The 53384-nt window shown below is 49.2% G+C and overlaps 2 protein-coding genes across 2 annotated transcripts; both read left to right on the top strand.

The window, feature by feature from the left end:
• Window positions 1–5728: 5728 nt before the first annotated feature.
• LOC310911543 (uncharacterized protein) lies at window positions 5729–14294 on the top strand (the record flags this gene model as incomplete). The annotated part of the gene is made up of 3 exons (XM_083865204.1): window positions 5729–6164; window positions 13248–13408; window positions 13986–14294. 3 exons carry the CDS (start codon window positions 5729–5731, stop codon window positions 14292–14294), a joined length of 906 nt encoding a protein of 301 aa, XP_083721330.1.
• A 3866-nt stretch (window positions 14295–18160) lies between these two features.
• Window positions 18161–49340, top strand: CFAP65 (cilia and flagella associated protein 65). The gene is made up of 32 exons (XM_083865366.1): window positions 18161–18262; window positions 18563–18717; window positions 19404–19506; window positions 20932–21098; window positions 22217–22416; window positions 23094–23239; window positions 24326–24548; window positions 24870–25135; window positions 26317–26517; window positions 26934–27296; window positions 28028–28165; window positions 29061–29306; window positions 29718–29942; window positions 30184–30336; window positions 31575–31740; window positions 32305–32433; window positions 32932–33157; window positions 34102–34230; window positions 34513–34689; window positions 35358–35424; window positions 39227–39337; window positions 40126–40317; window positions 41076–41234; window positions 42541–42681; window positions 43126–43242; window positions 43833–43970; window positions 44467–44532; window positions 46162–46376; window positions 46739–46888; window positions 47426–47704; window positions 48376–48513; window positions 49086–49340. Exons 1-32 carry the CDS (start codon window positions 18194–18196, stop codon window positions 49120–49122), a joined length of 5292 nt encoding a protein of 1763 aa, XP_083721492.1. The 5' UTR covers window positions 18161–18193; the 3' UTR covers window positions 49123–49340.
• Window positions 49341–53384: the final 4044 nt, after the last annotated feature.

A 53384-nucleotide genomic window follows, 5' to 3' on the forward strand; every position in this document is an offset into this window, starting at 1 on the left:
TCATTTCCCTGCTTTCCTGGATGATGCTGAGCTATGGAAGATGCTGGCTTGGTTAGTCTCTCCCCCCAAAAGACAAGGCCTGGGGTGAAGACAGACACTGAGGATGAGCCAAGGTGCTGCTCCCTCATTTGGGGGCAGTAGGATGAAGGAGATGTCTGTGTGGATGCTGTGTGCTCATGATGATTCAAGATCAGGTGTTCCAGAGTGGTCAGGGGCTAACAGGGCTGGAAATGTAGTGGTTATACTCTGAGTCCTTGTAAGAAGTTGATCCAAGCTGACTGTGTCCCTTGTCACTTCAATCCATGTGTGGATGTGTCACTCACTCCATCCCCATATTTCCCTGTCATCCATCCCGATGTGTTTACAAGGGGACAAGCCCTTTGTCTCCACACTTGAGTACTTTTGCAGTGCATTGCTGATCCCAGGAACCTAACAGCCCTAGGGCATCCCCTGCAGCCCTATGGCTGATCCTGAGGGGTGCTGGTGCTGGCAGTGTGGTGGGATCAGGTGCAACACTCCAGAGCTGCCCTGGCTGTTTCTGGTGGTGCAGGCATCCCCCCCTGCCCTGACAGCCTTCCTGTGCTGGCTTGCTATTCCCCTGCTCCAGAGTGGGAGCTGTTAACACATTTTTGTGCTCAGCCTTGCCATGTCCCATCAGAGATGAGGCTGCTTATTTGAGGAGTTGCTTGGCTAAATAAACAGCTGCCCAGAAATCCCTGCAGGAGACCTGTCTGGGAGGGACTGAGCTGTGTTTGCTTTGCCTGTTAACCCCTTCGCTGGGAGCTGGTACCTGGGCCTCCATCTGGAGGGAGGGTAGAGGTTGGGTACAGTGAACAGGGGGATGGAAGCACAGGGATTTCTGTGTTTCAGGACAGATCCCCACCTGTTGAACTGAGCAGCTGATATGCTAGGATGAAGAAACCTTCAGGAGCCTGTGGCTGCCATGGGAATCTCTGAGGCAGGTAGGATCAGGCCAACCCATGTGAGAGGGGATCCAGGCAGGGATGGAGCATGGCAGTGACTGAGCACAGGACCTTAGAAGCAGTCAGGGAGGTGGCTTCATTGACCTGCCCACTATCACCATCAGACAGATGAGAAGCCCTATAAGCATTTCTGCAGACAGCTGCTCTGCTCCCGTGGCAGCCGTGTGGATGCCTCTACAAATGGTTCTGCAGAGGGGACAGCCCCCAAGCAACCTGGAACCTCGGAGCTGGCTGTGCCAAATCTGACACAAGGTAGACTCAGCTCCCACCACTGCAGGGCTGATTAAGACCTATTATCTGGTTAGTTAATGGCCCCAAGCCACTCACAGGTGACTTAGACTGTTCATTTAGTCACAAATCATTGCCGGGCTGGCAGTTTATTTACCTTCCCCACCAGCCTCCTGTGGCTTCCCAGACTCTGGAGATAGCGGGTGGCCTGGCTGTAAGGGGGCAGGGCAAGGACAACATCCTGCTGTGGGCAGTAGTCAGGGCTCCCACAAAACCTGTGACACTGCAAAAAGAGGCTCTTGCATCTAGCACTTCTTACCAGGGGCTCAGCCTACTTGGGGATTAGAGTGGGGTGCTCCTACAGCCTCTCTCATGGGGGAAGAGTTAGGAAAACACTTCTGAGCAGGTTTACATCCTGTCTCCAGTATTAGTGGTGACTCCAGGTCGTATTTCTCCACTAGTTGGCTACAGACTTTGGAATGGTGCAAGATTACTTGAGGCACTACATACAGAGCAGAGAGATCTCTGCTTCCTCAGAGATGCTTTAAACAAAGTTGGCACACTGTGGGTTTCTTACTGAGAAGCAATTTCTAAAGGTGGAAGGCTCTGGGGGCTATGACCTGGTGAGTAGTTAGTGCTTAGCAAACAGATACAGCCATCCTGGTAACAGACAGGGAGTTCTCTCAACACCTAAAAGCCTAAATGTCCTGATTAGAAATCAGAGTTTCTGTCACCTCTCTGGGATGGGCTAAGCACTGATTCCTGCACAGTCTTTGTGTCAAAGGTAACTTCTATTAACTCAAGGCAAGAGGTGACCCAAAGCTGACAGAAGGATGCGGTGCTAAATTGTCTGTCAAGGAAAATCCAAAATGAAAGGTTAGGTGAAAATCAAGACACCCCAGCATGGGTCATTGCATATATTGTGTCTGGGATGAAGACTCGATCCTGGGAAAATGGAAGTCTGGTTCCAGTTGGGAACTTTTTATCAGGGTATGGATTTTCCTCGGCACCCTTGGCTTTGATCTTGGGGCAGTTGGATTTGCTGAGGGACATTACGTTTCTTCCCAAGGTGATACTGAGGAAGTAGTGGGGCTGTAAAACTGAACTGTGCTCCCAAATACTACCTGTGATCCCCATGGCTGGTTTCTGAGGGCTCAGGTACTGCTGGCAACAAATTGGGGAAGTATGTGAAGTGCTGTTGGAAGTGTTGTGGGACTCTAGAGCTGCTGAAAACTTGGGTACACCAGACCTGGGTGTCTTTGTGTCTGGCTGTGTGGGGGTTCACCCTTCTAGTTTTACTCCTTGTGCTTGACCTTACATGGATGGCAGTCATAACTGAGGCTATGGACACAGTAGGGAGCTCCAGTTGTCTAGCTGTGTACCTTCCCATCAGCTGATGGAACTCCACCTCATCCTGAACTGGGGTGGTTTCCTGGGACAGTTTCTGTTGGTAATGCCCTGAACTCTCAAACTGGGGGAATGAGCTCTTTCTCTGGCTGGTATCTTGGGATCTGCCACCTGTGGCTGATGTTCAGGGTTGCCTTAGACCCTCCTGTGGAGGAAGGATGCTGCACAGAGGTGAGGGGCCAGGCCACAGTCACATTCACTTATTACAGTCCTCTGATTTAGTTAGCAACCAGGTGAGCTGTCACTGGAGGACCTGATGGATGGGAAAGAGAGTTCCCTCCTTCCTGAGGAGGGAAATGAAGCTAATCAGACCTCAGACACCTTAATCCAGCTCTGATCTGATTAATGGCCCTGAAGACTGTGAACTCATCAGCACCCTGGCATCTATCACTGCCTTGCATCCTGCCCCTTCTGCTGTCCACCACCCAGCCCAGCTCTTCTGCACACAACCCTGGACTCCATCTCTGCTCTGCACAGCATGGACCGTGTGCCAGATGCTGTGGTCTTGGACAACCCTCTTGTAGGGTCTTAGGGTCTGATCCAAATATGTCCTCTCATCATCCCTCCATGATTTTTCTAGATTTCTTTATTCAGATATTTCCAAATAAATAAGCCAAATTTATGGCTCTGTCAGCAAAGATTTCTTGCTTGTGCAATTCAAAGGTTGCACCTTGGCTGATTGTACTTGCATCACCCTGGCATCAGTGAATTGGGTGCTAGTGTGAGCTGCTGATCCTTGGGGGAGTTGCTTGTCTTTAGAAAACCTCCTTGGGTAGTGTAGGGGACTTCCATGAGGACAGTAAGGCTGTGACTAAGAGCTATAACCCAGACCCTTCATTCAAGCCCTGCTCCCACTCCCTGAGCTACACTCTGAGTACAGTCACAAAAGGTCTCAGGGCTGGTCAGGAATTACCTGGGCTTTCTTGGGCTGTCTACCTGTCTGTGTGTTACCCCGTGGTGGTGATTGAGGCAGTGATTTCTTTGTTGTGACCCAGTCTCTGCTCCAGGTCTCAAGGTACATTCCCTGTGCAGAGCCAACAAACCATTGCAATCCTTAAAGTCAGTCCTGAGGGCTCAGGTAAGAAGTGATGGTTCCCCCCTGACCAAGTAGACTATTGATCTGCAGCAGAAGAGTTGTCCTACCTTCACTGTGCTCTCTCTGTTCCCTGGATATTTCTTGTAGTTTCCCCCTGTGCTTGGGAGTCAGCCTGCTCCATTCCTCCCCAGGTCTTGTCCTGTCTATGCCTGCTGCTTGGCTGTGCTGGCAATTCACATGGGGGGAGAAAGAAAGTGCTTGGTGTCCTTTTGTTTCTGGGGACATTGGCTTGTATCCTGGTGACCCCATGACACCTGGGAAAGCAGAGGAGGATGGAGTGGGGGGAGAAGAGGGGAGCCCTACAGCCTCCCTGATGGTGGACAGGTTGGAGCAGCAGGCACAGCTGAGCTGAAAAGGGACACTGTTCCACCCCCAGTACCCTCTGGCCAAGTCAGGTGTATCACTGTGGGGTGACATCCATCCCAAATCCCTTTCTGAGCAAATCCAGCTCTGAGCTTTCCATGGGGCTAATTCCTGCCCTTCAGTCAGGGAGGCATCTGGAAAAGGGATAGCCACAGAAGGATCTCGGGCCACTCAGTGGAGCTGTTTGGTGCTGGGCTCAGGCAATGGAAGGAGGAAGTTGTTGCACACATTGGACCTTTGCAGCTCCCTTCAGCAGGGAGATCAGCAGGCAACATACCAGACTCTGTTGATGCTGGGAAGAGAAGTCTGAGTACTGAGCAGAGAAAGCATAGAAGGCTGAGGAGGGCCCCATATGCTCCTGCCTTTCTCCTCTCTGGGCATTTGATTGCCACCTCTGTGGCACACAGGATTCAGGGGGGTGGACCCATCTCTTGGTCAGGAAATAGAGCAGTGCTGGAAATGCTGAAGGGAAAAGAAGCACAGAGACAGGAATTTCCTTCAGCCATTATAACATTTAGGCAGGGCAATAGCGGCTGCCTTACTTCCCCTCCAAAGAGCAGGACCCACCATAGGGCACTAAAAAGCGGAGGCTGTGTCACTGTGTCAGACACAAAAAAGTGGGAACCAGAGACACACAGGTGTAGACCCTAAAGCACTCACATGCACTTTGCCTCTCCCTGAGGGCCAGTGCCAGGAGATCTGGACCAGTGCTGCTCCTACTTACCCACCATTCCCTGACCAGCCAAAGCTTTCCTCTCTGTCCTTTCCAGGTGTTATTCTTTAAGCTGTGTCTTGCCTAGGAAAGGTGCGACCAGGCAAACGAATAACAATCTGCCAGTATGCACCTGCTGGGCTGGCATCTTGGATAGACATAGGTGATGGAGGGTGGTGGTCCTCTATGTGTCCAGCTCAGGTCCACTGATCTCCCTGGATTGCAGTGATGCAAAGGGAGACAGCACAGCTGGGCATAGGTGGTGATCCCCAGTGCACAGGATGCAGAGGAGCCTGCTGGTGAGTGAGTGCCTCTCCTGCCCTCCCAGCTAAGCACTCTGCCCTCCAAGTGCCTGGGGGCTCCACGGTGCCAGGGCAGCACTGGAGCCAACAGGGCTTTGCCTACATATGCTGAAGTCTGTCTAGTCTCTCCGGATTTCCCTCAGTTGCTGCAACCATAGGCTTGCTTCCCTGCCACGGGCCTCTGGATCAGGATGATGGGCTCAGTGCCATGAGTGGGTCCTGTCGGCTGGGGGGACCTCTGGCTGTGGAGGGACTGGGGAAGGGGCAGAGTAGCTCGGATCAGTCCTTGGCGTGTGCCCACGGCTGCGTCCGGGGGCTGCGGGAGCCGGAGGAGGGCGGCCGGTGGGGAGGGCGGCGGGGCGGGGGGCCGGAGCGGAGCCAATGGGGAGCTGGGGAACGCGGAGAGGGGGTTAAAACCCACCCCGGTGCCGTCGGGCGAGCGAGTGCCCGGGAGGCGGAGCGGAGAGGAGAGGAGAGGAGGGCTGCCCTCGAGGGCAGCCCCGCTGAGCGCGGCGCGGCCCCGCGGGTGAATGCCCGCCGCTGCCGGGGCTGGCCCGGGGCTGGCCGGCCGGGCTGTGCCCTGGCAGGGGAGCGGTGGGGCGCCGGAGGGCTCGACGGCTCCGCACGGGGCAGGGCCATGCACAAGCCCATGGAGAAGTCCCAAAACTTCCGCATCGAAGCGCTCCTGGCCGAAGAGCCGGCGCGGAGCGCCTCCCCGCCGGGGCTGAGCCCCGGGAGCCCCGCGGGGAGCCCCGGCCCCGCCGGGCGCTCCGACACCCCCTCACCGCGGGCGGCCCCGGCCGCCGCGCCCCTCGCCCCGGCCGGCTTCGTCCCCAAGCCCGGCTTGCTGCATCTGTCCGGCCCCGGGCTCGGCGCCCTGCCGGCCCTGTACCCGCCCGCCGTGTACCCGCTCCCGGCTCTGGGGGGGCAGCACCCCGCCTTCGCCTACACCGGCATCCCGCACCTGCCGCCGCCCGGCGCAGAGCACCTGAAGGCGGCCGTGGCCGGTTCCTTCCCGCTGGAGCACTGGATCCGAGCCGGGATGCTGGTGCCGAGGCTCTCCGACTTCCATGGTGAGTGACCCGGGGACTGACCCTCCCGTCAGGGGCTCTGCGCCCTTCCAGCCCCCGGGGGCGTCCGCCGGCACATCAGGTGCAGGTCCCGTGGACAACCCGGGACTGAGGTTCCCAGAACCCGCCCCTTCGAGGCCCTCCGGTGGTCCGGGTCGGGACCCCGCAGGGACACTGAGCCCTCCGGGCTGAGCTCGATACGTGGCTCTTTCTGTGCCCAGACACCCTTCCCAGCCCGGCAGAGCTGGGTGGGGGACGTGACTCGCCCTCCGGAGACTTCCGAAGGCTGTGAGGCCCATGGGAACAGATCCGAAGGGCAAAGTCTCGCCTTAGGCCGGGCCGGTGTCCCGGAGCAGCCCCGGGCAGCAGTGCCCGCTCCGCTGCCGGCAGAGCCGAGCCGAGCCGAGCCGCGCCCACCCGGACTGCCGGCCCCGCGCCGCTGCGGGCTCGCTGGGCTCCTGCGAGGCGGGGAAGAAACGAAAATAGAGAAACGGTGGCAAAAACGTGCACTGGGAAACGAATAAATCCTTCCCGGCAGAGCTGGGAACGAACCCGCCCGAGTCCTTTTGGATCCGCGGCCGGATGGGGCCCCCGGGCAGGGCCGGGCCGGCGCTCCGGGTCCTGCCGCTGCCGCGCTCGGCGGGCGGGGATGAGCGGCCGGGGAGTTCATCGCTGGCCGCAGCTGCGGGGACCGGGCGGCCCGACAGAGTGCCCGGCTCCAGCCCTGCCCCGCTCCCTCCTGCCGGGCACCACCAGGGCTGCGGGCAGGCACCGCATCCCACCCCGCTGTGAAGGGTCCTGCAGGGCACGGAGGGAACAAGGATTGCCTTCAGGCACTTGTCCCGTGGCGGACTGGCACCGTGACCTGGACCCTGTCCTGTGCTGGTCAGTGGAGAGATGGGCATTAAACCGACAGTGACTGGTTCATAAAGGCCCATCAGAGTATCCAGATTTGTTAGCTGAGCGTACTGTCTTAAAAATTTGAAAGCCCTTTTGCAAAATAATAATAATAGTTTAAAAATGCTGGATAAAGATCAGTGCAAAAAAATCTAGAGGCTTAACTTGAAAAATTTCATTTATTATTCCTACCTCAAACTATTCCTGATCAGGTTAAAAGGAAACAGGCTTTTTTTTTTTTTTTTTTTTTTTTTTTTTTTTTTTTTTTTTTTTTTCATGCTGTCTCCCTTTCCCTGGCTTTCCCTGGACTTTAGGAAAGGTCCATCTGTAAATCTAGAGGTGCAGAATAAATCTCCAGTGCTATGGGTTGTGTGCACTCTTCAAACGTGTCACTAAGACAAGAAAAAATAAATATTTATTAGTTAGCAATCTTTATTATTTATTACATCTTCCTGCTTCTCTGCAGAGGCCATGTTCTCTTTGAAGGGTCTGGGTCTGTTGGTGTATCTCAGCATCCTGGTAGCTTTGTACAGGGCTGTGTTTCACCAGAGTGGGAATGCTCCACTCTGTCTGATCCTGTAGCCCTGAGTGCAGCTTCTGGCTGGGATAACATAGAGGTATTTGTACATCAGCTCCATTCCTCTCAAAAGCAGGATATTGCTCTTCAGCTGGTTGTATCCAAAACCTCGCCAAAAGGAAACAAATCCCAAATTATTGGCATGAGAACGACTTGTGAAGGGATCTCTGCAGAATGCGCTGGACCAGAATGTCAATGGGTCTTGTGAGAAACACTGAACAGGGCTCCTATGGAGCCTCAAAGGGAGGAAAAGCAGTTTCTGCCCCAAGTATTACTTACTTGTTTTCTGGAGATCCCAAAGAAGGGTAGACATGTGGAGGTACAACAAGGATACAGCAAAAGCTGCCGAAACTGCAAATTATTACATCAGTGACTGCTGCCTCAATCCATGTCCTTACTAAAAGGTGTTTGCTCCCAGTTCTGGGGAGCCCTTTGCAGTGGGGATTCTTTCTCTCCAGAGTGTCCTGTCAAATACTTCAGCAATTTTTCTGCTGTGCAGAAGAGAACCTTATCCATCTTCACATCCTTATTTCTGTCCATTGGTAACCTTAGGGTTCTCAAGTATGTCTCTAGCACTTGCTCTTGTGGGCTTGCTGAAGCTCTGAAATCAGGTCCTTTGCAGCCTGCCTTCTCCTTGCACTTACCAGGACTGGCTCAGCTGCATGTTATAGCTGTGTCTGGGCTCATATTGCCCCAGTGTGCAGGTCATGCTCTAGGGACAGGGGTGTTGGTAGGCAGGGACAGGAAAGGGCATCTACCTAAGATGTGCTGCCTCCACAGCCCTTCCTCATCTCTTGAGGAGGGCAGTGGGCTGGGCAGGAGCCTTCCATGGTTGGCACAGAGCTCCTGGGCTGCCTGTAGTTTGTGGGAGTCCCTGTCCCACCATCCAGCCTAGACAGACAGATGGACGGGCCTGCCTGGCTGAAGTTTCCAGAGTGGCTGAGTACAAGTGTCAATGCTGCTGGTGCTAGTCATGTTTAACTCTCCCAGAAGCAGTGGACAGATGGCTGTAAGAGATGAGTCTGGAAGACTTCTAGGACATATTACGGATCATTCCAGGGGGAGATGGCTCTTGAGATTTATTTAAAGAGAATTCCAGACTAAATTCTGCAATAAATTCTTTCTTGGGTGCATGTGCAGCAATGCTTTGCAGGTGTGGTCTAGTTTGATCTCCTGGGGACAGTCGGGGAGGGGGAAGCAGGAAGACAGCCTATGAACTGTAAGCTCTGTGGGTATTCATGGCACACATTCTCCCTGGTATCACCTGTGTATGGGGAGGTAGGATGCCAGGGAGACTGTCTGAGACAGTTGGTACCCTTAGGAACCTGGCCCGGGCTTGGGTGCTGGGCTCATTCAAAGCAGTGCCCCTGCTGTGAGGCAAGCAGGTGCTGTGCCTCCCTCACTAGCTACCTGTGCAGAGCCACACACAATGCCTGGCTGCCTCTGCTGCAATGCAGAGGGAGAGGGTTGTGGAAGGCCTGAGTGCAGGAGCAGGTGTGCCCTTGCTGCACAAAGCAGGGATGCTGCCTGCCCAGGTTCTGCTATCCCCAGCCTGGATCCCTATCCTGGGGCTTTGAGCAGCTGCTGAACCACCCAGGGGGAGCATTTGGCACTGGAGTGCCATGCCTATTAGTTTTTCTGGGAGCTGTGATTTACTTGTCCTGTTTGTCAGTGTGGAAATGCTGTGCAGAGGTGGGAGCCAAGTGCAGACACTCACTGCAGCTTAGAGCTGTAGAAGTAGGGAGGAGTGGCATACAGCTGTGGACTCTCAGGAAGAGTGAAGGATCCTCTCTGAGGAACCTGGTGCTTAGATGGCTTTCCTCACACACCACTTCCTTGCATTACCCACTCACTAACTTGATGGTCTGGAGCCCGGATCAGATCCTGCCCATGATGGCAGAGAGTTGCTGATGGGCTGTGCTGGGCAAGGAGAACAGACAGGATAAGTTTTATCAAACTTGTTCAAAAAGCAATGCCTTCGAAGACTCAGCAGGTGTACAGTGGTCTGCTGTCAGCTGGAAATATGGGCTGGGAAACAGCTGGCAAGCAGCAATTAAAGTTTAATGGTGGAGCAAGCAAGGGGCTATCAGAGGTAGCAAGTGCCCTTACACATGCTGCCCCACAGATAATGGTCAGGGCTGCTGGCAGGTCAGAAAAAGCCTGTGGTTATGACCCTGATGCTGAGACTACCTCCCTCCCTTTCAGCTCTGACATCTGGAGAAACACTTAAAGCAGTCAGGGTGTTAATTTCCTCTCCTTTATCTGCCAGACCACAAAGTTAAGTGAACTATAGTTAAACAAACCAAATTAAAAACAAGTGAGTTAATATCAACCTAGGATTACCCTTGTTATCAAGTAGACGGAACTGTATCAAATAAACCAACAATTCTTTATAAGCTTTATCTAATTATCCAGGAGGCAGCTGCCTTGCAGAGCTCCTGGCCTCAGATTCAGAGGGCATTCCTGGCCCCAGGCCAAGCAATTTATTTACTGATACTGCAGCCAGATGCCAGGCACCCATCAGGGGGTCCAAGCCCTGCCAGGTTGAAGGGATGTTGAGACAAGCCCTGATCCTGGATGGAGTGCTGGAGGAGGTGGCTGAGCAGATAATAAATCCTTTGGCAAGCAAAGGTGTGATGCTGAGACAGTCACTGGTCTTCTGGTAGGAACTGGATAAGATGGAGAGCCATCCCAAAGTGTAATTATTTCTGAGATGCTGATAGTGATAGTGATGGGTTCATAGCTCGGTTGACATTTACTGGAGAAGGTAAGCCCTGGGAGGGATGCTTGCTGTGCACCCCGTGGGAGGATTTTTTGTCCATGTGGCAGCCTGCCACAGGACAGTGAGGGATGGGACTCAGCAAAGCACACTGACAGGACTGACTGGAGCTACCAGCAGCCACTACCTCATTCCCTCAGTCTCAACTTCTACCTCCTTCCTTTTTTCTTTCTCCACTGAGAATCTCCAGATCCTCTTCTCTCATACTCTCTCCACACAAAAAAGCTAGAGCCCTTTAGGAAAGGTAACAGCAGAACTGATGCCAGAGATGTTGGTCATTCAGGTGCATGAAAATCTGCTGCCATGGGTGGCTGAAGGCCAACTATATTGGCTTGGGCTTACTTCATCTGGTGTGGAGGCCAAATCTTGAACAAATCACAGTAGGGAGCAGTGGTGATGGATAATTATAGCTGCTGAGGGGTGTATTGTCATAGGAGGTCACAGATTAAGTGGCCAGCCATACTGTATGACAGCACCACAGAGGGATTTGAGGACTGGGGGGAGTTTGTTTTTGTTTGTTTTTTTTTTTTTTTTTTTTTTTTTTGTCAGCACTGGGGCAGGAGGCAGGGTGAGTTTCCAAGGAAGTCAGGCTCTGTACAAGTTTGTAATGGATATGCTGCACTGAAACTGAATTGGACACTGAGAAGGAGAAATCGGGGCTGGCAACAGGACCATGTTCCAGAAGTCAGTCCCCTGCATTGGTAATTATTTGGGATATATCCTGTTTGGATTTATTTGACTTTTGGACAAACTTTCTGATACTCTTTTCCCTGCTAGAGCAAGCAGTTCTCAGCACCTTACCTAGGGGAAAGTGAGTCCCTTGAGAGGGAGTTGTCAAAGCAGGCTGCCCTCCAGGCTCCTCTGAAGGTGGACAGACCAAACTTCCATTGCTTTTAGGATTGAGATTCTTCTGTGAGCTACTTCTATGCCTCTACTCTTCCCACATCTGGTTTTAGTCTGGTCCCATATGACCTTGCTAAAGGAGACACAGAGGAGCCTTTCAGGTTGATCTGAAGGATTTCTGTGCTTCCTGGAGCAGGATGCAATGCCCTAGAAGCTGAGGACGTAATACCCTAGGAGCTGAACCCTGGGTTCTCTGCTTTGGAGTGGGGAATTCAGACTGGGAATATGATATCTCTTCACTCCTGGACCCTACAGCTCCAGAAAGCACAGAACTCCTGGATTATTGGATGCTAGGAGGGCATAACCTCTTCCCTTCTCTTTCCCCAAAACATTCTCTACAGACTATGTGCAGAAAGGGGAACTGCTCAGAGGGGCCCTTCCCTGACCTGGTACAGCCAAACTGCACAGTGCAGCCTCATGGCAGGGAGGGACTCTGGGGCTCCAGATGCTCCTGTCTCTGTCAGCAAACTGAGACTCACTGGGACCCAGAATCCTTGGGCTGCTGGACACTGACTGGGGCTGCTTTGTGTTGTGGCCCCCACTAACACAGAGTGAATGAATTTCCCCTCCAGTTCTCTCTGATGCATCTTTTACCTTTCCCTCCCCAAGGAACTGCAAAGGATGTTAGCTTGGGCTGCCCCATCCCTGCAGATGCTAGTTCCCATAAGACTTCCTTTCCTTAGCCAGAGGAAGCCTTTGGGGACCTGTTTGATCCCATGTCTCCATGGAGGGTTTGTACAGCCAGAGCATCCACATCCAGTTAGAGCCCAGATGGCTGCCGAACTCTGAAGAGCTGAGACATCTTTCATCTGTATTTATACTGGAAATCTTTTGAACCTCTCATTCAATTGTGGCCTTGAATATGTTTCATGTGCAAAGTAATGCATCATGTGTGTCAGAATCATTGGCATAGTGTGTCTCTGTTCAGTCAGTCCCTCGTTTAGCTGTCCGGTGGCTACAAGGTGGGTCCCACAGACTGTCTCTTCTGGCACTGAGGGGCTACAGGCAGAAGAGGGGGTAGTGCCTATCCTACTCCCATGAGGTGTTTGCACAGCCCTAGCCCAGCCTGTGTTCTATCTGTTTGACCCACCCAGCATCCAGGTACTTGGGATCAAACCTGTGTTGTGATCAGTTAATAACTCTTTCATAAATTCCTGCCTCATGCGTCATCACTGTGTTTGTGAAGGGCTCGATGGACACCTCGGGAGATCGGCAGGCTGGGATCAAAGCTGGAATCTGGGGGAGATAACATGCCCATGCCCAGCAAAGTGGGTGAATTGGAGTGGCCCTTGCCAAGCATGGCACAATTTTAGAGCCAGGATGCTTCATCTTGTTGCCCGAGATGAGTCAGCAGGGAGGTGCCAAGGACCTTTTGCATTAGTGCCCACCGCCACCACCCCCTATTCTCCCCCTCCCTGCCGCTCCAGCGCTTTATTCCCAGCTGCAAACCCCTGGGTTTGATTGCCGCTGTGGTTCTGGGAGAAGCAGTAAAAGCTGAACCCCAGGGGGACAATAAAGCCAGTGGAGAGGAGATAAGCAATGATCAAACAGAGTGCGGCAGCCACCCTTTGCTGGACTCTGAAAGGTCCCTTTGTTCCTGCTGCCTCCTGATTCAGTGCCGCTCTGCCTTCAAGGGCTGCAGGCAAGATAGCGGAGCTCACGGACAGCCCCACCGCAGCCCCTGGCCGTTGAGCTGCCACCTGTGCGGCCCAGCAATAAAAAAAGAGAATTAATTTCAGTCACAGCACTGATCCCAGTTGTACACCGAGGCCTGATAACATATCTCACTGGTTCCTATCAGGCAATAAAGCCATTATTGGGGTGGGAGATGATGGAGACATTCACCTTCCTCCTCATCCTGGGTTTGCTGAGGGGTTGTCCCCCTACCAGTCTGCTGTCCCCTGACCCCCACCCACTGTCTGCTCTACAGCTGCCCCACAATCTGGTTTGATGGGGAAGTGCCGTCGGCCTCGCACAGCATTCACCAGCCAACAGCTCCTGGAGCTAGAGAACCAGTTCAAGCTCAACAAGTATCTGTCCAGACCCAAGCGTTTTGAGGTGGCCACATCGCTGATGCTCACTGAGACACAGGTACCTTGGACCGGGGGGGATGGAGCACAGCACCATGGAGCTACCATGGGGGCCAGTCAAGGTCATGGGCAATGCTAATGCCATCAACCCCACACCTCACTGCTCCCATCAGTGCCCTTTCCAGGGTGTCTCCTGCAGAGACTGCCTGGTGGGCTCCAGGGTCTTCTCTTGTGAAGGGCACCCCAGAAATGATGCTCCTCTTTTTACATGGCACCCCCAACTTAGGTTTCAGAGCTTTCCCATCCCTCAGCATGCTATGGGAGGGGTCTTTTTGTGGGGCTAAAATGAAAATGTCCCTGTATATATCTTTGGCTGGAGGCTGGATGGGGGGAAGGCAGCAGTCCCCATTATTCCTGTCCCTGTGACGACCTCAGCCTCTTTACACATACCTGTAGTGCCCTGGGATGCCCCACAATTAGGAGGTTTTCAGGGGACCCTCCTTGCAGGGAAGGTGAGGGGATGAGTAAGGACAGGATGGAGCAAAGATTAATTCATCCTGGAATGACCCCTAATATGTCCTAGAACACTTCCAGATTCATTGCTTACATCCTCTCCCCTGGGGGCTTTCCCTTTGCAGGTGAAGATCTGGTTCCAGAACCGCCGTATGAAGTGGAAACGGAGTCGCAAGGCCAAGGAGCAGGGGGCTCAGGTGGAGGCTGAGAAGCAACGAGGGCTCAGCAAAACCTGTGAGAAGTTGCTGCCCAGCGAGCCCCAGGGACAAGCTGCTGAAAGCCCCGAGTTCATGGGGCACAGCCCTGACTCGGGCTTCCTGCACTGCAGCACCACTGAGCTGAGCTACGGCCCGGACTCGTCTTGCTCGGGGGGCGAGGAAGAGGAGGAGGACGAGATGGGAGCCACAGAGAGGAAGATCGGCTCTGTGTTGTAAAAGGCGAATGGAGCCAGCTGGGGAGAGGGGCCAGGCTGTGTTGTGGGGTGTCTCTTTGCTGGCAGACACAGACTGTGCCTGGAAGGAGCAGGGGGCTGCAGAGCACCTGCCACCCTTTAACTTATGTGTGTTTGGATCCTATTTAACTTGTAATTATTCCTCTGTGTGTATCTGGAGGAGTCCCCAGATCCCTCCCCTATAAAGCTGTTATCTGGATGCTTGTGCTTTTCCTTAGGGGACAGGAAAATCCCCTGTCCTGCTCCTGTGCTGTCCTACCAGGTCTCTGGGGAAAAAAGGTGGGGAGAGCAAACTTGGACAGCTGGCAGCCTGCTAGCACAGCTGGAAGAGAAAGACCCCAGACCCTTCTTTGACTGTACTGCCACTTCCCTACAGATCTGACAGTGCCTGGAGCAGCACATCCCAGTGTGGTGCCAGCTTGTCCTTCCCCTTGGTGGCATGTAGAGCTAGGAAGGATGCCCAGGTTACATGCCAGCCTGTCTTCCTCCTGCACCAGTAGCATCCCTGGTAGGGTCTGTGCTTTGTGGGGCAAAACTGCCCTGTGAAGCGAAGTTGATGCTGTTTTCCATGCTGCAGTTAGGCTGGTTGCATTGGTGAGGCATTGCCCCAAGTAAGTGGAGGGGAAGGGAGACAAGGAAGGTGCTCAGGCTGCAAAGGCTCAGTGCTGTGGTGAGCTCCCCTTTTCCCGTGGTGATTCTTAACCACTCTAATTTCCTTTCTGGGCTTGTTTCATTATGCTTTTGGGATCTTGCTCACTCTGACTGGGGCTCAAATCAACCCTTGGTGGGCGGATGATGACAGACACCCTTTACCACCTCCCTAGAAATACTAGGGTTAAGCACAGAGTGCCCATAAGTAAGCAGGCTGCCCATGTCCTCGAAGGATGCTGGTCGGTCCTGGAAGGCCCTATACATCTCCCATGTGCACTTACTGGGTGCTGAGATGGCCTCGAAGGCAGAGGGGCCAGCCCGAGGGGGCAGCCCTGCCTCCAGTGCACGTAGAGCTGCAGGGGTGGAGCAGGGGCGGGATGGGTGACTCATTCCCTGCAGACCGTGATGTCCCTCCTGTCACACATCCTGCTGCCCTCTCCTCTCCCTGTTTCTGCCTGAGAGTGGCAGGGCGGGCTGTCTGCCCCGGGACTTGTGGTGGGGGTGGGAATTGCTGAAGCGCAACAGTCCCTGTGGAATCCCGGGTCATCGCTGACAGACAGTCCGTGGTGGAAGGGACAGGTAAGCGTTGGTGCGGGGCTGTCACATGTCACAAGGCTGGGAAAAGCCTGTCAGTGTCTGGGCAGCAGCACCCTGGGCAGGGGGACAGATGCGATGTTCTTGGGACAGAGGGGTGGGCAGGGGAAACAGGTGACAGGAGAGAGGAGCATGGAGATGGACGGAGGGACGACAGTCCTGGGGCAGGGGGGGACAGTGACCCACAGTAGATGCTGGCAGCTCAGCAGTTTCCCCCTGGGTACATGGCATCCTCACTGCCCACCTTCCGTCTCCCCAGGCAGTCCATCTCAAGACATGCAGGTGTCCAGACTCCTGGAACTGCCCAGTGGGAATCTCTGGTTCTGAGGGGACTGCAGCCCTTGCTCCAAGGGGATAGATATGAGCTAGGGTAGGAGCAGGTGCCAGGAGACTGCTGTGGTTGGTGTAACATGGGGCAAGAGAGAAATAAATGTGATGTAGTGAGGGGAAAATACAAGGAAGGAGGAAGGCATGGGGAAGCATGAAAGGATGGTACCTAATTTGCTGCCATTGCCATGTGAGAACAATAGAGGAGGAGAGACTCATTGCTCCAGAAGAGTTGTACCATCTCCCAGCAGGAACACAGGACTGGGCACAGAAATTCTGTCACCTGCCAACCCATGGCTGCAGGAGCATCAGGGCCAAAGACATCTGTCACCTGATATACAACCTGGCTCAGCAGGAGACCGCAGGGAGTACTACACACTGGAGCAGGGCTGAAATGGGGGACAGAAATGGTAGAGGCAGAGAGGAAAAGGCACGGAGGAAAGCAACGAAAGTGCCAGGAAGGAGGAGGGGAGCCGAAGGCATGTCACAAGCTAAAAACGTTCACCTTGATGGGCCATGACAGGTTTAATTTCCAAAGTACAATCATTAAAGTGATGGATGGGAGGCGTTCATCTCACGCCTGGTGCACTCAGGCCCACTGTGGCTGCAGGAGGGTTTGTTTTGTTGCTGTTATTTATGAGGTTGTTTCTGGAGGAGCCAGGCACTCATCCAGAGCTAGAGGGACAGAGGAGGGGACACAACTGATGCTGGAAGAGTTAGAGTGCTGATTTACAGCTGGGCTGCTTTGCTGGATGACTCATTTGTAAACATCAACAAATGCCATTAAAGCTGCATCTCCTTCCTGCCTCTGCCCTGCCACCCTCCCTGTGCTGTTTGATGTGGCCAGCCCTACTCTCAACCACAGTGCTGCCTGCGCACCCTGGAGGCACTATCTGTCCCTTCCCACCGGAAAAATGAAGGTCCTGTCTCCTTGAGGGTCATCCAGGACACTGGGAAGACGTAGGACTGTCCCATGGTGGTGGTGGTGCCCCATGAGAATGATACCTGATGGGCTTGTGCAGCCAAAGCTCCCCACCCTCTGCCCTTGCTGGTCTTGGCCCCATAACTACTTTTGGCAATGATAACAACTTGTTACTTATGTCACACAATGCTCCAAGGAGATTAAGGTGACCTGGCCCCACTAAGGTGTCACTCCATCCCTATAAGAGGGCACTCTCCAGCCTGTTGCAGCCTGTGACCCCTTGCCATCCTGCAAACCCCACACTGTCCTCACTCATCCATCCGATGTACCCCCGGCCCCTTTGCTGGCTCAGCTTTATTCTGTCGCCCTCCCCTACACTCATCCTCAGCATCCCTCGCCGCACGCTCTCTCGGGCACTCCTGCATCCCTCCGTCTTCCACCCGCCCTCCTCCATCTCCTTGTCCCTGAACTTCCCACCTGCCCTCCTGCAGAGACAGATCTCTGTCTCCCTCGTGCACCCCTGAGAGCTCCTCACCGGTCTCCTTCACCCCTCCATGTCCTGACCGCCGCCTGCCCGCGCCCTGTCCCTGTCCCGGTCCCGCTCCATCGCCCTGTCCCTGTCCCGGTCCCGCTCCATCGCCCTGTGCCTGTCCCTGTCCCGCTCCATCGCCCCCTCCCTGCGCGTCCCTCCGCCGCCCCCTGGCGGCCGCGTTGCCCCAGAGAATTGACCCGGGGCGGCCGCCGTCGTGGCTCCGGGAGCCGCTGTGTCTGGTCTCCGTGGCAACGCGAGCGGGCCCGCGCGGCGCCCCGTGCTCGGGACCGGGACCGGGACGGCACCGAGGTGTCCCGGCATCCCGGTGCTTTAGGGAGCCGGGCTGGGATCGAGGGAACCGGACTGGCCCGGGGGCGATGGTGACTCGGGGCGCGGGCTTCTGCTCCGCTCCGGGGACAAGCAGGGGTATAACGCAGCGGGCCGTGCCCCGGGGAGCTGAGCAGCGCTCGCTGTAGGGAACAGGGTCCTGCCACAGTCATCCATACGGGGCTCGAGGGGCCAGGACAGCCTACAAAGCACAGCTTTGCTGTACTGTGCTCTGTGGGCCGATAGTGGGCAGGGCTGTGCTATCCAGCGCCAGGGAGAGCCCTTCCACAGGGGCTGGGCTGCGAGTCATGACCCCACAGGTCGTGGGGACAGCCGTGCCCCGTGGAGAAGGCTGGACTCGGCTGCAAACCGGGGACACAACGGGGCTGCTCCCCTGCAGGGAGGGGGCTCAGCGCCACCAGGAGCATGGGGAGGGGGTCTGGTCGCTGAGAGTGCCCAGCTCTTGGCAGCAAAGGCTTTGTGGGTTCAGGAGCAGCACATGTGAGGACTTTTTCCTCTTGTTTCTCAGATGCATGCTCAAGTACATGACAAGCCTCAAAACTCTGTCTCTTTTCGGAAAAGTGGCCATGACAGAAAGGTGAGCGGAGGAGCAAAGGGTGCTACTGGCGTGAGTAGATTGTCTGGCAGGCAGGGAGAAAAAAAAAAAAACTAAATTAGCTTTTGCATCCGTCGTTCATCACAGCTTTTAGTATCTGCTGTTTGGGCTGTGGCCAGGAGGTGTCCTCTCTGGACCTCTGAGCAGGGCTTTTGGGGACTCCTGGAGTTTTGCCGCGGGGTGGCTCCTCTCATCCGTTGCTGGAGTCAGAAACCTTTAGCGTAGAGAAATGGCTGTTTGAGTGATTTCTCCTCCCTTTCTCCCAAACTGCTACTCCCAAAGGTGTTTGCAAGAGAGGTTAAGAAGAAGAAAGCCATATTCTGGGGCATTGAGGTTCCTGAAACACTCAGTTGGCATGGCTGGGAACTTGGAAAGGAGATGATCAAACACCTGACCTTGAAAAATGTTCATGGGAAAGCCCAGAAGCTGAGTTACAGGTGCGTGGGAAGTTTGTTTGTCTTTGTACTCCTCATGCTCTCTCTGTGTCTTCACTCACTCCTCCTGCTGTTATCACTCACATCAGCACCTTTTCTCAAATTCACCTTCCCTCTCTCCCCTTGATTGTTGTGCTGGAGACGATGTGTGCAGCCTTATGTTGCAGGACAGAAACCTGCTAATTCAGAAACACAGGCCTTGTTCCTGGCAGAAGTCTGTTAAATGAAATGCCTGGTTTTAAATTCTGTTTTGCTGATACTTCTGTCTGTGAGGCATTTCCAGTCTAGTGAGATTTTAATTGTGGATGTGTGCCAGCCAGTCACTAGTGTGACCTAAAACCATTGCTCCCGGAGTCCCTCTGGATGCTGAGCCATTCCAGCAGTCCCTGTGCCCCTCCCTGCTCTGAAACTCAGATTTTTCTGCCCTGTGTGTTTTGCTCATACTGAGTGTCCTGAAAACATAAAATATTGTTCAAGGAAGGGGTAGCTACTTAGAGCTGGGAATTTTCAGGACACCTGGGTGCTGTGCCTCTCTACTGTTTTTCTGCCAAAGTACCCTTGGGGTTCAGTGTGTAAAGTGCTTCTAAATTGTGGGGTCTGGAGGTGTTGGTTATTTATTCTCTTTTCTGTTGTCTAACTAAAGCTGCCCACCCTCAGACAAAATCTCTTGTTTTGATTTTGTTATCTAGAGCTCCTTCCACGCCGTTCTTCTTCACTGTTTTCCCACAGCCGATTACTCTGAACCCTGGTATGTCTGTAACTCTGCCCGTCATTTTCCGGCCCAGTAAAAAGGTAAAGCAGCAACAACATCACAACTGCTCTCAGTGCTCAGGTTGTGTTCTGGGGCAGGGCAGTGGGCCTGTGCCTCTCTTGTCCTTTCTGATTCGTTTTCACTTGAATGCATGAGTCCTTGGGGAAATTCCAGCATATAGAAGGAGTGGGCAGAATGACCTTCCTGATCTCTCCACATCTTCACTACCTGAGGGAGCACTAGTCCCTGACATCTCTGCAGAGTTTGGCAGTAGTTATGAGAGGAATCCTCGCAAAAAGTATCCTCAGTTTTTCATGTACTACTTCTGCCTTTCAACTCAGTAAGATGAAGTGCTTAAACTGTCCACAGCTGGTTTGATCCCAAGGAAACACATCTGGGTGGTTTTAGTGCAGAACTTTGGGTTGAGGGACTCACTTTCAGCTTTCCTACAGGAGATTCCAAAGCCTCTACATTCAAGGGCTACTGGTTTTCTAGAGGGATATGTCAGGGGCCTCCCTTCTTTTGGATGGAGAGTGCTTCTTTAAGCTTTATTTTTAACAGCAATGATTCCTTTTATCCTGACCCTTTTCTTGATTTTCAGGTTGTTCGTAGTGTCTGTCTTGGCTCTGAGTTTTGATCTCTGGCTCTTGTCGACAGCTGTATGTCTTTGATATGTATCTCTGTCCTAGCCATAGAGGATGGTCACTGGGCAGATTCCCAGTACCCTGCTCTCTTAGTATCATGATTTTCTGATGACTGTTCAGTGTTCCCTTTATGAAATAAGGTACTGGCCTCGTTCCATTTTCAGTGAGTGCTTTGTCTGCAGCACATCAATCGCTAAAGCAGGAGGCAGTCATTCTTAGAGAGAGCAAGGACTGTGTGTGCTGCAAGGTCTCTCCTTACTTGTATAAGTGTTACTCAGGAGGGGTGACAAATGGGAAGCATAGAAAACACATATCTTTCAGTTCCTTCTATCTTGGCTGGTTAGCAGATGTCCTGAGGCTATATATACACAGTGCTGTCAATGCTGCATCTTTAAGTCGTGTGTTATCTGCTTGGATCTCTAACTGACAAAGCATTTAATCAAAGATTAATACTTCTGTGCTCATGGAGCCCAGAGAAAGGCTGTACATGCATCAGTTCAGCTGAATTGGGATCTTGAAAATACTGAAAGAAATCCATCTGCATTGAAACAAACCAGGTGAAACTAATGTGGCCTTCAACTGCTCTCTGTGAGGGTGTTTGTGTGTTCCCTGATGGAGGAGTATGCCTGAGTACCTTCCACACTGCCTGCCTTTTCTGTATGATTCATATGCTCTCCGTCCTGCACAGAGGCTTCCACTGGTGCCTCTGTTGCCAACATTTTTTTCCCGAACACTTGGAGAGGTGAAGGTGACAGGTATTCATGGGTGCAGCTGCAAGGTGGAATACATCTAACTGCTGTCTCCTTTTGCTTTTCTGTGCAGCGGGAATATGAAGACAACATCTTCTTTATGAAAGCTGAGGGTGAGTTCTCTGTTGCCCTGCATGCTCTGCTTCCACGCTTCTGTCTGTCCATCCCGGCCGGTGTCCAGTTGCCTTTCTGTGCTATCCACAATCTTACGGAGGCGACGTTTCCTGTGTGCAACACTGGGTGAGTGAGAGGTGGTTAAGCAGACACTCTTTCTGTTTTGCAAGGTATTTTGAAAGGTATTTTATCACTTTCTTGGACTCTCCAGTGAATGCAGTTCATTCCAGTGAATTCTGTTGGCTGCCTTAACAGGAGGCAAAACTCTGCCTTCCTTAAGGTCTTGGCAGAAAAGGCAACAGAATGGTAGTGCAGGTCACTAGGTAGATGTAGGCACATCTTGGCATCTCACGTCTGTTTGTTGCCAGCATATGCTGAGAACCATTCATGCACAGGAACTAGGTGGGGACAAGCACAGTGTCCCACTGAGAACATCCCACATTCACTGGAGAGGCCTGGGCTTCCGTTTAACAGAAGGTAACCTGCCCAGCATGAACAGGGAGAGATGAGCTACCAGCTGGAAACATTTTAGTCATTTAGGAGCAAGGATGCTCCCAGTTACCAAGGTTTGTCCTGTTTTAGTGAGGAAGGACAGTATTGTAGAAGGGAATGCAGTGAAGTTCCCAGGCAAGGTGGAGGTGTACTTCCAACCAAGTGATTCCAACCATTTCAAGGGCTTCAGTCTCCACTTGGAGAAATACTTTGTTACAAGTGAGAAGCCCAGGATGTTGGAGGATAAGGATGGTAAGCAACACACAGCTTAATTCAATAAAATAGAAAAAAGCTTATGGCATATCATGTTCTTTACAGAAATCAAACAAGCAAAGGGGGTTCTGGAAAACTGAATGAGGTATTAGGGAAATGGCTCAATCATCTCTTCTCACTTGAGCATATAACAAAGGAACCAATGTTCATTTGGAATTAAGTAGCTGGAAATTTAGATGTAGGAAAAGCAAATACTTAATTGTGGAGCTGATTTGCTTGGTATCACCTTTTGGTTATTAGTAAAGTTCTTAGCTGTAATAACTAAGATTCATTAAAGTGTGAACAAAGCAGTTGCAGAGACTAGAGACAAACATTCACAGCATCACATATTTGTCCAGCTGCATTTGCAATTCTTCCATTCAGCACCAGTTGGTTCACATCCTAACTGAATAACCTATTGGGAAAGGTCCGTCCTATCCATGATTGCACAGGCAGCAAATAATCCACTGATCTGCTTAAAATGTATCTCCATTTCCTAGTGATCTCGTTACCGTCTTTGACTGGGAGACACCAAGCCCTTTCTTCATGATTCCTAACCATGGCACACTGAACCCAGGTGCTGAAATAAAGGTCAAGGTGATCTTCCAGCCCAAGGTGGCTGGGCTGCATAATGCAATAGCAACATGTTGGTTTGGAGGAGAAGTGAAACAAAAGAGGACAATCCAGCTAAAAGCCCTGGGTGAGTCTTTCTTGCATTTAACACACAAAGAAATGTGTATTATCCCTAACTTTGGAATAGCATTCCACAGGGATAGTGGAGGGCCTGCACTCTGAGGCTTGGCCACATTTGGCTCAACCTAGTGATGAGCAAGTGGAGCCCATGGTTTGAAAGTGGCCTGTGAAATTCTCTAATGTACTTTTGCCAATTTGGAAGTGTTACCTGAAGAGACAGAGGGTCCAATGTGCCCTGTGGCATTCTTTGGCCAAACCAGCACTTCCAAGGCCTGTTTAACTTGACAGAAGGGAAGAAATCAGAGGAATTCACTGGACAAAGCCTCCACAAACTGGGCTTTGTCAGACACTCAGTGTTTCCTATCTGTCCCTACTAAACAGAGAAGCAGAGGGAAATTTCTGAAGCTGTCTGGATGCAAGCTAAAATAAGCAATGATTTCACTAGCCAGTCTTTGCCTGAAGTGACTTGTATAGCCACTGATAAACAAAAAAATGTGATTCTGAGTTAAGTAAATTAGGGCTGGAAGGGAACTTATTTGGTTCACAGCAGGGCCAACTTTGAAGGCAGATCTAACTTCAGAGTTATCTGAGGTTCTTCAGAGACTTGTCCAGTTGAGTGTTGAATATCCAAGAATGGAGGTTCCACCTGTCTTTCCTAATCCACCATACTGTTCTCTTTAACAGCCAAATACCCCTACCTGTGTGTGAGCGTGACAGGAAAGAAGTCTAAAGGTGTACAGCCTGGAAAATTTCAGGATGTCCTGTGTTTTGGATCAGTACCAGTGGGGACAGCTGTGCAGAAGTCTGTGGAAATCTTCAACATGTCTGTGGTATGGGGAGAGAGAGACTGACTTGTGAGAAGCTGACAAGCTGACACATTTGTCTGGGATATGTGGTCTTGTGTATCTCCCCTAATGTTGCAAAAATAACCGAAGTGTGAATGTGAATGAAGCAGAGGTGATGAGCCTTCCCCTACCAACCATGCCATTCACCCTTGCCTTCCAGCTACAGTTCTGGTAAATTTGCAGCATGGTATTGCAGTTTCCCTCTGCTTCCCTTCTGTGCTTGATCCAGATCAGGCAGCCACAATGTCCTTTTCATTCTGCAGCTCTCCTGCTCACTCTGGACAAGCCCATCAGTCTTGTGTGATGTGTCAGTCTCAAATTGATGTGTGTGTGTGTGTCCCAGGCAACTGATGGATCTTCTGCTGTCCTCTGTGGACCGCAGCCCAGTGAATTGTTCAAAAAGTCAAATGGATTTGAGCACCTTGTTACCTGTGCTAGCTCAGCCCACCCCAGCCTCTTCAGTGGTGGATGTACTCAGAGGCTGCTGACATGGATGGCAGAAGTGCTAACTGCTCCACAGGCCCTGCAGCTTGGGAGTGGAAAAGACACACTCATTTTCGTACTGTTATTATTCACATTGCAGTGGTGCTCAGCATTGCCAGACAAGGATCAGGACTGTTTTAAGAGTCTTGAGTAAGGTGTCAGAGCACCAGCTTTGTTTTTTTGGGAAAAGAAGACCCATAAACAGGATGGAACTGTGGATAGAGGGAAATAAGTCACCTGCCTGCATGTTCCCCTGGTGACAGCAGTCACTTAGGCTATTTTGGCACCTAGGGACACCTTGAGCCACCTGCCACCTACCAGGAGGGGCACTCCAACCTCAGAGATCACCGGGAGTTTTGCTGCAGCCTGCTGATTTCTGAGCATCCTGTGGGAGCTTGTTGCCACCCGTTCTCCATCAGAACAAGGTGGCAGAGTTTTGCTGCACAGTGGTTCTGTGGTGGCCTTGGTGTTCTTGGTGGTGTTCAGCACTGCTGAAAACTACAGTTCTTACCTGATTAGTGTCCTTCATTCAGAGCCATCCTGGCTCATATTGGCTCCTTTGTTAACCTATTTCTTTTCTACTTGTAGGTTGATGCGCCATGTAGAATAGAACGAGTAAAAGGCCCTCTGCTTTGTGATTATGTTTTCTCCTGTGATGTGTGTGAAGGTGTTGTCCCTGCCAAAGGGAAGCTGGTCTTGCGCATACGGTTTCAGCCTCAAATAGTAGGAGAGCACAGTACTGACTATTTCACTATCACATCTGCTGGATCCCACTTAGAGACTGTTCTGAAAGTGGTTGGCTCATGTAAAGGTACCAAAGCCTTTCTATTTCTCCCTGTCAGCTTCTTACCACTGGAGGGAAAAAGGTTAGTGCTTAGGGAAGGACTAGAAATTATCATAAGCCTGTGGTCACAGACTAAACCGCTGCTGGGATCTTGGTTGTCCCTGGTGTACCTTTTGGTATTTAAACTTTCCTGACTGTTTTAAGTGAATGTCCAACTGTCTGCTAGGACTAGTGGGTTTGCTGAATTCAATCTGTTTGGGAATATCAGTTAAGTGCAGCAGTGTCTTGTGACATGTTGGAAGAAACAGCTATGACAGGTCCAGGATCTTATCTTGCATGTTGTACTAGGTCCTTCCGTGTCCCTGCACCAGTGTTTTGTGGACTTTGACTGGATCAATCTTGGTGAAAGTTCGATGCAGACACTGAAAATCAGCAACACATCAGATGTTCCGACCTATTATCAGTTTGATATTAATGGCAAAGGGAGCGTCTTCTCCTTGGATTGCCCCTGTGGGGTCTTGGAGGGCACAACAACAGTAATACTGAAGGCGATCTTTCGACCTACTCACCCGATGAATTATCACCGCAGAGTCGTGTGCCTTGTCCACCACCAGGTATGGGAGGCAAAGGGTAGTTTTATTCCTGTGATACTTTAGAGGCATCTTCCAGTGTAATCCAACAGGACTGGCCTGTTTCACTTAGTAGTCCCAGCAAATCTCTTCCCACTGCATTTTCATTGCTACCTATCATAGAATTGTTAAGATTGGAAAAGAGCTCTAAGATCATTGAGTCCAACCATTAACCAAGCAATGCCAAGTCCACCACTAACCATGTCTCCAAAGTGATGATGATTCAACCACATTCCTGGGCAGCCTGGGGTGACAACCATTTTGGTGAAGAAATTTTTCCCATTATCCAATCTAACCACTGCCCAAACACAACTTGAGGTAACTTTCTCTTGTCCTTTCACTTCTTACCTGGGAAAAAAAGACCAGCCTCCACATGTCTATACCCTCCTTTCAGGTAGCTGTAGAGAACAATAAAATTCCCCCTGAGCCTTCTTTTTTTCCAGGCTAAACACTGCCAACTCCCTCTGCCATTCCTCATAAGACTTGTGCTCCAGACCCCTCACCAACTTCATTGCCCTTGTCTGGACATGCTCCAGCCCCTCAATGTTTTTCTTGTACTGAGGTACCCAAAACTGAAGACAGTAGTCAAGGCACGGTCTCACCAGTGCTGAGTACAGGGGGACAATAACTACCCTGGTCCTGCTGTCTGCATTATTTTTGATACAAGCCAGGATGCCCTTGACCTTGGCCACCCAGGCACATGCTGGCTCAGGTGCAGCTGTTGTCAGCCATCACCCACAGGTGCTTTTCTGACAAGCAGCTTTCCAACCACTCTGCCCCAAGCTTGTAATTCTGCCTGGGGTTATTGTGACCCAAGTGCAGGACCTGGACTCTTGTTGAGCAGAATCCCCATGGTGCAGGTTCCTATCAGTAATATGATGTGGATGGTCAGTAATGTCTGTGGATAGGGTGAGGTGCATCCTCTGTGGCTCTTGTCTGTTTAGGTCTCTTTCCTAACTTTAGCTGGATAGCTGTGCACTGAGTGCCTTCAATTTTCACTCCAGTTCACTCCAAGTTCTTGAGACATAAAGTAAATGGCAGCCTAAAACTGCAGAAGCTAAGCCTTTCCCAGGCATGGTTTTGGAAGTGAGATACTGGTATGGTGTAGCTCTCAAAGCAATCACAGGACAGTTTATTTCTTATTATCCTGTCTTGTGTTTTCCCAGGAACCCATGTATGTGGACTTTTTTGGTACCTGCCATTCAGACACAGTTAAGCCAACTATCCTTAAGGAAAGACACCTCTCCTGGTACCGAACCAACATGGTGAGGGGACTGACTTTCTACCCTCCTGATATCCTGAGTGCGATGCTGAAGGATGGGAAGTTGCAGATGGATGAAAAGGGAGCTCTCATGCTGCCCCCTGAGGTATGAGCTGCCCTCCCTGGAATCTAAGACACTTCCAGCTGTTCTCTATATATGCTGGGTATCTGTTGTATAGAAGACAGATCTAGAAGGGCTTGCAGGTGCCAGACTGATTTCTTTAGTATTTCTGCTGTTGATGTTCCCAGCACACACCAACGCTATCTTTCTCAGCTGGCTCAGCTCAGCCACAAAGCTTCTTTATGGCTTTAACTCAACCATGGGGTCATCTTTTGCTTCATCTTTAGTTTCAGATTGATGCTTATGAACATAAGCCTCCTTGAAGCCTAGACTTTGAGCTGTCTTAGGAATTCTTACTGAAGTGCTTCTCACAGGCCCTCTTGCTCATGAAGGCAATTAGTGCCTGGTGTCTCCCACAGGCATACTTTTCCTGCTCACACTGAAATATTTCCATCCTGTAGATTTCTGAGGACCAACCGCCCAAGGAATACTTTGAACCCAATGCCATGACTGAATATTTCTATGATGGTGTAAGCAAAGACTTGGCCTTGTTTCCTGCTCATGTTAGTGTCAGTCCCAGGGAGTATGATTTTGGATGCTGCAAGCCACCAGTCAAGATAAAACCTCTTTCTCTCTGTGTGACCAACCACACCAAAGGAAGTATCATTGTTGTCTGGACTCCAAATGATGGCAGTGTCTTTCACGTGGACCCAGAAATCTCTGACATACCACCACTGAAGTCTTCAACCTTCTATGTCTTTTGCAAGCCCACTCAGGTCAACAGTCTTTATGCAACAGAGCTGGAAGGTTTTGCTGTTTACAAGGTTAGTAGGAGTTACTTAGACCAGACATGACCTAGGAAGCAACTGTTTGCAGAATAAAGTATTTTGGGGGAGTCAAAATTCAGTTAAAACCCTTAATTTTGAATTTGACAAACTAGCACCTCTATTAACCCTTTTGGCCACTGCTTTGAAACACTGTTGGATTAAAGTTTCTCTTTCACCTGTGTCCTGGCAGAGAAATGACAGAAACAGCTCATGCACTTGCAAAGTACACTTGCTCTCACCCCTAGGGAACATGAAGCATGGTACACCTCACTGAAAGAGGAATTACTATGAATTATTGCACTGTTAGTATAAATGTGAGCCTGCATAAGAATGGTTATTGTGGCCTGGGTGATGGGCAATAACTTGGCCTTTGTGTCTGGCCCTCCACAAGTAAAGCTGCTGAGGGCACTGTCACTCTTCTCCCAAGTGACGTAGGATTCACGTTACATGAGTCTGCAGTTACAGGAGATTTAGCACCCAGAAATGTCCTGGTAAGGGAAACTTAGTATTTGCAAGCCTCTCTGTCTTTGTTTCTCATCTGGCACTGGTCAGTCCTTCTTCCCTGAAAATGTCAATTCCTTAGCCCCAGGGATGTCACTGAACAAACAGCTGCTTGAGGTAGTGTGTGCACTTGGTCTCTTCCAACTCAGATTAATCTGTGATTCTATGAAGGCACTTTACCACACTTCCTTCCTGCATACACTGTACTGTCCCTTGTGTGTCTGCAGGTGATGAGACACTACACCAACGTTGAGAATGACGCCACCATCTGTCCATCGTGGTGCCTGACTGTGAAGCTGAGAGCACACACATATGAAGCAGAACGGGTGCACTTCGTTCCACAGTACATCCTGGATGTCCCCAAAGTGTGTAACTGATTGACCATCAGATCTTTGCAGACACTCAGTGCTTGCCTCTGAATTCCTTACTTTGTCTCCCATTGCACTGAGATGTGTTTTTTGTGGTTTCTGATGATTTGGAGGCTCCTGCTGTGGTACAAAAGTATTATGCTGTTTCTCCTGCATTAGCTTCCCAGCCTCCACCATGTCAGCTGTACTGACCATCTCATTTGCTCTGAGAGAAAAGCTGTTGAGATCACTTTCCTTTCAATTTAGGTGGATATAGGAACTAACAAGGGTGCTCAGTCCCCTCCCAGGAGCATCAAAAACTCTGCAGGCACTTGGGAAAACAGAATCCTCACAAAAGAGAAGTGGTTGTAAGATAGAGGGGAGGGTTCTCTCTCTTCCTGCTGTTCCTGTAGCACAGTAAGGTATTTTTCCTTAGGTAAAGTAGGTATTTTTCCTGAGGTAAAGTAAAATCTGATCCTAAGAAGTAAGAATAGTCTTAAGAACATCTTATAAAACCTTCTCAGCTAATCTAGGCCATGCAGCCTTTATTTGATATGCATGAAGTGGAGCAAATTCTAGCCTGCTGGAATTCTTCATCCAAGATGTTGCTATCCGTGCAGAAACTGCAGGCACCAGCAAGCAGCTTTCTTACTGGAGGGGAGAAAGCATGGCATAGTCGAAAATAGCTTCACCAGTCTCATGAGCCCATGAGGGCCACTGTGGAAAGGGAAAAGTCCATCATTTGTGTACCCATGGGTGGTTTAATTACTTTCCTTGAAAAGAAGCAGTTAGAAAGTTCTCCACAGACTCAGGATAGTGCTTACTGGAACCTAGAATTGAATATAATGAAAACTTTTTCTTTAAGCTGGTTTTTAAACCAGTGAAAACAACCCTTCTTGCTTGTCTCCACCAGACTTTTCCTCCTGTGGTTTCTGACACTGATACCTACTGCAGCATGCTGTTATCCAACATGAGCACGTCTTTGATAACCTTCACTGTGAACCAAACTGCCTGTCCCTCTGTTTTGGTCAAGCCCAGCTCAGGATACATCATTCCAGAAGGCCATCAGATTTTCTTTCTCTCCACTCACCCAGTTAACACAGTCTTGCAGAAGCATGTCTTACCTCTGGAGCTGAACTCTTATCCTGCATACACCAAGGTAAGGAGAGGGAAGTGGAAGATGGCGAGCAAAGTTTTGTTCCCTTGTAGTCTTCTCTTTTCACAGTGACTTGCACTGTGATGCCTATTATGTCTTCTAATGGTTAGTTTGGATTTTTCTCTTTGGACATAGGAATGAAAGAATATTTTCAACATTTAATATGAAGTCAACATTGCAGAAAGAGGGCCTCTGTGGTGCCAAACATCCTGTACTCCTTGCTCCTTGCATTTCCATCTCTTGGAATATACTGAATAATGCTAAGGGCCTGACTGCCTAAAGTGCTTTCCCTCCTTATTAATATCCAGTTTGTTCTTGCTTCTCTTTTGGAAAGAGCAACATCTTTGCAAGGTTCCTCCAGAGGTAGCTGAGACTTCTAGCTAATGTCTATTACTTTTTCTCTTAATTCCACAGGAGATTGTTCTCCAGAGTTGTGGGCAGTCCCTTCTTTTGCTCTTAGAAGGTGATGGAAATCTCTTCTTCAAGCCTCTCCAGATAGGGACCTCCTCTACACGAATGTACACCATTAAAAACTGCACAAGGCTACCCATGGTTTTCACATGGAAGATCCATCAGTCTGACAGTAAGATCCTGTCTGTCAGCCCCACTGCAGGGATTCTCCAGCCTTATGAAGCCATGGTAAGTTCAAGTTCTACCAAAGTTGTAGTTTGCTCTCTACAATACAACCTCAGCCTGTCTTTGAAAATCTGGTTGTTCATTCCCAGAGTGAATCTTTGACACAGATGGAGGTGATGTGTCTGTAGAGAACTAGGTTAGCTATAATGGAGGAAGGGACTGTGCATTAAATGTAATCGTTGAGGGTTTGAGTTTATCTCTGGACTGGAGTTCCTGTGAGCATTCTTCCCTCTTGTGATTGCAGGCTCAGGCATGGACTTTTACTCCTGACAAGGAAATCAAGTATCTGATGCGAGCTGTGGTGTATGTGAGGTGGAAAAGCTCAGATCCCGTGTCTCCCAAAGATGTCCGTTATGTCTTACGGGTCATTGGAGAAGGGGCCCTGGGCACCCTCAGGGTAAGGAACAGGGGCCCACTGAGTAGTAGTAGGGGGGACTAGGGTGGGATGGGGGTCTTGGACTTTCCGTTTTTGCACAAACTGTACTGGAGGCAGCCAATAAGGATTCACAGAAAAATTCCCAGACACTGTTTTCAGTGTAAATGACAGTACTCATTCTAGTGGCCTAATGGCAACATGTTGTAAATGGCCTGATTCAAATCTGACCTTAGCAAATCCTTTTGCTCTGTTTCAGACCAAACCAAGCAAGCCATTTGGCTCCTTGGGAATCATGGTTCTCTCTTTCTGTCTGCTCTCCTTCTCCATTTGTTTTGCCATTACTCTGATTTCTAAGTGTCGTGGACCTTTTGAAGTGGTATAGCCAGTACACCTCCACCTGGCTTTCCTCCTGTTATCTGCAGGTCTGTGCAGATGTTTTCATTTTAAGTCAGGTGTCTTAATGAAACAGAGGTAAGAAAACTAATACTTTGTAAGTCATTGCCTCATGTCAATCATTTTGATTGATGGATGATAATGTCTTCAAGGTACTTAATCATTATAAATTCTATGTGAGTGCAAAATTAGCCAAAAGAGAGGGGGGCTGTTTAAGCAGTCACAAAAGGGCCAGCAAATTAAACTCAGCCTTGGCTCAGATGGAGCTGGCCAGCTAGTGGTGTCATAGCCCTGAATATGCTACACCCTACCCAGCAAGCAGCCTAAAAAACAGAGGAGAAAGCATTTAGAGATCTCCCTTGCAGACCTGTTCCACATTTTATCATGCTCCAAGTACCTGAAAGGAATTTGTCCAAAGTGAGTGTTGGTCTCTTCTGAGTAATAAGCAATAAGGCAAGAGTAAATGACTTAAAATTGCACCAGGGAAGGTTTAGATTGGATACTTGGAAAAATTTCTTTAGGAAAGGGGTTGTCACTCATTGGAATGGGCTGCCCCATGAAGTGGTTTAGTCATCATTCCTGGAAGTATTTAAAAGATATGTAGATATGGTAGTCAGGGTCATGGTTTAATGGGACTTGGCAGTGTGAGGTCAATGGTTGAACTCAATGATCTTTGAGATCTTTTCTAACCTTAACAATTCTATCTCCCAGGGCATGCCAGGTTCTACACAAAGCAGGCAGTCCTTTGCACTGCACTGCATTGCATGTGCCAAGGGATCAGCATGTGGTGAGATAAGTGGTGGCTACACTCGACCACAATGCTTGACATGTTAAAGTGACCTCAGCATGGTGGCTTTGTATTCCAGGCACAAAAGGAGCGTCTGGACCTTGGAAATGTTCTAGTTGGTGATCAAAAAAGCTGCAACATTGTACTGCTAAATGATGGGATCTGTACTCTGAATTACATCCTCAGTGTGGAACAACTCATCACAGGGTCCCATAACCCTGAGGAAGTCCAAAGAGATCCGCTGGGTACTGTAAAGGAATTAGCATGGGATGGGACCTTAGTTTTCCCCTCTTTTCTCCAAAATCAATCTAGAATTAACTTGGAGGTTTGACTGCTTGCTGGCTGGCTTGCACTGATTCTCTCATACTTCAAGTTAAGTCTGCTCCTTTGCATAGGAAGTTACTTTTCTCTCTTGCTGGAAAAATCATAACCCAGAGTCTGACAATTGAAGTTAGACCAATCTGGACCTTGAAATAAGATACAATTTCCCAGCAGAGAAGGAAGTTAAATAAAGGACCTTACCAGAAGAAATGTTGGAGCTCAGCTCTTAGCTGCCTTTCTAGAGGACCTACCTCTGTTTGGGAAGTTCCCTGTTCTTTGCTGGCCAGAGGCAATCTGGCTGCTCCCAATGAGCTGTCTACAGCTGTAGTCTGAGAGCCTCAAATTCAACACCTGAAGCTAATCCCAACAACTAGGCAATGGGTGGCAGGGGCTAGAGTGCAGGTAGATTTAGTGATCTGTGTGCCACAACATGTGTGGTGTAGGAGACAGTAGTGCCAAGAGCTCATACCACTTCTTGTATCCTACAGCTCTAGAGCTGGAACACTCTAAAGGAACAATTCCTGCAAGATCAAAAGCTTTTCTCCAAATAAAAGTAAAGCTAGCCCGTCAGCTGCATTACACCTGGTCAATCAAATATGCTATTTGCACACACAGAGGTGAGATGGATGTTTTGAAATGTTCAGAGGTGGGGGGCAGTGTTTGTAAAAGAAGAGGCTAGCAAGACAAGGGGTTTTCAGCTTGGAAGGTGAAAAATGTAATGCCATATGAATGATAGTGAGGAGACAAGAGATAAACAACTGTTTATGATTTCTCAGTGTGAAAACAAGGGGCGCTTCATAAAACGATTAGGCTGTAGGCTTAAATATAAGATGGTTTTTTTCACATAGTGCAAAATGAAATTGTGTAAATACACTGTTGAAAAGGATCCATTCATAGTCTTTTGGTGATGTCTAAATACAGAAGTCAAGGTACAACTAGAGGTCAGTGGTTTAGGGGTTTTGAGAAGCTGCCAAAGAAAAGACTATGTACAAGGCCTATTCTTTCTTTGTTTGTTTTTGGTAGGGCCTCTTTTCCTTTCGCTGCAGTCAAAATGTCCCAGGCAGCAGCCCCTTAATTGTGCATGACTACTTTTTGGTGTTTCCTTCTCTCCCAAGCTGCAGATCTTGCAAGGACAAAAATGAAGCAGCAGCCCCTCTGCTGTGTTGTAGCAAGAGGCGTCTACCCGACTCTGCGTATCACAGATGCTTGTACAACAGGGATCGCCAGCAGTATCAGCAAGCTGCACATCTGGAAGCTCTTCTCCTTGGACATACTGAATGAATTCTTGGAGCGAGACCCAACTCCTGGTGAGCTCACCTACAGAGTTCCCACGCGGCACAGGTGAGATGAGGAAATGGCTCAGAGGATCTTTGGGTCCCTTGCATGAGCCAGACAGAGATGCTGTGGCTTATTGGCATATGTTGTAGTTCCCTGCTGTGTGGTACACTGTTATTCCATCCTAACTGCTGCAGGCAGTTGCTCACCTCCACTTTTCTGCTTAAACTCCCTTGAAAGGAGCCATAGAAACAGGGAATAATTTAATTGCAATAGACCTCCAAAAGTTTCTGGTGTAGCCCCTTGCTCAAAGCAGGGACATATAGATCGGGTTGCCCAGGGCCTTATTCAGTTCCGTGCTGAATATCTCTGAGGATGGAGAAACCATAGCTTGTCTGAGCTCCTGTTTAACCATTTCCATGGTAAAAACCTTTTTCTTAGTATCTCATTAAAATATCTTGTATTGCAACTTGTGCAATTGCCATCCCTGAGCCCTTGCTTCATAAGGCTGAACAAATCCACGTCTCTTTGTCAATTTTTGTAATCATAAAGTGATTTGCATTGAAAGAGAACTTAAACATCATCATCTTAAACAACATCATAAACAGTTCCAATCCTTCTGCCATGGGCAGGGGTGCCTTCCACTAGACCAAGTTGCTCAGAGCCCCTTCCAGCCTGGTCAACGTGCTCCAGCTCTCAGCCATTTTAGTGGCCCTCCATAGGGCCTGTTCTAGTATGTCAGTGACTTTCTTATACTGGGACCTAAAGAGAGACTCCAAGCTAAGCAGGACTCTATTATGTCACTCACTCTCATTAGACACACAAAAAAGATTTTTAAAAGAAAATCAGAAGGTCTGCCTTATGCCCAGTATCCTTTCTCTCAAAAGGGCCAAGAACATAAGACAAGAATTATAAGAAAGACAGCCAGTGTAGAATGACCTTCCCCTGTCATACCCTAATGACTTTTCTTCCTGTTTCACTTTAATATCTTCTTTCTCTCCTGTGACCAGTACATGCTGGATCCCTCCAGTGTATACTCCTCTCCTGCTGGATTTTGACTTTGGGTCTGCCCCGGTAGGCTCAGAGCCTACCATTGTGACACTTCTGCTGGAGAACAAGGGTGTGGTACCTGTGGACTGGTAAGCAGTGCTCACTAGAGCTCAGCCTTCTTTTTTGGGGTCTGGAAGGGCTCAAAGGGCTGTGAGAAATTTGCATATTAAAAGGGTGGATTTTGTAGGTACAGCTGCAGCTGAGATCTCTTGGTGAGTCTGGGTGGAGAAGCAATCAGGGAGCTACAGATCAAACCTGATGAAATGTGATGGGGCCACCAGCTGGGCTAAGCCCATTTGGATTGAATATGCTGACCGTAGTCCTGGGGAAGTTGCATATCTTTGTTGATGACCAGCTGATTGGTTCCCTAGGGCCTTCTTGTTTCCTTCTGATCAGAAGATGGATCTGGAGCCCTGGGCAGAAGATGCTGACTTTACGCCCCAGGAGCTGCACCAGATGAGAATTCAGGATAACCAGCTCTTCAAAGTTTCCCCAAAGTCAGGAACACTTCTCCCAAAGCAGGAGAAATCTGTCCAACTCTCACACAGGTAAGTGCCTGTTCTTCAGAGGTTCATGCTGTGTGCCAGAACAACACATGCCATCAGTCCCCTGAGTTTCCATGCCAGATTTTCATTCCTTATCACATGTTCCTCAGCAGAGGCTGGGCAAGTAAAAAGTTCCTACGCATATCCAGTTTTTGGACCCCACAGAACTTGTCTTCCTCAGGAGAATGTTTTAATGTCCCTTAACACTGCAGAGAAAAAGCATTTAGTGTGACATGCTGGGCACACTGGTCTGCCTTGACCTGAGAGTTGAGGAGATGAACAAGATTTTGCACTTCCTGTGCTTTTGATTATGTAGCAATATTCTTATTTGTGTCACCAGCTAGAGCTACTAGCCCTTGCATGCTTGTAGAAGGTATGAAGAAAGCTGAACACTTCCCCTTTCAAAGCAGACCATGTCTGAGAAGTACTGGCATTTTGTTGGCCTATAAACTTGTGTCCCTAAATAGGTGTATGACTAAAATCAACATTGAATCACTCATTCCCACCCAAACACAACTGGGTTCCCCCCCACTTCCCCGGGGCCCTTACGCAACAGTGACTCTTTAGCTGGGAAGTGAATTGTCTCTAATGTTCTGTGTGACTCTGACTCTATCATCCTGGGCACAAGGTTGATTTCTACTGTTTTCCTCTCTCTCCTCTTTCACTGCTAGACATGATTTCATTGGCACTGATCGCCTCCCTGTCCTGCTGAAGATTTCCCATGGCCATGAGATTCTGGTAAGATAGCAGGTGTCCCTTCCTTCCATTTGCAGAACAACAGCAGGTAGGAACTAAGAGGTGTTTTCCCCAGAAGCTGCACAGTGTACAAGGGGGCTGTGGCCTTCCCCTGGAACTTGCACTAGCCAGGCAGTAACAGAGGGCCAAGCAGAGACATAAAAACAATATTCTGACAAACTTGTGGTTCCAGCACAGAGTGATGTGGGCAGTGCATTGGCAGAATGGCCCTTGGATGTTGCATCTGCTGGGTTCTTCAGCAAGAGGACTATTATTTATTTATTATTAACCTTTGGATTTTATTAATAGTGTTAGTGCAGAATTGCTTCTTCATTCAAGACAGCTCCAAGTCCAAAACAGCCTTCCCAGATTTTACAGTCCCTGCATGTTTTCCACACTCTGGTGTAACTCACAATTAGGATTCCTGTGCATGCTTCCCCTCATTTCATCTGCTTCACTGTGAGTTGTTCTATGCAGTTCCTGGAGTTCAGATCTGCAGCCTATCCTGCTTCTCTCCTATGCAGCTTTCCTGAATCTCTCCATCTCATCTATCCTCCATACTCTTCAAACCCCCCGGAATGTGCTTTTCTCCAAATATACCACCTGCTGTGATGGTAGTTTGGGAATGCACAGGGTGACAGAACGTCTTCCGGTTCTGGGGGTTACAGGGTCAGCTCCTTCCCCAAGCCCAGAAGATACTCCCTGGTTTCCTGGTTGGCTGCAGCCTTTGCCCACCCACTTATTTTTCCTACCAATGACAGAGGAGATTCTTACTCATTCTTCCTGCTTTGCTGCTTTCTAAAGCATCCCAGAGCTGATCTGTGGTGTGTTTTCCCTGAGCATCTCCTCAGGCTTGGAACTAATTTCTCTCTCTTCCCCCCCTCTCAAACTGTCAGTTAGAGTCAAAGTCACCTTGTGCTCTGCCAGGCACCACTCATGCCCGGCTCAGCCTTCCTGTCTCTGAAGTTTCCTATGAGACCATTGTGTTCACACATCTCTTTTATTTTTCTTTTCTTTCAGGACTGTTGTCAGCTGAAAATCCAACCCTTTGACCAAGCTGTTCAAACAGTGGCTTAACTGTGCCTTCCCTCAAAGCCCTTGGACAGGCTCCCTGTATTCTGCCTGCCTGGCACAGTTCTGAGGTTGACTGTGAGCCTTTCACCAGTTGGCCAGTGAGGGAAGAGGCTTTGGAGCACCAGAGGCCTATAGGGCGTACATCTTCTCTTGACATATAGCCAGTGGCTTTGCTGGCTACCAGAGGCCACCACCCTCCCTTATGCTGTCACTGCAGAAGGGGCTAGAAAAGCATAGGATACCCTTGAGATGAAAAGATCCATTGGTGCCTTTGAGCTCCAGCAATAGGAGCTGTAGAAGCCAGTCCAGAGACATGGAGCAGTGCAGGTGGTTGGAACCTGCAGAGATGCAGTGCCACTACTGAACTGCTGATATTGGAAAGTAGGAATGAGAGATGCTTCTTCTGCAAAGAGGGCAGCTGGGGAACTGAATGCATTGTCCCTACTTTCCTTGCAGTCATGGCACAAAGTGCACAGAGTTTCCAGCTCCTGTGGCAGAAACTGCCCTAAGTGTGCTCACATTCCAGGGCCAAGCAAATTGTGATTTTGGTGAAATGTGCAGAACATATGCTAGCCCTAAGGCAAGCAAATGATGTAACGTCACACCAAAAGTTACGCTTTGGAAATTTCAGAAAGCAACAATAGACAGAGGAAGAGACCATTGGGCTGGGGTATTGCTTGGTTACTCTGTCAAATCCCAAATAATTTGGCTTCAGAGCCATGTGGTTAGCCACCTGCAAGCCAATGCCTGTTTTTCCTTTGGGTTTAAATTCACTTCTGTGATTACTTTACCTACATGGATAGATTTTGACCTTCTGCTCCTCTGTTTCCCCAACTTGATTTTCAGGAGAAGCTTCTCTGTTATTCCTTCCCCATTCAGTGGCCAATTTTTAGTCCTCTGATGATTTATAGGTATTCTGAAGGGCCCAAACTGATTTCCCATTGGCAATTTCTTCTGGCTGTAGGAGGAGACGTCTGTAGGACTTGTGTGTTACCCAGTCCCTTGTGCAGCAGGGAAACAAGGCCTCCCACTCCCTCATGCTTTAACAGATTGTCCTTTGCCTCTTCACCTGTAAGACTGCTTGATCTCAGAGTTCTGAAATCATTTGGCCAGGCAGAACTTGCAGTCCCCATTAGTTTTAGTAGGAAAAGCCCAGCCAGCTGCATGTGTTGCAGGCTGAGGTGGGCTGGTTCACAGAACTCCCTGGAGACAAGGGCTGGATCCCAAGGAGAATCCCTGAGCACACAGGTCTTATAAACTGCAAGTGTTTGCACTTCATAGCTGCTAGTTAGGTATTGTGAGATGTTATCAGCTGCAACATGTGTTCTCCAGGCAGCTCTCCTCCCTGGGGAATCTGGCATCCCCTGGCACCCCTCTTATGCTCCTAAGTCTTCACTGCAGGATGAATTCTATGCACTCTAGAAGGAGAATTGATTGCACCAGGTCTTCACTTTTCTCCATTTGTCTCTCTTTAACTGATAGTCCTCTAAATGTCATATCCTGTGTCAAATGGAAACTGATGACAGTTTTTCCTGACCAGTTCTGATCTGTCAGAATGCAAGGTGGCTTTTCGACTGAAGCTGTATAAATGGATGTGTCACTCCCAAAGTTCAGGGAGGTTTCTATCCCTTTTTCCCTTGAAGTTTGAAAGCAAAGCTTTTGTCTTTCTCCCACTTTCACTTCATCTGGCAAGCTGTGGTTCTCAGGAGGCTGAATACTCATGTAGTGCTTTGAAAAGATCACATGTGGGATCTTGCTAATGTTGTATTTCTAGTTCTTTCTCCCACCTCATTTTGCTAATAGATCTGAACTGGAATGGGTTTTTTTTAAAGGAGTTGTCATTCTCTGGTCTTTTTAAAGCAGCTGATACAGTATCTGCTGCAGGTGTCTATGTTTGCAAATATTGTCTCTGTCTTTTACACACATATTTGAAAAATAGCCATGCTTCAGGCTCAACTGTGAATTGCAGCAACTCGGCTCCTGTTGGCCCATGCAGAGACCTTACTAGGTGACTGCTTTGCAATCTCTACTCCAAAGCAGACATCTCGGGTACTTTGGGGTGGTCCTGCAGAAAACAGTCAGTGCATCTTCAGCCTGATTGTGGCTTTCTCAAAATGCAGGAGCCTGTGTGAATGCAAAACCCTTTCTATGAAATATCTCTATAAATCTCTCCACTTTCTTGGAGTGCCTGGCAGCTGCTTTGCCAACAGGATACTGTTAATCACCATTGGATCACTTAAAGTTCAGCTGGGATCTTCTTGCTTTTGGTCTTGGTTCTAGCTTTTGGACTGCTAGACACATTCTTGGAGCACTCCAGAGGACATCCAGATGGTCCATTCCAAGAGGAGGCCATTACTTACCTGAATCCTGTCTTTCCAAAGTATTTGGCTGTTACAGCTGCACACTCTCCTATGTACAGTCCAGAAACTTGCATTCATGGAGAAGTTCCGCCACACACTACAGTGCCCAGAGAAGCACTGATGCTGATGCCTGGCGTAGTAGAGAGAAAAGTACAGTCTTTCTAATACAAGAAGAGAACTTTTCAGAGAAAATCTGGAGTAGGTTCTCCATCTCCTTGATTTTTTTCTTAGAACATGCTATACTGGTATTACCAATTTAAGTTTGTAACTGTGTGGCCTTCAGCTTGCAAAGTACTTCAGAGTCCTTGTGCAGTTGTTAGTGATGGGACCAAAGCCCTGTGAGAAAGTGACTGCATTTCTTTCCATTGTAGCTGACCTTCATCAGTGTGACAGTGGAACATGACCAGCGGTACGTTCACTTTGCATCCACTAAGCACTTCTTCGCACCCACTGCTATTGGAGGCTCCCACCCTCCCACACAGGTGAGCATCTTGGAGCCAAACACAGCAGCAAGTGAAGGGAAGGAGCTAGTACTACTGCATCCCAAGGACAGGCATTGTCTGAGGTAATTCTCAGAAAATGGATTGGCCTCCATAGGAAAGCATCACAGGAGAACTTTGAGGATAGTTCTAGGCAGAGTTTAGAAATAGCTGCTGGGATGATAGCAGGGAAAGTACTTCTCACCATTTCCAGTTTGACAAGATTTGGTGTTCACTCTAATCAGAATGTTTATGAGGCATGTTGGACTGTTCACTTATTCTCTTGCATTGGATCTGAGTGAAAACTTTCCTAGCTGCTCCAAGTACTCTGGAAATAAATCCTAATTAGTTTTTTAGTTAATTAATTTTACTTCCTTAAATACCTATTAAGCAAAAAGGCAGCTTTGATTCTGTTCTGCCTAATTTACTTGGGAAATGAACAAGTCTGAATTGAATTAAGAGCACTTTAATACAAGTGTTTTTGCATTTTAAGTAATCCGCTTTACAGTGATCCCTTTAGCTAATCTGTCTTAATTTTCCCCTAGTGTGAATTGGCAGGACACCATTTGGAGAGGCACTTTGGTTATCAATGTATATTTGTGGTGATAAACCTTCAGCACAGCTGCCTATCAGAGCCTCAGTGTTAAATCCTGACACTATGAGGTCTCCTCATTCTTAGGAGATAAGCTGATTAATTAAATATTAGTGCTTATTAGTGTCCTCTGGGGAAGTGTTAACTGGTTTGACTTGTACCTGGTATAATAAGCACTGCTCTTTCTGACTCCCTTCAGATTTATAAACTCTACAATGGTGGCTCCATGCCTGTGACATTTGAGGTTCAGCTGGACAACATTGTGAAGACACGGGAGAAGAATTTTAAGCATCCTGTGTTTGTCTGTCTAACTCCTAAAGGGGAAATACCCCCTGGTGAAACAGGCCACATTGAATGGATCTTCTCACCACTGGAGGCTAAAACATACATGGTAAGAGCCTCCTCATGACTGAAAGAAACAGATTCTGTTGATGACCTAAAAATCTTTAGGTTTCTGATTTATGGTTGGTCCATGTAATGCTACAGCTGAATTGAGCTCTATGCATCCAGGAAGCAAAGAGTCTTGAGAGCAAATGAGTAGCTGGTCTGGTCTGAAAATGGAGCAGATAAATTTTTCTCATAAGGTTTTTCTTCCCAAGAAAAGATATCTTCCACAACCAGAATCATCCCAGTATATATATTTTTAAGATTAAACAGTAATTGGGAATATCAATAGTATCTGTCCAGATTTGTGGTTCGTTGTTGGCCTCCAAAAATTCCCACCAAAGAGACTGAACTCAGTGTCTTCTATCATTGCTATGTATGCTGCTGCAAATCTCTGAAAACAGCCTTCCCAAAGACCTCTGTCCTGGCCTGCAGCAGGCAGACAAGGCCACAGCTGTAGCACTACTTGTTGCTTCAGTCTGTGGTGAATGCCTGAATAAATAAATAAATTTAATTTTAAAACTCCAACCTTTGCTCTAAGATGGAATCTCCGTCCATCTCATACTGTAACTGGTTAATTGAATACTTAACCTGATTTCCTGGGCCAACAAGAAAGGCCAAGGTCTGAAAGAGCAAAAGAGACTGGATTTGTCTTTATCTGTGCATGGGGTGTATTTAGACCAGTCCATTTGCAAGTATGCTAGCTTATTGCACATCTCTCCCAAATATGACTCTGGACTTATAACTTTATCTTGTCTGAGGCAGGTTGATGTTCTCATCCAGATCCTGGATGGTGAGTCGACCCAGATTACCTTCCAGGGAGCAGGCTACAATCCAAATATTGTAGGAGAAGCTGCCACATCCAGCCAATTAATTTCTTCTGCAGCCATTCCAAGTTCTGCCAAGCTAACTGTTCCTGGGCAGGTAAGTCAAAGTGTGGGATATGAGCAATATGATCAGTCCAGAGATGTGTGAGAGAGACTGAAATATACAAGTGACCCCATCTTGCAGTAGTCTCTGTTACAGGAGAGTTGGTTTGCCACGAGATAGAACAAGATATTTCCTTTCCAGGAGGTGATCCAGAGCTTAACTCATGGAAGCTGAAAGGTGTCTTCCTTCCAGCTTGTCACTTCCATAGCCATTAGAAGAAAAACGGGTTTGGATTTGTTCTTGTACTGATTTTTTTCTTAGAAGTTATCTCCCATTGCAGCTGCCTTTCTTCCGTGCAGCTGCGCCTTTTTCTTTGCTAAATCATTCTCAAAAAGACCATTATACTCCTGCCATACTCTGTCAGGGCTTGGCTGCCACCATTTTCCAGCCAAACTCAGGTGACTCATAACCTGAATGCTGACTGCAGGATGGTCACCTATTCAGGCACATGCAGAGGAATGCACTTGTTTGACCTGCTGCTGGCTCAGCAGGAGCTTGTCTGGCCTGGCTAGAGCTGACCTGCCAGCCTGGACAATCTGTTGTTAAACTCACCCACAGATTCAAGCACAGTGAATGAGCATTACACAGCAGCAGCAGAGGCTTTCTCCTGTCAGGTAAAGGATTCAACCTGTGTGACATTAGCATGCCTTCCTTGGAGCCAGCCACAGCCACAAGCTCTTTCACTTCCAGCTGGGCCATTATATTCCTGAGAACAGCAAAGAGAAGATGGTTGAAAACTGCCTCAGTCTGACAATGAATCTGGCATTCTGCAAGGCTCTGTTGTCTGAAATCAAGCTTCTATCTCTAATGATACTTAATTAGAGATTGCATTGTGCCTGCAGAATGGGATATACTAGTAGCATACTAGTAGCAATATGTATTAGGGATCAATTTCCCAAAACTCGCAGTCACGTTGATAGGGATTTTGCACAAGCACACACTTCATGTTTGTCAGCTGAAGTAGGAGAAGGCCTGGACTGCAAGTGCTGCAGAGAGAATTCAGGGTGTTACTGGTCCTCTGTGCTCCTGAGATCCTCTCCTGTCCAACACTGATGTTATGTCTTATTCATTGCTCATTCAATCCCACTGCAAAACAGCTGACCTTTTGAGGTCACGGTAACCAGTGCAAAATTGAGAGAATTCTTACACTCCCTCAAGTTGTTATAGTAAAGATATCGGGTTAATATTAGTTTTGAATTGCTGGACAACTTAGAGATGATTGTATGACTCCCCTTCCCCAATGGCTATGTCCCATCTTCCTTCCCTGCTGTTCCTTCTGTTTTCTCCTTGCTTCCTGCAGGCAGTCACCTTGTCCCACCACAGGATTCGCTTTGGAAATATCCCAGACTGCACCAAAGCTGGTCGACTTGTCTTTCTCAACAATATCTCAAAGACCAAGGCAGTGGTGTTTACCTGGCAGATAAGCTCCTATAGAGAAAAGGTGAGTCCTCTGTGATCTACAGCCTTCCTGCCCATCTCTATTGTGCCATGAAAGGACCTTAGAGCTCCATTTTCAACAGGACACTCAGTTCTAGGGAATTGGCTTTCTACTAGATGATGAAAGAAAAAGTGAGGGCAAGGATTAGGGCAAGGAACAACAGGAATTCAGAAGGGAAATCTGAAGACTTTGGTGAGATTACATGAAGCTGGAACTACAAAATGCAATAAACCTCAGGACTCTGTTCACCAGCAAAGGCCATGTTTGTTCTTAAAATATATCAACTGCATCTCTCTCATGCCACATACCTCTGAGAAGGAGAGGTGTGCTCCATGCAAAGAGAAAGCACACAGGAAAGTCTCACAACAGTGAAATAGCTCCTCTGGATTTTTTTCTTTTTTCTTTTTTTTAAATTTTGTCATTCTCCCTCCCCGCCCCTACACCCAGGTGTTGGAGATTGCTCCAGAGTCAGGAGTTGCACAGCCTGGAGAGAGTATTCCCTGCTTCGTCACACTGCAACCTACAGGGAATCCCTCCTTCTGCAGAATAAATCTGGTGTGTGAGGTGAGACCCAAGAAGTACCTGTGTATTACCATGATCTGGGCATGTTATTGTGGTTCCCAGATGGCTGACCCCAGCTGTCAGCTGCCTGCTGCTTCCAGCTGAAGGAATCCTTCTTTGATACACACTTCTCATTCCTGAAGACACTTAGCTTCATCCTTCCTGATGCTTTAAACATCTTGCTGTCTGTGTGGCTCACAAGATGAGGTAAAATTGTGCAATGTATAGCTTTGTGAGGGGAACCCAGCTGCTAGAAGTGATGGTTTGAGTGGGAATGGCTTTCAGTGGGTGCCAAAGACTTGATATCTGTAAAAAACAAGTCTCACTGCTTTAATATTATTGGGGGCACAGACCAACAGTAGTGTCCCCCTTGACGCTTCCCAGGTTTTCTTTGGCAAGAAAGTATATCTTCTCTGTCTGAGTCTTAAAATACCACTGTTTTTTCCTGTTCCTGTCATTGGAATACATGAAAAACAAGTGGGTTTCTTTCTTGGACCTCCTGAAGGGGAGAAACAGGCCTGGACTTGAGCCAGAGACTATTATTTGCAACTCTTTTCTAGCCCTGCTCTCTTCAGTTATGGTTTGTTTTATAGGTGCACATCCAGGACTCCCTGGCTCAATATGAGAGGGACCTGCATGAGTGGGAAAAGGAGAAGGAACGGCAGGCTATGGAATTCACCATCACAGAGAAGAATCTTGGGAGTAAGAAGAAGCCAACATCAGCTTCAGTGGTAAGTGCTCTCAGAACCTTGCACCAGCTTAGCTTGCCCCAAGAAACAGCAGCCAATGTTGACAAGAAACATTCTTTAGGGAAACCTAGGCAAGTTGTTAAGAGGACATGAGGCTCTGATCTGTTAAAGACCTCAAAGCTGATCTGTGGTTAGTGGAAAATTAGATCTTGTTTTCTAGCCAAGAATCATCTTTGCAAACTCTGAATTGCTAGTGACCATCCAAAATTTGGAAGTGCATGAGAAGCCCTTGGAAAAACAAAGCCAGTGGCTCTGGAAACCAGTGGTTGGATGTTTAACCATGAATAAACACTGGAAAGAAATGTGTAGCTAACAGTAAGAATGTGGTCTGAGTGAAAAACGGAGGATGAGATCATTGACTTTCAGCTGTCACAAAGTTTAAAAAAAAATCCTAATGTCTTGTTCTGCTCCATGTCTTCCCCACATGTTAATTCTTCTTACTTTTTTTTTCTATTTTTTTTTTCATTTTATTTTTCAGAGATTATCAGATTCTGCTGGAACAGAAAATCTTCCTGAATCCTCAGCTGTGTTCAGGAAATACAAGGTAAGTCAGGCCTGTATCACTCGTGGTAGAATCAAACCGACTGCTTTAGAAAAGAGGCAGATGCTGGATATCACAGTGTGGGAGTCTGGACAGAGAGCACAGCAGGATTTGCAGCTTCAAGGCTTTGGGAGACAGATTGTTTGGAGGAGCCAGAAGAATCAGACTGTCTGGCTGTGTTCTCTGGCCAGTAACTTTCCAGCTGAGGTGAATGGGAACCGAAATTGGCATCAAACATGCTCCCATGACTGGAGAAAGGGGTAAAGGTTTCAAATAAGCAGAAAATATGCACACAGACAGGGCAATCGGTACCTGTACTGGTTTTATTCTGGGGCCACAACGGAATGTGTGCCACAGTGGAAAGCAGTAGGACCCCTGGCAGAATGTGGTGCAGACTTTGTCCTTACCTCAAGAAGAGCTGTGCTCTTCCTCAGGAGAAGCTGCAGGCAGGAACTGCCTTGGTTTAAATACACAGAAATCTTTACAGCTCAATTTGCCTAGTTCATCAGTTTCCACTCAAGTGCACAACTGTATGCACTGCTGTAAGACAGCTTTTCCAGCAGTGGTGGGAAGGTGTGAAACAAGGTCCCAGCTCTGCAGAACTACCTGGGCCCAAAGGAAGAGCCAGCAGCACCTATAGTCATCAGCAGGACATGCTGTGGGAATGATAGGGCTCAAAGCTAACCCAAGATGTGGAAATATTTAGGGGAGCTGAGGGGAGGCTGGGCCTGAAAGGATTGAGGCAACAAGGAGATGCAGCTTGTTATCTCAGGAATGCCACCACAGTGAGGCTGTAGCAGTGCTCCTGAAATCCCATGGAGTTCCTTTTGCATACCCTGCACTCTTCTGTGTGAAGGAATCAGCTGAGGGCAGCTCTAGCTTGGACTGTTTGCCCTGTGCTTTTTGGTGTGATCAGTGATGCAGGTTAAGGCATGGATGAGCATAAGGATGGCTGCAAAAAGGTAAAAACAATTTTGTTTAGTTCTCTAGGGTTTTATCCTCCAGTGATAAATTGGAGCCTGGTGTGTCTGTGTAAGGAGCAGTGGAGGCCCCTAGCCTCATTCCCAGAGGCAGGACAGCCATATCTAAAGATTATTAAAGTCTCGCAATGCCTGAGGACTTCTCCAGATCTCAGTGGTGCCCTTCTGGCCCAGGCATCCTGGCTACTGCTCTAAGAAACTTCCCCCAGCCTGGCTGCTGGCAATGCAACTCCAAGTTGGCCCATGTAGTGTGGCTAGAGTCAGTTCCTGGATTCCCTTCAGATTTGGAGGAGGACAGTTTCCCCATACATTCCATCCATGTACATCACTTCTGCAGCATTCCTGGTGTGCTTGCAAGAGTTTCCACAGTGATGGATTGGAGAACAGCAGGCCCATGTACCTTAGGGAGACCCTGAAGCTCTGTTGACACTTGGGGCTGGCACACTGGGCAGTGAGAAGGGAACAGACCTGATTTCTGCTATGGCTGCTCATGCCTGTTATCAGTACTGTGGTGCTAAGATCATTCTGACACCCAGGATCTGGTGACTCTGGTTGCTGGGCTTTCAATTCTCATGCCTGTGCTCAAACCTACACCAGCCTACTTGTGGCCAAAGGACCAGCTATATGTCTGCCATTTCTTTCTCTCCAACAGACATTACCCCCTATTAAAAGCCACCCTACACCTAGTCAACCATCTGGACACATTGAGAGGGGGCTGCTGTTGGACAAAGACACCAGCCAGGTGCGGGTCAAACCAGAGCCTCCCACACCCTTGCTCTTACACCTTGATGTGTCGGCCAGGTCCTACGCTATTGAGGAATTTCTCAGCAACTTCGCCTTGGATTTTCCCAGATACTTCTTGTCCCGGTAAGAGATAGAGTTTTTTGGATTGGCAGCTTCATCTGAGCCAGGGCTGCCTCTGCTCTGATATGCACTGAACTTGGAGCTCTGCTCTGCTCCTCTCTAGCACCTCAGAATTAGGTAAGAGGTTGTCTTGTTTTCCCCAGTGTTAGCTGACATGACCTGTTTCTCCCCCCACCTCAACTTTCAGAGCTCAGTGTTCTTCTCTATGACAGTGTCCCTGCTCCTGTCACAAATATGAGAGCTTCCACCCCTCCCCTGCTTGCCTGCACTGCTTGCCTGACGTGCTGCTGCAGTGCCAGGAGGGTGCTGGTCTTTGAGAATTTGGTTCTGTAGTGCTGCCATTGATGGAACAACTCCTTTCCCAGCCCTTTCAGCTCCCAGCCCTCAGAGAGCAAATTTGTGGATGGAAGTAGGCACAGAAACAGGATGGACATGGAGCCTGAATGGCTGTCCCTGGCTGCTGCTTCTAAAGAGGAGCTGGATGTGGTGACTGACATACTCGCAGGTGTCATCAGGTGCGTGTCCCTTCACCCTCACCTGGTTTGGAGCCCCTGTCCTCCAGAGAATGTGTGCAGCATGTGTGCAGCCCTCAGCTAATCCTAGAGGAATCTGTCCACTCTCGTTGCCAGAATATGGGATCCACCTGCCAAAGGCTGTCTTGGGGACTATGAGCTCAGAAGCTGTAGTGACAGCCAAGGCAGGGGCTTCATCCCCAGCCAGGGGCTAAGCCCATCTTTTCAGAGTTCCTGGGAACTCTGAAAAGATCACAGCAGGGAACTCTGCCTGCTGTGATATTGGAAGCAGGCTGTGTTGGGCTACACCTGTTCAGTTTGTGAGCTGTGCAAATGTAAAGAATCAGCACTGGGGAAACAGAGGTAGTTTCACTGGCTCAAGCCCTCTTGCTGCTTCCTTTAGGCCCAGAAAGCAAGAAGGTACAGACTAAACACTGACATCAGTCAGTGGTTTCCTCTGATTTGTGGTGTCTTGTAATAATCCTCTGGGTCTGGGAGTGCTGATTTGCTGGAACTTATCCTTTATTTTCCTCTTCCTAGAAGCCTCTTGGAGAATGGCCAGTTCCAGAAGTCAGTGAGAAAAATCCAAGATGAGCCTATTCCATATTTCTCCCAGTTCCAGTCTGCAAAATCAGTGGAGCTTCAGGACAGTACACAGGGCTCCACAATCCCCTCCAGAGTCTCTGCTTCAACAGATCTTGACCTTGAGAAGGATGGAGAGAGGAAAAACATGAGTCAGGAAACCTTTCCCAGTGATTTGCAGGAGTCTAGCGAGACTTTTCACCATAACCATTTGAGGGAAAAGGAGATAATAAATAGGTGAGGAAGAGCTCACACATAAAAGCCAAGAGCTGCACAGTCAAGAGAGCCATGGCAGTACACTGCCTGGCCAGAAATCATTTCTCCTTCAGCCCCGCAGAATTTCTGCTGGTGTATTCTGTGTTGTCTGGATGAAAGTTGATGCTAGCCCATCTAGTCACCCTCTCCCAAATGTGGTTTGTGGGGAGAGGTTTATTGTGTCTGGGGTTGAGCCATGGGCAGTGCTAGGATGCTGGCAGTGAATGAAATCTGCTTTGCTCTCAGGCAGTCCAGGCCATATTAGACATTAAGGTGCAGTATGTGCTTATCTTACCTTTTATTTTCACTTCAGTATTTCACCGCCTTGCAATGGCTGTGGCTGCTCCTTTGTACACTGCTACAAGCTACAAGCATTATTCATTAATAGCAGCTACAGCACAGCTTGGAGGAAGAAAGCAGTAAAATATAGTCACCCAGCTCTGTCTAAGGTCAGGGCCTGACACCAGCTGGTGACAGTTCTGGGACAAGGGTCAGCAAGCCATTACTCAAGTCTTTGGTTCATTGGTCTCAGTGTGTAGGAAACAGTGTGTACTCCACTGCTGTGCCTGATGATTCCTGGCAGGAGTCACAGCAAACAGCCTGTGTTATCTGCTTTCTGATAGCTGTCCTCTGCTGTACTTCTGTCCTTCTAGGCAGCCAGCTGTTGGGAACCTTGTGGAGCTGGTGCTGGAAAATACACTGCAGAATATCCTGATCGAAGCCAGCCGTGGAGAGGTGGTGCTGACAGCCCAGCCCAGGGTCATTGCTTTGCCCCCTCTGCCCTCCCAAAGGTAGCAGAGTGTATCTGTGCTCTGGTGGGGGACAGGACCTATCCTTAACATGTCAGGCTGAAGCACAATCCATTTTCTAGACCATATGGGTTAGCTGAATCCCTGCCTATCAGTGCCAAAGCTGCCTGTGCAAAACAAAGAATCCACTCCCAAAGTCTCTGCCCTTTCTTGGCTTGTCCTGAGCCACAGAGCAGAGGTGGTAACAGTGCAGCCTTTCTGTGGGCCTGAGACCCTTATGCAGCTCTGGGGCAGGGCCCTATGGGTGAACAGCTGGCCTGAGGCACTGGAGAGCCTAGCACAAAGGATGATCCTTTGGGAAAAGGGTCAAGGAGCAGGCAGCACAGCCTCTGACAGCAGAAAAGGAGCAAAGTTCATAGTCCACTGTGGTGTAATGTGGGATCTAGTTAGGTTGAGGGAATGGCCACTGGTGGGGAAAGTAGATTTGGACCTGAGTGAAAAACATAAGGGTTTGCCCTAGCTTGGGCAGAAGTGCAGAGAGATGGGATTGAGGGTTAATGGAAGAGGGTTCTTGGATGTAGATATCATCTTCAGAGCTGCCATCTCTTCTTCAGAATCGCCAACCCAGGACCCCGGCCCTTAAGAGTATAGCTGCTGGGTACTATGCTGCTTAAGCTCTTCAAGCACATCAGCTTTCTCCATTCGTCATACCTGTTATGTCCAGAGCAACTTGGACCCTCCAACACCATAACCTTAGCTCAACATGCTAGCTTTCTCTGAGGAGGTATGTCCTGATTATGTTCTCAGCACCAATTTGAGACAACTCCACAGCAGAGTTCATGAGATCTCTCCTTTCTGTGGCTGGCCACATCATCGGAGAAGAACTCTATGCTACAGGGGGCACATGGACAACCACTGTGACAATTCCCACTACCCTCAGTCTGTACCAGCTGAGAGGAGTGGAATCTGCTTTGAAATGTAGCTGAGGAAGGAGTGACATCTGGGCAACGAGGTGATGACATCAGTAGGATGTAGGTACTGAATCCTCCTCCCCTCCTTGCTCCAGTGGCAGCTGCAGGTTCCCCTTACAGTGACCAGTCTGAGGGGGCAGCTGCAGCACCATCAGCACCATGAGCAACCCAATAAAAGCAACTTCACCTTCAGACACTGGTACCGTGTGTAACAAACGTAATTCATGCGTCTGGGTTTCTGAGCCCTGGACAAGGTCTTTCCTTTTCAAATTGCAAGGCTGTCACCTAAGGAAGGGGATGTCTGAGCCTTGGCTTACGCGGAGGGGTCCGTCAGGCTGCAAGTTATCACAATGAAGGAGCCCGTTTGTCACAGCCGGGAGGTGGCAGTGTGAGTTGTGAGAAATCCCAGTGGCCAGCACAGAACAGGCTGGTGCTGGGTTCCAGCTGCTGCTCCCAGGCAGGAGCTGCAGGACGGCTGTGCCAGCCAGTAGGGCTGCGTTTGCAGCATCTCCCCCATTCTGCCCTACAACTATGGACTCTGCAACACGGAGCTCATGCAGCCACCCGGCTCTAGTGAGGATGCAGCTTTGGTGTCCCCCTCCAAACCCTGATGCCTTGTTTGCCAGTGCCAGGACCCAGCCAAGACCAGAGCTGCATTTTCTTCCTTCGCATCCTAGGAGAAATCTGTGCAAAAGGTGCCATGGAGGGCTTTTTCCCCGCTCAGCAGAGGGCAGTTGCCTGCTGTTCCCGGGGTACTGTGGCTCACCCAGCTTCACCCCAGAACTCCTCTCTGTGCAGGAGCCCTGCCTGCATAACCATTACTGAGCCCCAGGGCTGAGCTGTTCCTAGTGTCAGAGATACAGTAGAGGCACTGCCAGCTCCTGAACTCAGCCTGGGTGCCTTGGGCTTTCACATGGGTCCTGGATCCTTCTCATGAGAAGTGCAAGCCCTTTCTTCCCTTCTCAATACTCTGCGTGCCAGGTCTCCTATGTAACAGCAGTCTTTCTGTATTCCTCTGGGCTTTGGCTAGTGCTGGACAGGTAATGCAGAACCACTTCCTTCCTCCACAGCTTGAGGCAGCAGCAGGGCCTGGCTGTTCAGTCCACTTGGACTGATTCTTGGTCCAGACTCCTTGCTAGGATTTACTCACTGCAGATGCTCTGTAGTCCTGCAACAAAGTTCCCAAATGGATAGCAAAGGCAGGGGCAGAAACCTCATTATTGCCCTAAAGCAGGTTTAATCCAGCACCCAAGGGCAGCATGGAGCAGTGAAGACACAGTCAGTTTGTCCATCCTCAGACCTGCTGTGTGATCTAATGCTCCTTAGGCTGCATCAATGCAGATGCACCATTGCATCCAGTACCTGAAGGAGTTAACATGGAAAATGCTGTGTGCTACACACACAGTCTGTGTAACACCCAGAAACAAACGGAGAGAGCTCAAGTGCCATCAAATGTGCAGGGATCTATTTATTTATTTATTTATTGCTATTAAAGCTCCTATTCTCCCCACTCTCCTGTGCTCCCAGCCTGGACCTGGAGGACACAGAGAGCTCACACTGTACTTGCTTGTTGGAGCACTGTTAGAGGGAAATTCACTTGTTTGATAAGCATTACTCTAGTAGAAGAGATCTCGAAGATGATGCCTTAAACAACAGGTGAGTCAGGGAAACAGATTTGAGAGCTATTTGTACCTGAGAGAGAAGAAATTTTTCTTCTTTCATCTCACAAGATGGTGGTGTGTCACCTCTGTTGTAGGTCTTCTCTGATGTCTGTCAACCAGAACCACTCTGAGTGCACTAAGCAAAGAGAGTAGCAGCTGTCACACACTTTTCTTCTCTTATCCTCATCCTAAAATATAAATACACCAGGGGCAGCCTCTTTCCCAGGTTGGAGAAATTCCCAACTCCTCTTCTCAGACTGGGAACTAGACCCTGACCCTGGTTTTGGGAAACACTTTAACGTGTGACCAAACTACATCACTGTCCTGTTATCAAAGAGAGACAGCAGCACTCCCAGATAGTGCTGGGGGTGAGCTCTGCTTAGTGTGGAGCCTATGTGGATGTTCTCACCCAGGGGCTTCTCTCTCACTTCGATCTTTGCAGCACTAGGGAGGGGAGGTGCAGAACTGGCAGGGAGGGACTTTCCCTTTGCAAGAGATTTTGTTGGTACCCACTGCCAAGGACAATGAACTTTTGGGACTATAGTAGGCCCAGACTCACTGCCCAGCTCAGCTCCCAAAAGAGGGGGGAAGTCCTGTTTCTGCTAATGATATTTGGCTCTCAGGCAGGAGGAAGTTTAAGCTTCTTGTACTGCCTCCCAGGGCTGGATTTGGCCCCTGCCCAACAGAGCTACGTTTCTAATGAACATCTCTCCAACAGAAATATTGTAGGTAGAGGTCCTGCTTCTTCCCACTGGTGTTTGGGTGGTGAAATGGGTGATGTTCCCACGGGACTGGGGTTGGTAGCCAGGCCAGGCTCCTGGCAGGTATATGGCCAGCACGCCAATGGCTGAGCATGAGCGTGGCAAGTTAATGGGACTCCCCCTCTCCTTATATGAAATATCGGGAGCACTTAGTCATCAGGCAGTTAATGCAACACACAACAGGTACTTTCTTCTTGGCTGTTACTCCTGGCTCCCAGGGAGGGATGAAATGGCCTTGGGGCAGGTGGGCAACAGAAGCTATGCTGAATCCCATTAAAACATTTAACACCTGCTGAATCATGCCATTGTGTGGGAGACAAAGGAAAGGGAACAAAGCTGCTCTTGGGCTTCCCTGACAGGGCGTCTGCTAGGCTTTGCTGTCCCATTGCAGCTGGGGAGCCTGATTCTCCTGCAAAGCCCCACTTGGCAGACCTCTGTCTCAGTGTGGGGAAGGCAGCAGTGTTAGGGGATAAGGAATCAACCATTTCCTGTTTGGAATCAGCCCCTTCTCCCTCTGTACAGTGTATGAGGTAGGAACCTGGAAAAGTCTTGCCCTGACCAGCTTGCAGTGTGAAGAGCAAAATCCTTCCAAAACCCTTGGCAGAACTGGACAGATCCTTCACCCTTGGCTTCCCGTCAAAGATACTGGGCCTTGCTGGCTCAGCTGTGTCACTTTGGTATTTGGGAGTGGGGACTATGCTCAGGCCAGGCCAAGGCACCATGCTGGCTCCTGATGGACGAAAGAGGCGCTCTGATGTGAGCTAGTCCTCATGGGACAGTGAGGCAGCACAAGCTCTTGGCAGCTGCAAGAGGAGGCTGAGGCTGCCTTGCCAGGGCCAGCCCTACTAGCAGCTCGGTCCTGGTGCTGCCCACCTGCCTGACAGGGAAGGGCACAAGCTGGTAGATGCTACCCTAGAGATGCCAGAACAGGTGGAAGACGTTCCCCAAGGTAGCAGTGCAGGACACTCTGCAAGCTCACGGGATCTGCTTTTCTCCTTTTTTCTGTAAAGCTGCAAGGACAGTATTTGCTGCTATTTGGCAAATGGTGGGGGCCTGCCCTTGCAGGAGAGAGGCTGGGGTGAAAGAGCATTTCTGACATAGCTTATAGGCTTGGGGATGTCTGCTGGCATTACAGCAGCACCTGTGGTATTTGGGAGTTTTTGCTTCTCCAGAAAGAAGGGAGCAGCCAATCAGCCTGTGCCAGGAGCTGCAGCTCTGCTATGCTGGTGTGTGCTGAGGCAGGGAGGGGTGGGAGTCCTGTCCAGCACATTTCCCATACTAGGAAAGGAGAAATATGTAAGTCCAAGCATCACAGCCTGTACAGCATCAAAAGGAGGGAGAACATCATGCTTCTTCACTGTACCACAACCCAGAGTATTGGTGGTACTGCATTTTCTTTGCTGCCAAAACTACTGAAAAAGGACCAGGATGAGCAAGGCCAGCATGTTGGCATCACTCCAGCTCTTCCCAGCACCAGGGCTGGGGAACCCCAGCCTGTAGAGGCAGCAGCAGACAGGAGG

Source organism: Zosterops lateralis, assembly GCF_965231275.1.
Source record: "Zosterops lateralis genome assembly, chromosome: 7".
Classification (NCBI taxonomy): domain Eukaryota; kingdom Metazoa; phylum Chordata; class Aves; order Passeriformes; family Zosteropidae; genus Zosterops; species Zosterops lateralis.

Excerpts from the sequence above, each read along its gene's own strand:
- CFAP65 (XM_083865366.1), top strand. The coding sequence starts at position 18,194 with ATGCATGCTCAAGTACATGACAAGCCTCAAAACTCTGTCTCTTTTCGG. Across the intron at positions 26,518-26,933 it reads CTCTCATGCTGCCCCCTGAG|ATTTCTGAGGACCAACCGCC; the intron begins GTATGAGCTGCC and ends TCCATCCTGTAG. Across the intron at positions 34,690-35,357 it reads TCTGTCCAACTCTCACACAG|ACATGATTTCATTGGCACTG; the intron begins GTAAGTGCCTGT and ends TTTCACTGCTAG.